At 54.1% G+C, this 60948-nt stretch overlaps 3 protein-coding genes across 5 annotated transcripts; all 3 read left to right on the forward strand.

Annotated features, from left to right (window-relative positions):
• Positions 1 to 33481: 33481 nt before the first annotated feature.
• LOC104483651 (antigen-presenting glycoprotein CD1d) lies at positions 33482 to 35993 on the forward strand. 2 transcript variants are annotated; one of them, XM_010125510.2, is made up of 6 exons: positions 33482 to 33622; positions 33936 to 34193; positions 34352 to 34633; positions 34724 to 35008; positions 35118 to 35214; positions 35381 to 35993. In XM_010125510.2, exons 1-6 carry the CDS (start codon positions 33541 to 33543, stop codon positions 35439 to 35441), a joined length of 1065 nt encoding a protein of 354 aa, XP_010123812.1. In that variant the 5' UTR covers positions 33482 to 33540; the 3' UTR covers positions 35442 to 35993. The 2 variants fall into 2 exon arrangements, with proteins under 2 accessions (XP_010123812.1, XP_086611585.1); XM_086755459.1 differs by having other exon boundaries at positions 34352 to 35008.
• Positions 35994 to 38319: 2326 nt separating this feature from the next.
• On the forward strand, positions 38320 to 41795 carry LOC104483650 (T-cell surface glycoprotein CD1b-3). 2 transcript variants are annotated; one of them, XM_010125509.2, is made up of 6 exons: positions 38320 to 38448; positions 39758 to 40018; positions 40578 to 40859; positions 40966 to 41250; positions 41372 to 41468; positions 41609 to 41795. In XM_010125509.2, the coding sequence occupies exons 1-6, from the start codon at positions 38376 to 38378 to the stop codon at positions 41652 to 41654; spliced, it is 1044 nt and encodes a 347-aa protein (XP_010123811.2). In that variant the 5' UTR covers positions 38320 to 38375; the 3' UTR covers positions 41655 to 41795. The 2 variants fall into 2 exon arrangements, with proteins under 2 accessions (XP_010123811.2, XP_086611417.1); XM_086755291.1 differs by having other exon boundaries at positions 38327 to 38448; positions 39761 to 40018.
• Positions 41796 to 43463: 1668 nt separating this feature from the next.
• Positions 43464 to 48747, forward strand: LOC104483652 (antigen-presenting glycoprotein CD1d-like). Its single transcript, XM_086755292.1, has 6 exons — positions 43464 to 43644; positions 44775 to 45032; positions 47634 to 47915; positions 48006 to 48290; positions 48439 to 48535; positions 48651 to 48747. Exons 1-6 carry the CDS (start codon positions 43572 to 43574, stop codon positions 48655 to 48657), a joined length of 1002 nt encoding a protein of 333 aa, XP_086611418.1. The 5' UTR covers positions 43464 to 43571; the 3' UTR covers positions 48658 to 48747.
• The last annotated feature ends 12201 nt before the right edge of the window (positions 48748 to 60948 follow it).

Consider the following 60948-nt stretch of genomic DNA (forward strand, 5'->3'; position numbering starts at 1 on the left):
CGTAGAGCTGCTAGAAAGCGTACGTGACGAGCAGGAAGGGCTTTCAGAGCAGCCGGTTCTCGTCTTGCACAGTCGCCACACATCCGCACTTTTAGTGCCTCAGAACCCCGGACAGCTTGCAAAACACGGCTGTAACTGTCCCAGCGCAAGCTGTTCAGGAAAGCACAGAAACGCGATGTTCGCGTGCTTTTTAGCGCTGCTCGCAAGAAGCCTCCGGAGCAGGCACTTCTCGTGCAGCAACACCGTGCCTGCTACGATCTTTCCTAGCCTCTTTTCCTCCGGGCAGCCGGCTTGAGCTGATGTGAAGTGTTGGTGGCAAATCATCCAGAGAAGCGTCGCAATGCTTCTGGGCTGTTAGCAAGAGCTTTCCTTGCTGAGCCTTTCACGTTGGAGATTAGCTGGACATTTGCCGGTTTAGTGCCTTGTTTCTTCTGCGCAGCTTGCACAAAGCTCATTGCGGCTTTCGCGGTTCGAGTTGTGCATCGCCGGAGCTCTGCGGGAAAGAGCGAGAGAAGAGCCGCGAAAGCCTCCGAGTGCGGCCAGCTCGCGTGTAGCCGCGAATGTGCGCTGTTCGCCGGTTGCAGGGCGAGTGCCTTCTGCGCGGCTGCTTCCAAGTTGACGGTAACTGCCAGCGTGCTAGCTGTGTAGGACAGTGAAGAGGCTGACGCGTGTGTGTCCCGTAGAGCTGCTAGAAAGCGTACGTGACGAGCAGGAAGGGCTTTCAGAGCAGCCGGTTCTCGTCTTGCACAGTCGCCACACATCCGCACTTTTAGTGCCTCAGAACCCCGGACAGCTTGCAAAACACGGCTGTAACTGTCCCAGCGCAAGCTGTTCAGGAAAGCACAGAAACGCGATGTTCGCGTGCTTTTAGCGCTGCTCGCAAGAAGCCTCCGGAGCAGGCACTTCTCGTGCAGCAACAACCGTGCCTGCTACGATCTTTCCTAGCCTCTTTTCCTCCGGGCAGCCGGCTTGAGCTGATGTGAAGTGTTGGTGGGCAAATCATCCAGAGAAGCGTCGCAATGCTTCTGGGCTGTTAGCAAGAGCTTTCCTTGCTGAGCCTTTTCACGTTGGAGATTAGCTGGACATTTGCCGGTTTAGTGCCTTGTTTCTTCTGCGCAGCTTGCACAAAGCTCATTGCGGCTTTCGCGGTTCGAGTTGTGCATCGCCGGAGCTCTGCGGGAAAGAGCGAGAGAAGAGCCGCGAAAGCTCCGAGTGCGGCCAGCTCGCGTGTAGCCGCGAATGTGCGCTGTTCGCCGGTTGCAGGGCGAGTGCCTTCTGCGCGGCTGCTTCCAAGTTGACGGTAACTGCCAGCGTGCTAGCTGTGTAGGACAGTGAAGAGGCTGACGCGTGTGTGTCCGTAGAGCTGCTAGAAAGCGTACGTGACGAGCAGGAGGCTTTCAGAGCAGCCGGTTCTCGTCTTGCACAGTCGCCACACATCCGCACTTTAGTGCCTCAGAACCCCGGACAGCTTGCAAAACACGGCTGTAACTGTCCCAGCGCAAGCTGTTCAGGAAAGCACAGAAACGCGATGTTCGCGTGCTTTTAGCGCTGCTCGCAAGAAGCCTCCGGAGCAGGCACTTCTCGTGCAGCAACAACCGTGCCTGCTACGATCTTTCCTAGCCTCTTTTCCTCCGGGCAGCCGGCTTGAGCTGATGTGAAGTGTTGGTGGGCAAATCATCCAGAGAAGCGTCGCAATGCCTTCTGGGCTGTTAGGCAAGAGCTTTCCTTGCTGAGCCTTTTCACGTTGGAGATTAGCTGGACATTTGCGGTTTAGTGCCTTGTTTCTTCTGCGCAGCTTGCACAAAGCTCATTGCGGCTTTCGCGGTTCGAGTTGTGCATCGCCGGAGCTCTGCGGGAAAGAGCGAGAGAAGAGCCGCGAAAGCTCCGAGTGCGGCCAGCTCGCGTGTAGCCGCGAATGTGCGCTGTTCGCCGGTTGCAGGGCGAGTGCCTTCTGCGCGGCTGCTTCCAAGTTGACGGTAACTGCCAGCGTGCTAGCTGTGTAGGACAGTGAAGAGGCTGACGCGTGTGTGTCCGTAGAGCTGCTAGAAAGCGTACGTGACGAGCAGGAAGGGCTTTCAGAGCAGCCGGTTCTCGTCTTGCACAGTCGCCACACATCCGCACTTTTAGTGCCTCAGAACCCCGGACAGCTTGCAAAACACGGCTGTAACTGTCCCAGCGCAAGCTGTTCAGGAAAGCACAGAAACGCGATGTTCGCGTGCTTTTAGCGCTGCTCGCAAGAAGCCTCCGGAGCAGGCACTTCTCGTGCAGCAACAACCGTGCCTGCTACGATCTTTCCTAGCCTCTTTTCCTCCGGGCAGCCGGCTTGAGCTGATGTGAAGTGTTGGTGGGCAAATCATCCAGAGAAGCGTCGCAATGCTTCTGGGCTGTTAGCAAGAGCTTTCCTTGCTGAGCTTTTCACGTTGGAGATTAGCTGGACATTTGCCGGTTTAGTGCCTAGTTTTCTTCTGCGCAGCTTGCACAAAGCTCATGCGGCTTTCGCGGTTCGAGTTGTGCATCGCCGGAGCTCTGCGGGAAAGAGCGAGAGAAGAGCCGCGAAAGCTCGAGTGCGGCCAGCTCGCGTGTAGCCGCGAATGTGCGCTGTTCGCCGGTTGCAGGGCGAGTGCCTTCTGCGCGGCTGCTTCCAAGTTGACGGTAACTGCCAGCGTGCTAGCTGTGTAGGACAGTGAAGAGGCTGACGCGTGTGTGTCCGTAGAGCTGCTAGAAAGCGTACGTGACGAGCAGGAAGGGCTTTCAGAGCAGCCGGTTCTCGTCTTGCACAGTCGCCACACATCCGCACTTTTAGTGCCTCAGAACCCCGGACAGCTTGCAAAACACGGCTGTAACTGTCCCAGCGCAAGCTGTTCAGGAAAGCACAGAAACGCGATGTTCGCGTGCTTTTAGCGCTGCTCGCAAGAAGCCTCCGGAGCAGGCACTTCTCGTGAAGCAACAACCGTGCCTGCTACGATCTTTCCTAGCCTCTTTTCCTCCGGGCAGCCGGCTTGAGCTGATGTGAAGTGTTGGGTGGGCAAATCATCAGAGAAGCGTCGCAATGCTTCTGGGCTGTTAGCAAGAGCTTTCCTTGCTGAGCCTTTTCACGTTGGAGATTAGCTGGACATTTGCCGGTTTAGTGCCTTGTTTCTTCTGCGCAGCTTGCACAAAGCTCATTGCGGCTTTCGCGGTTCGAGTTGTGCATCGCCGGAGCTCTGCGGGAAAGAGCGAGAGAAGAGCCGCGAAAGCTCCGAGTGCGGCCAGCTCGCGTGTAGCCGCGAATGTGCGCTGTTCGCCGGTTGCAGGGCGAGTGCCTTCTGCGCGGCTGCTTCCAAGTTGACGGTAACTGCCAGCGTGCTAGCTGTGTAGGACAGTGAAGAGGCTGACGCGTGTGTGTCCGTAGAGCTGCTAGAAAGCGTACGTGACGAGCAGGAAGGGCTTTCAGAGCAGCCGGTTCTCGTCTTGCACAGTCGCCACACATCCGCACTTTAGTGCCTCAGAACCCCGGACAGCTTGCAAAACACGGCTGTAACTGTCCCAGCGCAAGCTGTTCAGGAAAGCACAGAAACGCGATGTTCGCGTGGCTTTTAGCGCTGCTCGCAAGAAGCCTCCGGAGCAGGCACTTCTCGTGCAGCAACAACCGTGCCTGCTACGATCTTTCCTAGCCTCTTTTCCTCCGGGCAGCCGGCTTGAGCTGATGTGAAGTGTTGGTGGCAAATCATCCAGAGAAGCGTCGCAATGCTTCTGGGCTGTTAGCAAGAGCTTTCCTTGCTGAGCCTTTTTCACGTTGGAGATTAGCTGGACATTTGCCGGTTTAGTGCCTTGTTTCTTCTGCGCAGCTTGCACAAAGCTCATTGCGGCTTTCGCGGTTCGAGTTGTGCATCGCCGGAGCTCTGCGGGAAAGAGCGAGAGAAGAGCCGCGAAAGCTCCGAGTGCGGCCAGCTCGCGTTGTAGCCGCGAATGTGCGCTGTTCGCCGGTTGCAGGGCGAGTGCCTTCTGCGCGGCTGCTTCCAAGTTGACGGTAACTGCCAGCGTGCTAGCTGTGTAGGACAGTGAAGAGGCTGACGCGTGTGTGTCCGTAGAGCTGCTAGAAAGCGTACGTGACGAGCAGGAAGGGCTTTCAGAGCAGCCGGTTCTCGTCTTGCACAGTCGCCACACATCCGCACTTTTAGTGCCTCAGAACCCCGGACAGCTTGCAAAACACGGCTGTAACTGTCCCGGCGCAAGCTGTTCAGGAAAGCACAGAAACGCGATGTTCGCGTGCTTTTAGCGCTGCTCGCAAGAAGCCTCCGGAGCAGGCACTTCTCGTGCAGCAACAACCGTGCCTGCTACGATCTTTCCTAGCCTCTTTTCCTCCGGGCAGCCGCTTGAGCTGATGTGAAGTGTTGGTGGGCAAATCATCCAGAGAAGCGTCGCAATGCTTCTGGGCTGTTAGCAAGAGCTTTCCTTGCTGAGCCTTTTCACGTTGGAGATTAGCTGGACATTTGCCGGTTTAGTGCCTTGTTTCTTCTGCGCAGCTTGCACAAAGCTCATTGCGGCTTTCGCGGTTCGAGTTGTGCATCGCCGGAGCTCTGCGGGAAAGAGCGAGAGAAGAGCCGCGAAAGCTCCGAGTGCGGCCAGCTCGCGTGTAGCCGCGAATGTGCGCTGTTCGCCGGTTGCAGGGCGAGTGCCTTCTGCGCGGCTGCTTCCAAGTTGACGGTAACTGCCAGCGTGCTAGCTGTGTAGGACAGTGAGAGGCTGACGCGTGTGTGTCCGTAGAGCTGCTAGAAAGCGTACGTGACGAGCAGGAAGGGCTTTCAGAGCAGCCCGGTTCTCGTCTTGCACAGTCGCCACACATCCGCACTTTTAGTGCCTCAGAAACCCGGACAGCTTGCAAAACACGCTGTAACTGTCCCGGCGCAAGCTGTTCAGGAAAGCACAGAACGCGATGTTCGCGTGCTTTTAGCGCTGCTCGCAAGAAGCCTCCGGAGCAGCACTTCTCGTGCAGCAACAACCGTGCCTGCTACGATCTTTCCTAGCCTCTTTTCCTCCGGGCAGCCGGCTTGAGCTGATGTGAAGTGTTGGTGGGCAAATCATCCAGAGAAGCGTCGCAATGCTTCTGGGCTGTTAGCAAGAGCTTTCCTTGCTGAGCCTTTCACGTTGGAGATTAGACTGGACATTTGCCGGTTTAGTGCCTTGTTTCTTCTGCGCAGCTTGCACAAAGCTCATTGCGGCTTTCGCGGTTCGAGTTGTGCATCGCCGGAGCTCTGCGGGAAAGAGCGAGGAGAAGAGCCGCGAAAGCTCCGAGTGCGGCCAGCTCGCGTGTAGCCGCGAATGTGCGCTGTTCGCCGGTTGCAGGCGACTGCCTTCTGCGCGGCTGCTTCCAAGTTGACGGTAACTGCAGCGTGCTAAGCTGTGTAGGACAGTGAAGAGGCTGACGCGTGTGTGTCCGTAGAGCTGCTAGAAAGCGTACGTGACGAGCAGGAAGGGCTTTCAGAGCAGCCGGTTCTCGTCCTTGCACAGCGCCACACATCCGCACTTTTAGTGCCTCAGAACCCCGGACAGCTTGCAAAACACGGCTGTAACTGTCCCGGCGCAAGCTGTTCAGGAAAGCACAGAAACGCGATGTTCGCGTGCTTTTAGCGCTGCTCGCAAGAAGCCTCCGGAGCAGGCACTTCTCGTGCAGCAACAACCGTGCCTGCTACGATCTTTCCTAGCCTCTTTTCCTCCGGGCAGCCGGCTTGAGCTGATGTGAAGTGTTGTGGGCAAATCATCCAGAGAAGCGTCGCAATGCTTCTGGGCTGTTAGCAAGAGCTTTCCTTGCTGAGCCTTTTCACGTTGGAGATTAGCTGGACATTTGCCGGTTAGTGCCTTGTTTCTTCTGCGCAGCTTGCACAAAGCTCATTGCGGCTTTCGCGGTTCGAGTTGTGCATCGCCGGAGCTCTGCGGGAAAGAGCGAGAGAAGAGCCGCGAAAGCTCCGAGTGCGGCCAGCTCGCGTGTAGCCGCGAATGTGCGCTGTTCGCCGGTTGCAGGGCGAGTGCCCTTCTGTGCGGCTGCTTCCAAGTTGACGGTAACTGCCAGCGTGCTAGCTGTGTAGGACAGTGAAGAGGCTGACGCGTGTGTGTCCGTAGAGCTGCTAGAAAGGTCGTACGTGACGAGCAGGAAGGGCTTTCAGAGCAGCCGGTTCTCGTCTTGCACAGTCGCCACACATCCGCACTTTTAGTGCCTCAGAACCCCGGACAGCTTGCAAAACACGGCTGTAACTGTCCCAGCGCAAGCTGTTCAGGAAAGCACAGAAACGCGATGTTCGCGTGCTTTTAGCGCTGCTCGCAAGAAGCCTCCGGAGCAGGCACTTCTCGTGCAGCAACAACCGTGCCTGCTACGATCTTTCCTAGCCTCTTTTCCTCCGGGCAGCCGGCTTGAGCTGATGTGAAGTGTTGGTGGGCAAATCATCCAGAGAAGCGTCGCAATGCTTCTGGGCTGTTAGCAAGAGCTTTCCTTGCTGAGCCTTTTCACGTTGGAGATTAGCTGGACATTTGCCGGGTTTAGTGCTTGTTTCTTCTGCGCAGCTTGCACAAAGCTCATTGCGGCTTTCGCGGTTCGAGTTGTGCATCGCCGGAGCTCTGCGGGAAAGAGCGAGAGAAGAGCCGCGAAAGCTCCGAGTGCGGCCAGCTCGCGTGTAGCCGCGAATGTGCGCTGTTCGCCGGTTGCAGGGCGAGTGCCTCTGCGCGGCTGCTTCCAAGTTGACGGTAACTGCCAGCGTGCTAGCTGTGTAGGACAGTGAAGAGGCTGACGCGTGTGTGTCCGTAGAGCTGCTAGAAAGCGTACGTGACGAGCAGGAAGGGCTTTCAGAGCAGCCGGTTCTCGTCTTGCACAGTCGCCACACATCCGCACTTTTAGTGCCTCAGAACCCGGACAGCTTGCAAAACACGGCTGTAACTGTCCCAGCGCAAGCTGTTCAGGAAAGCACAGAAACGCGATGTTCGCGTGCTTTTAGCGCTGCTCGCAAGAAGCCTCCGGAGCAGGCACTTCTCGTGCAGCAACAACCGTGCCTGCTACGATCTTTCCTAGCCTCTTTTCCTCCGGGCAGCCGCTTGAGCTGATGTGAAGTGTTGGTGGGCAAATCATCCAGAGAAGCGTCGCAATGCTTCTGGGCTGTTAGCAAGAGCTTTCCTTGCTGAGCCTTTTCACGTTGGAGATTAGCTGGACATTTGCCGGTTTAGTGCCTTGTTTCTTCTGCGCAGCTTGCACAAAGCTCATTGCGGCTTTCGCGGTTCGAGTTGTGCATCGCCGGAGCTCTGCGGGAAAGAGCGAGAGAAGAGCCGCGAAAGCTCCGAGTGGCGGCCAGCTCGCGTGTAGCCGCGAATGTGCGCTGTTCGCCGGTTGCAGGGCGACTGCCTTCTGCGCGGCTGCTTCCAAGTTGACGGTAACTGCCAGCGTGCTAGCTGTGTAGGACAGTGAAGAGGCTGACGCGTGTGTGTCCGTAGAGCTGCTAGAAAGCGTACGTGACGAGCAGGAAGGGCTTTCAGAGCAGCCGGTTCTCGTCTTGCACAGTCGCCACACATCCGCACTTTTAGTGCCTCAGAACCCCGGACAGCTTGCAAAACACGGCTGTAACTGTCCCAGCGCAAGCTGTTCAGGAAAGCACAGAAACGCGATGTTCGCGTGCTTTTAGCGCTGCTCGCAAGAAGCCTCCGGAGCAGGCACTTCTCGTGCAGCAACAACCGTGCCTGCTACGATCTTTCCTAGCCTCTTTTCCTCCGGGCAGCCGCTTGAGCTGATGTGAAGTGTTGGTGGGCAAATCATCCAGAGAAGCGTCGCAATGCTTCTGGGCTGTTAGCAAGAGCTTTCCTTGCTGAGCCTTTTCACGTTGGAGATTAGCTGGACATTGCCGGTTTAGTGCCTTGTTTCTTCTGCGCAGCTTGCACAAAGCTCATTGCGGCTTTCGCGGTTCGAGTTGTGCATCGCCGGAGCTCTGCGGGAAAGAGCGAGAGAAGAGCCGCGAAAGCTCCCGAGTGCGGCCAGCTCGCGTGTAGCCGCGAATGTGCGCTGTTCGCCGGTTGCAGGGCGAGTGCCTTCTGCGCGGCTGCTTCCAAGTTGACGGTAACTGCCAGCGTGCTAGCTGTGTAGGACAGTGAAGAGGCTGACGCGTGTGTGTCCGTAGAGCTGCTAGAAAGCGTACGTGACGAGCAGGAAGGGCTTTCAGAGCAGCCGGTTCTCGTCTTGCACAGTCGCCACACATCCGCACTTTTAGTGCCTCAGAACCCGGACAGCTTGCAAAACACGGCTGTAACTGTCCCAGCGCAAGCTGTTCAGGAAAGCACAGAAACGCGATGTTCGCGTGCTTTTAGCGCTGCTCGCAAGAAGCCTCCGGAGCAGGCACTTCTCGTGCAGCAACAACCGTGCCTGCTACGATCTTTCCTAGCCTCTTTTCTCCGGGCAGCCGCTTGAGCTGATGTGAAGTGTTGGTGGGCAAATCATCCAGAGAAGCGTCGCAATGCTTCTGGGCTGTTAGCAAGAGCTTTCCTTGCTGAGCCTTTTCACGTTGGAGATTAGCTGGACATTTGCCGGTTTAGTGCCTTGTTTCTTCTGCGCAGCTTGCACAAAGGCTCATTGCGGCTTTCGCGGTTCGAGTTGTGCATCGCCGGAGCTCTGCGGGAAAGAGCGAGAGAAGAGCCGCGAAAGCTCCGAGTGCGGCCAGCTCGCGTGTAGCCGCGAATGTGCGCTGTTCGCCGGTTGCAGGGCGAGTGCCTTCTCGCGCTGCTTCCAAGTTGACGGTAACTGCCAGCGTGCTAGCTGTGTAGGACAGTGAAGAGGCTGACGCGTGTGTGTCCGTAGAGCTGCTAGAAAGCGTACGTGACGAGCAGGAAGGGCTTTCAGAGCAGCCGGTTCTCGTCTTGCACAGTCGCCACACATCCGCACTTTTAGTGCCTCAGAACCCCGGACAGCTTGCAAAACACGGCTGTAACTGTCCCAGCGCAAGCTGTTCAGGAAAGCACAGAAACGCGATGTTCGCGTGCTTTTAGCGCTGCTCGCAAGAAGCCTCCGGAGCAGGCACTTCTCGTGCAGCAACAACCGTGCCTGCTACGATCTTTCTAGCCTCTTTTCCTCGGGCAGCCGGCTTGAGCTGATGTGAAGTGTTGGTGGGCAAATCATCCAGAGAAGCGTCGCAATGCTTCTGGCTGTTAGCAAGAGCTTTCCTTGCTGAGCCTTTTCACGTTGGAGATTAGCTGGACATTTGCGGTTTAGTGCCTTGTTTCTTCTGCGCAGCTTGCACAAAGCTCATTGCGGCTTTCGCGGTTCGAGTTGTGCATCGCCGGAGCTCTGCGGGAAAGAGCGAGAGAAGCCGCGAAAGCTCCGAGTGCGGCCAGCTCGCGTGTAGCCGCGAATGTGCGCTGTTCGCCGGTTGCAGGGCGAGTGCCTTCTGCGCGGCTGCTTCCAAGTTGACGGTAACTGCCAGCGTGCTAGCTGTGTAGGACAGTGAAGAGGCTGACGCGTGTGTGTCCGTAGAGCTGCTAGAAAGCGTACGTGACGAGCAGGAAGGGCTTCAGAGCAGCGGTTCTCGTCTTGCACAGTCGCCACACATCCGCACTTTTAGTGCCTCAGAACCCCGGACAGCTTGCAAAACACGGCTGTAACTGTCCCGGCGCAAGCTGTTCAGGAAAGCACAGAAACGCGATGTTCGCGTGCTTTTAGCGCTGCTCGCAAGAAGCCTCCGGAGCAGGCACTTCTCGTGCAGCAACAACCGTGCCTGCTACGATCTTTCCTAGCCTCTTTTCCTCCGGGCAGCCGGCTTGAGCTGATGTGAAGTTGTTGGTGGGCAAATCATCCAGAGAAGCGTCGCAATGCTTCTGGGCTGTTAGCAAGAGCTTTCCTTGCTGAGCCTTTTCACGTTGGAGATTAGCTGGACATTTGCCGGTTTAGTGCCTTGTTTCTTCTGCGCAGCTTGCACAAAGCTCATTGCGGCTTTCGCGGTTCGAGTTGTGCATCGCCGGAGCTCTGCGGAAAGAGCGGAGAGAAGAGCCGCGAAAGCTCCGAGTGCGGCCAGCTCGCGTGTAGCCGCGAATGTGCGCTGTTCGCCGGTTGCAGGGCGAGTGCCTTCTGCGCGCTGCTTCCAAGTTGACGGTAAACTGCCAGCGTGCTAGCTGTGTAGGACAGTGAAGAGGCTGGACGCGGTGTGTGTCCGTAGAGCTGCTAGAAAGCGTACGTGACGAGCAGGAAGGGCTTTCAGAGCAGCCGGTTCTCGTCTTGCACAGTCGCCACACATCCGCACTTTTAGTGCCTCAGAACCCCGGACAGCTTGCAAAACACGGCTGTAACTGTCCCGGCGCAAGCTGTTCAGGAAAGCACAGAAACGCGATGTTCGCGTGCTTTTAGCGCTGCTCGCAAGAAGCCTCCGGAGCAGGCACTTCTCGTGCAGCAAACAACCGTGCCTGCTACGATCTTTCCTAGCCTCTTTTCCTCCGGGCAGCCGGCTTGAGCTGATGTGAAGTGTTTGGTGGGCAAAATCATCCAGAGAAGCGTCGCAATGCTTCTGGGGCTGTTAGCAAGAGCTTTCCTTGCTGAGCCTTTTCACGTTGGAGATTAGCTGGACATTTGCCGGTTTAGTGCCTTGTTTCTTCTGCGCAGCTTGCACAAAGCTCATTGCGGCCTTTCGCGGTTCGAGTTGTGCATCGCCGGAGCTCTGCGGGAAAGAGCGAGAGAAGAGCCGCGAAAGCTCCGAGTGCGGCCAGCTCGCGTGTAGCCGCGAATGTGCGCTGTTCGCCGGTTGCAGGGCGACTGCCTTCTGCGCGGCTGCTTCCAAGTTGACGGTAACTGCCAGCGTGCTAGCTGTGTAGGACAGTGAAGAGGCTGACGCGTGTGTGTCCGTAGAGCTGCTAGAAAGCGTACGTGACGAGCAGGAAGGGCTTTCAGAGCAGCCGGTTCTCGTCTTGCACAGTCGCCACACATTCCGCACTTTTAGTGCCTCAGAACCCGGACAGCTTGCAAAACACGGCTGTAACTGTCCCGGCGCAAGCTGTTCAGGAAAGCACAGAAACGCGATGTTCGCGTGCTTTTAGCGCTGCTCGCAAGAAGCCTCCGGAGCAGGCACTTTCTCGTGCAGCAACAACCGTGCCTGCTACGATCTTTCCTAGCCTCTTTTCCTCCGGGCAGCCGGCTTGAGCTGATGTGAAGTGTTGGTGGGCAAATCATCCAGAGAAGCGTCGCAATGCTTCTGGGCTGTTAGCAAGAGCTTTCCTTGCTGAGCCTTTTCACGTTGGAGATTAGCTGGACATTTGCCGGTTTAGTGCCTTGTTTCTTCTGCGCAGCTTGCACAAAGCTCATTGCGGCTTTCGCGGTTCGAGTTGTGCATCGCCGGAGCTCTGCGGGAAAGAGCGAGAGAGAAGAGCCGCGAAAGCTCCGAGTGCGGCCAGCTCGCGTGTAGCCGCGAATGTGCGCTGTTCGCCGGTTGCAGGGCGACTGCCTTCTGCGCGGCTGCTTCCAAGTTGACGGTAACTGCCAGCGTGCTAGCTGTGTAGGACAGTGAAGAGGCTGACGCGTGTGTGTCCGTAGAGCTGCTAGAAAGCGTACGTGACGAGCAGGAAGGGCTTTCAGAGCAGCCGGTTCTCGTCTTGCACAGTCGCCACACATCCGCACTTTTAGTGCCTCAGAACCCCGGACAGCTTGCAAAACACGGCTGTAACTGTCCCAGCGCAAGCTGTTCAGGAAAGCACAGAAACGCGATGTTCGCGTGCTTTTAGCGCTGCTCGCAAGAAGCCTCCGGAGCAGGCACTTCTCGTGCAGCAACAACCGTGCCTGCTACGATCTTTCCTAGCCTCTTTTCCTCCGGGCAGCCGGCTTGAGCTGATGTGAAGTGTTGGTGGGCAAATCATCCAGAGAAGCGTCGCAATGCTTCTGGGCTGTTAGCAAGAGCTTTCTTGCTGAGCCTTTTCACGTTGGAGATTAGCTGGACATTTGCCGGTTTAGTGCCTTGTTTCTTCTGCGCAGCTTGCACAAAGCTCATTGCGGCTTTCGCGGTTCGAGTTGTGCATCGCCGGAGCTCTGCGGGAAAGAGCGAGAGAAGAGCCGCGAAAGCTCCGAGTGCGGCCAGCTCGCGTGTAGCCGCGAATGTGCGCTGTTCGCCGGTTGCAGGGCGAGTGCCTTCTGCGCGGCTGCTTCCAAGTTGACGGTAACTGCCAGCGTGCTAGCTGTGTAGGACAGTGAAGAGGCTGACGCGTGTGTGTCCGTAGAGCTGCTAGAAAGCGTACGTGACGAGCAGGAAGGGCTTTCAGAGCAGCCGGTTCTCGTCTTGCACAGTCGCCACACATCCGCACTTTTAGTGCCTCAGAACCCCGGACAGCTTGCAAAACACGGCTGTAACTGTCCCAGCGCAAGCTGTTCAGGAAAGCACAGAAACGCGATGTTCGCGTGCTTTTAGCGCTGCTCGCAAGAAGCCTCCGGAGCAGGCACTTCTCGTGCAGCAACAACCGTGCCTGCTACGATCTTTCCTAGCCTCTTTTCCTCCGGGCAGCCGGCTTGAGCTGATGTGAAGTGTTGGTGGGCAAATCATCCAGAGAAGCGTCGCAATGCTTCTGGGCTGTTAGCAAGAGCTTTCCTTGCTGAGCCTTTTCACGTTGGAGATTAGCTGGACATTTGCCGTTTAGTGCCTTGTTTCTTCTGCGCAGCTTGCACAAAGCTCATTGCGGCTTTCGCGGTTCGAGTTGTGCATCGCCGGAGCTCTGCGGGAAAGAGCGAGAGAAGAGCCGCGAAAGCTCCGAGTGCGGCCAGCTCGCGTGTAGCCGCGAATGTGCGCTGTTCGCCGGTTGCAGGGCGACTGCCTTCTGCGCGGCTGCTTCCAAGTTGACGGTAACTGCCAGCGTGCTAGCTGTGTAGGACAGTGAAGAGGCTGACGCGTGTGTGTCCGTAGAGCTGCTAGAAAGCGTACGTGACGAGCAGGAAGGGCTTTCAGAGCAGCCGGTTCTCGTCTTGCACAGTCGCCACACATCCGCACTTTAGTGCCTCAGAACCCCGGACAGCTTGCAAAACACGGCTGTAACTGTCCCGGCGCAAGCTGTTCAGGAAAGCACAGAAACGCGATGTTCGCGTGCTTTTAGCGCTGCTCGCAAGAAGCCTCCGGAGCAGGCACTTCTCGTGCAGCAACAACCGTGCCTGCTACGATCTTTCCTAGCCTCTTTTCCTCCGGGCAGCCGGCTTGAGCTGATGTGAAGTGTTGGTGGGCAAATCATCCAGAGAAGCGTCGCAATGCTTCTGGGCTGTTAGCAAGAGCTTTCCTTGCTGAGCCTTTTCACGTTGGAGATTAGCTGGACATTTGCCGGTTTAGTGCCTTGTTTCTTCTGCGCAGCTTGCACAAAGCTCATTGCGGCTTTCGCGGTTCGAGTTGTGCATCGCCGGAGCTCTGCGGGAAAGAGCGAGAGAAGAGCCGCGAAAGCTCCGAGTGCGGCCAGCTCGCGTGTAGCCGCGAATGTGCGCTGTTCGCCGGTTGCAGGGCGACTGCCTTCTGCGCGGCTGCTTCAAGTTGACGGTAACTGCCAGCGTGCTAGCTGTGTAGGACAGTGAAGAGGCTGACGCGTGTGTGTCCGTAGAGCTGCTAGAAAGCGTACGTGACGAGCAGGAAGGGCTTTCAGAGCAGCCGGTTCTCGTCTTGCACAGTCGCCACACATCCGCACTTTTAGTGCCTCAGAACCCCGGACAGCTTGCAAAACACGGCTGTAACTGTCCCGGCGCAAGCTGTTCAGGAAAGCACAGAAACGCGATGTTCGCGTGCTTTTAGCGCTGCTCGCAAGAAGCCTCCGGAGCAGGCACTTCTCGTGCAGCAACAACCGTGCCTGCTACGATCTTTCCTAGCCTCTTTTCCTCCGGGCAGCCGGCTTGAGCTGATGTGAAGTGTTGGTGGGCAAATCATCCAGAGAAGCGTCGCAATGCTTCTGGGCTGTTAGCAAGAGCTTTCCTTGCTGAGCCTTTTCACGTTGGAGATTAGCTGGACATTTGCCGGTTTAGTGCCTTGTTTCTTCTGCGCAGCTTGCACAAAGCTCATTGCGGCTTTCGCGGTTCGAGTTGTGGCATCGCCGGAGCTCTGCGGGAAAGAGCGAGAGAAGAGCCGCGAAAGCTCCGAGTGCGGCCAGCTCGCGTGTAGCCGCGAATGTGCGCTGTTCGCCGGTTGCAGGGCGACTGCCTTCTGCGCGGCTGCTTCCAAGTTGACGGTAACTGCCAGCGTGCTAGCTGTGTAGGACAGTGAAGAGGCTGACGCGTGTGTGTCCGTAGAGCTGCTAGAAAGCGTACGTGACGAGCAGGAAGGGCTTTCAGAGCAGCCGGTTCTCGTCTTGCACAGTCGCCACACATCCGCACTTTTAGTGCCTCAGAACCCCGGACAGCTTGCAAAACACGGCTGTAACTGTCCCAGCGCAAGCTGTTCAGGAAAGCACAGAAACGCGATGTTCGCGTGCTTTTAGCGCTGCTCGCAAGAAGCCTCCGGAGCAGGCACTTCTCGTGCAGCAACAACCGTGCCTGCTACGATCTTTCCTAGCCTCTTTTCCTCCGGGCAGCCGGCTTGAGCTGATGTGAAGTGTTGGTGGGCAAATCATCCAGAGAAGCGTCGCAATGCTTCTGGGCTGTTAGCAAGGAGCTTTCCTTGCTGAGCCTTTTCACGTTGGAGATTAGCTGGACATTTGCCGGTTTAGTGCCTTGTTTCTTCTGCGCAGCTTGCACATAAGCTCATTGCGGCTTTCGCGGTTCGAGTTGTGCATCGCCGGAGCTCTGCGGGAAAGAGCGAGAGAAGAGCCGCGAAAGCTCCGAGTGCGGCCAGCTCGCGTGTAGCCGCGAATGTGCGCTGTTCGCCGGTTGCAGGGCGAGTGCCTTCTGCGCGGCTGCTTCCAAGTTGACGGTAACTGCCAGCGTGCTAGCTGTGTAGGACAGTGAAGAGGCTGACGCGTGGTGTGTCCGTAGAGCTGCTAGAAAGCGTACGTGACGAGCAGGAAGGGCTTTCAGAGCAGCCGGTTCTCGTCTTGCACAGTCGCCACACATCCGCACTTTTAGTGCCTCAGAACCCCGGACAGCTTGCAAAACACGGCTGTAACTGTCCCAGCGCAAGCTGTTCAGGAAAGCACAGAAACGCGATGTTCGCGTGCTTTTAGCGCTGCTCGCAAGAAGCCTCCGGAGCAGGCACTTCTCGTGCAGCAACAACCGTGCCTGCTACGATCTTTCCTAGCCTCTTTTCCTCCGGCAGCCGGCTTGAGCTGATGTGAAGTGTTGGTGGGCAAATCATCCAGAGAAGCGTCGCAATGCTTCTGGGCTGTTAGCAAGAGCTTTCCTTGCTGAGCCTTTTCACGTTGGAGATTAGCTGGACATTTGCCGGTTTAGTGCCTTGTTTCTTCTGCGCAGCTTGCACAAAGCTCATTGCGGCTTTCGCGGTTCGAGTTGTGCATCGCCGGAGCTCTGCGGGAAAGAGCGAGAGAAGAGCGCGAAAGCTCCGAGTGCGGCCAGCTCGCGTGTAGCCGCGAATGTGCGCTGTTCGCCGGTTGCAGGGCGACTGCCTTCTGCGCGGCTGCTTCCAAGTTGACGGTAACTGCCAGCGTGCTAGCTGTGTAGGACAGTGAAGAGGCTGACGCGTGTGTGTCCGTAGAGCTGCTAGAAAGCGTACGTGACGAGCAGGAAGGGCTTTCAGAGCAGCCGGTTCTCGTCTTGCACAGTCGCCACACATCCGCACTTTTAGTGCCTCAGAACCCCGGACAGCTTGCAAAACACGGCTGTAACTGTCCCAGCGCAAGCTGTTCAGGAAAGCACAGAAACGCGATGTTCGCGTGCTTTTAGCGCTGCTCGCAAGAAGCCTCCGGAGCAGGCACTTCTCGTGCAGCAAACAACCGTGCCTGCTACGATCTTTCCTAGCCTCTTTTCCTCCGGGCAGCCGGCTTGAGCTGATGTGAAGTGTTGGTGGGCAAATCATCCAGAGAAGCGTCGCAATGCTTCTGGGCTGTTAGCAAGAGCTTTCCTTGCTGAGCCTTTTCACGTTGGAGATTAGCTGGACATTTGCCGGTTTAGTGCCTTGTTTCTTCTGCGCAGCTTGCACAAAGCTCATTGCGGCTTTCGCGGTTCGAGTTGTGCATCGCCGGAGCTCTGCGGGAAAGAGCGAGAGAAGAGCCGCGAAAGCTCCGAGTGCGGCCAGCTCGCGTGTAGCCGCGAATGTGCGCTGTTCGCCGGTTGCAGGGCGAGTGCCTTCTGCGCGGCTGCTTCCAAGTTGACGGTAACTGCCAGCGTGCTAGCTGTGTAGGACAGTGAAGAGGCTGACGCGTGTGTGTCCGTAGAGCTGCTAGAAAGCGTACGTGACGAGCAGGAAGGGCTTTCAGAGCAGCCGGTTCTCGTCTTGCACAGTCGCCACACATCCGCACTTTTAGTGCCTCAGAACCCCGGACAGCTTGCAAAACACGGCTGTAACTGTCCCAGCGCAAGCTGTTCAGGAAAGCACAGAAACCGCGATGTTCGCGTGCTTTTAGCGCTGCTCGCAAGAAGCCTCCGGAGCAGGCACTTCTCGTGCAGCAACAACCGTGCCTGCTACGATCTTTCCTAGCCTCTTTTCCTCCGGGCAGCCGGCTTGAGCTGATGTGAAGTGTTGGTGGGCAAATCATCCAGAGAAGCGTCGCAATGCTTCTGGGCTGTTAGCAAGAGCTTTCCTTGCTGAGCCTTTTCACGTTGGAGATTAGCTGGACATTTGCCGGTTTAGTGCCTTGTTTCTTCTGCGCAGCTTGCACAAAGCTCATTGCGGCTTTCGCGGTTCGAGTTGTGCATCGCCGGAGCTCTGCGGGAAAGAGCGAGAGAAGAGCCGCGAAAGCTCCGAGTGCGGCCAGCTCGCGTGTAGCCGCGAATGTGCGCTGTTCGCCGGTTGCAGGGCGAGTGCCTTCTGCGCGGCTGCTTCCAAGTTGACGGTAACTGCCAGCGTGCTAGCTGTGTAGGACAGTGAAGAGGCTGACGCGTGTGTGTCCGTAGAGCTGCTAGAAAGCGTACGTGACGAGCAGGAAGGGCTTTCAGAGCAGCCGGTTCTCGTCTTGCACAGTCGCCACACATCCGCACATTTTAGTGCCTCAGAACCCCGGACAGCTTGCAAAACACGGCTGTAACTGTCCCAGCGCAAGCTGTTCAGGAAAGCACAGAAACGCGATGTTCGCGTGCTTTTAGCGCTGCTCGCAAGAAGCCTCCGGAGCAGGCACTTCTCGTGCAGCAACAACCGTGCCTGCTACGATCTTTCCTAGCCTCTTTTCCTCCGGGCAGCCGGCTTGAGCTGATGTGAAGTGTTGGTGGGCAAATCATCCAGAGAAGCGTCGCAATGCTTCTGGGCTGTTAGCAAGAGCTTTCCTTGCTGAGCCTTTTCACGTTGGAGATTAGCTGGACATTTGCCGGTTTAGTGCCTTGTTTCTTCTGCGCAGCTTGCACAAAGCTCATTGCGGCTTTCGCGGTTCGAGTTGTGCATCGCCGGAGCTCTGCGGGAAAGAGCGAGAGAAGAGCCGCGAAAGCTCCGAGTGCGGCCAGCTCGCGTGTAGCCGCGAATGTGCGCTGTTCGCCGGTTGCAGGGCGAGTGCCTTCTGCGCGGCTGCTTCCAAGTTGACGGTAACTGCCAGCGTGCTAGCTGTGTAGGACAGTGAAGAGGCTGACGCGTGTGTGTCCGTAGAGCTGCTAGAAAGCGTACGTGACGAGCAGGAAGGGCTTTCAGAGCAGCCGGTTCTCGTCTTGCACAGTCGCCACACATCCGCACTTTTAGTGCCTCAGAACCCCGGACAGCTTGCAAAACACGGCTGTAGCTGTCCCAGCGCAAGCTGTTCAGGAAAGCACAGAGACGCGATGTTCGCGTGCTTTTAGCGCTGCTCGCAAGAAGCCTCCGGAGCAGGCACTTCTCGTGCGGCAACAACCGTGCCTGGCTCCTTGCAACAACCGTGCAATGTCACCTGGGCGCCCACTGAAAAAAAAACCCCGAAAAATCACAAATGTCAGACGATTACGCCCACACCAAAAGTGCCAGCCAGTCAAGCTCTTGCTGTTCCTCACCGGCCATTCCTAGCGCATCTACAGCACAACAGACATCGGGGCTCCGGGCTTCCCTCTGACCAACAGGGCTTCGACGTTTACCACCAGCTCCAATTGGGCGCCCACTGAAAGTAAAACCCCGAAAAATGACGAACGTCGGATGATTGCTCCCACACCGAAAGTGCCAGCCAGTCAAGCTCTTGCTGCTCCTCACTGGCCATTGGCAGCGCATCTACAGCACCACAGACATCGGGGCCCCGGGCTTTCCCTGACGAACACGGCTTCGACGTTTACCACCAGCTGCACCTGGGCGCCCACTGAAAGTAAAACTCCGAAAAATCACGAACATCGGACGATTGCTCCCACACCGAAAGTTCCAGCAACTCAAGCTCTTGCTGCTCCTCCCCGGCCATTGGAGGCGCATCTACAGCACCAGAGACATCGGGGCTCCGGGCTTTCCCTGACGAACACGGCTTCGACGTTTACCACCAGCTGAACCTGGGCGCCCACTGAAAAAACTTCCTTAAAAATCACAAACGTCTGACGATTGCTCCCACACCTTAAGTGCCAGCCTAGTAAGCTCTTGCTGCTCCTCACCGGCCATTGGCAGAGCATCTACAGCACCACAGAGATCAAGGCTCCGGGCTTTCCCTGACCAACAGGGCTTTGACATTTACCACCCGCTGCACCTGGGCGCCCACTGAAAGTAAAACCCCGAAAAATCACGAAGGTCGGACGATTGCGCCCACACCAAAAGTGCCAGCCAGTCAAGCTCTTGCTGCTCCTCACCGGCCATTGGCAGCGCATCTACAGCACCACAGATATCGGGGCTCCGGCCTTTCCCTGAGGAACAGGGCTTCGACGTTTACCACCAGCTGCACCTGGGCGCCCACTGAAAGTAAAACCCCTGATAATAACAAACGTCGGACGATTGCTCCCACACCGAAAGTGCCAGACTGTCAAGCTCTTGCTGCTCCTCACCCCCCATTCCCAGCGCATCTACAGCACCACAGATATCGGGGCTACGGGCTTTCCCTGACCAACAGGGCTTCAAGATTTACCACCAGCTGCACCTGGGCGCCCACTGAAAAAAACCCCGAAAAATCACGAACATCAGACGATTGCTCCCACACCGAAAGTGCCAGCCAGTCAAGCTCTTGCTGCTCCTCCCCGGCCATTGGCAGCGCATCTACAGCACCACAGACATCGGGGCTCCGGGCTTTCCCTGACCTACAGGGCTTCGACATATCCCACCAGCTGAACCTGGGCGCCCACTGAAAACAATCCCCAGAAATCACGAACATCGGACTATTGCTCCCACACAGAAAGTGCCAGACTGTCAAGCTCTTGCTGCTCCTCACCGGCCATTGGCAGCGCATCTACAGCACCACAGACATCGGGGCTCTGGGCTTTCCCTGACGAACAGGGCTTCAACGTTTACCACCAGCTGCACCTGGGCGCCCACTGAAAAAAAACCCCCAAAAATCACGAACGTCGGACGATTGCTCCCACACCGAAAGTGCCAGCCAGTAAAGCTCTTGCTGCTCCTCGTCGGCCATTGGCAGCGCATCTACAGCACCACAGACATCGGGGCTACGGGCTTTCCCTGACGAACAGGCCTTCAACATTTACCACCAGCTGCACCTGGGCGCCCACTGAAAGTAAAACCCAAAAAATCACGAACATCGGACGATTGCTCCCACACCTTAAGTGCCAGCCAGTCAAGCTCTTGCTGCTCCTCACCCCCCATTCCCAGCGCATCTACAGCACCAGAGATATCGGGGCTCCGGGCTTTCCCTGACGAACAGGGCTTCAACATTTACCACCAGCTGCACCTGGGCGCCCACTGAAAAAAAAAAACCCGAAAAATCACGAACATCAGACGATTGCTCCGACACCAAAAGTGCCAGCATGTCACCCACTTGCTGCTCCTCCCCAGCCTTTGGCAGCGCATCTACAGCACCACAGACATCGGGGCTCCGGGCTTTCCCTGACCAACAGGGCTTCGACATATACCACCAGCTGAACCTGGGCGCCCACTGAAAATAATCCCCAGAAATCACAAACGTTGGACGATTGCTCCCACACAGAAAGTGCCAGCCAGTAAAGCTCTTGCTGCTCCTCCCCGGCCATTGGCAGCGCATCTACAGCACCACAGACATCGGGGCTCCGGGCTTTCCCTGACCAACAGGGCTTCGACGTTTACCACCAGCTTGAAATGGGCACCCACTGAAAGTAAAATCCCAAAAAATGACGAACGTCGGACGATTGCTCCCACTCCGAAAGTGCCAGCAACACAAGCTCTTGCTGCTCGTCCCCAGCCATTGGCAGCGCATCTACAGCACCACAGACATCGGGGCTCCGGGCTTTCCCTGATCAACAGGGCTTCGACATTTACGACCCGCTGCACCTGGGCTCCCACTTCAAAAAACCCTGAAAAATCAAAAACATCGGACGTTTACGCCCACACCGAAAGTGCCAGCAACACTAGCTCTTGATGCTCCTCACGGGCCATTGGCAGCGCATCTACAGCACCACAGACATCGGGGCTCCGGGCTTTCCCTGACCAACAGGGCTTCGACGGGAACCAACAGCTGAACCTGGGCTCCCACTGAAAAAAAACCCCGAAAAATCACGAACGTTGGACGATTGCTCCCACACCGAAAGTGCCACCCAGTCAAGCTCTTGCTGCTCCTCCCCGGCCATTGGCAACGCATCTACAGCACCACAGACATCGGGGCTCTGGGCTTTCCCTGACCAACAGGGCTTCGATGTTTACCACCAGCTGCACCTGGGCGCCCACTGAAAAAAATCGCAAAAAATCACAAACGTCCGACGATTGCTCCCACACCGAAAGTGCTAGCCTGTTAAGCTCTTGCTGCTCCTCATGGGCCATTGGCAGCGCATCTGCAGCACCACAGACATCGGGGCTCCGGGCTTTCCCTGACCAACAGGGCTTCGACGTTTACCACCAGCTCGAAATGGGCACCCACTGAAAGGAAAATCCCAAAAAATCACGAACGTCGGACGATTGCTCCCACACCGAAAATGCCAGCAACACAAGCTCTTGCTGCTCCTCACCGGCCATTGGAGGCGCATCTACAGCACCACAGACATCGGGGCTCCGGGCTTTCCCTGACCAACAGGGCTTCGACGTTTACCACCAGCTGCACCTGGGCACACACTGAAAAAAAACCCCCGAAAAATCACGAACATTGGACGATTGCTCCCACACCGAAAGTGCCAGCCAGTCAAGCTCTTGCTGCTCCTCACCGGCAATTGGCAGCGCATCTACAGCACCACAGACATCGGGGCTCCGGGCTTTCCCTGACCAACAGGGCTTCGACGTTTACCACCAGCTGCACCTGGCGCCCACTGAAAGTAAAACCCCAAAAAATCACGAACGTCGGACGATTGCTCCCACACAGAAAGTGCCAGCCTGTCAAGCTCTTGCTGCTCCTCCCCGGCCATTGGCAGCGCATCTACAGCACCACAGACATCGGGGCTCCGGGCTTTCCCTGACAAACAGGGCTTTGATGTTTACCACCAGCTGCACCTGGGCGCCCACTGAAAACAAACCCCGAAAAATCACGAACGTCGGACGATTGCTCCCACACCGAAAGTGCCAGACTGTCAAGCTCTGGCTGCTCCTCCCCGGCCATTGGCAGCGCATCTACAGCACCACAGACATCGGGGCTCTGGGCTTTCCCTGACGAACAGGGCTTCGACGTTTAACACCAGCTGCACCTGGGCGCCCACTGAAAAAACACCCCCAAAAATCACGATCGTCGGACGATTGCTCCCACACCAAAAGTGCCAGCCAGTCAAGCTCTTGCAGCTCCTCACCGGCCATTGGCAGCGCATCTACAGCACCACAGACATTGGGGCTCTGGGCTTTCCCTGACCAACAGGGCTTCGACGTTTACCACCAGCTCCAAATGGGCGCCCACTGAAAGTAAAACCCCAATAAATCACGAACGTTGGACGATTGCTCCCACACCGAAAGTGCCAGCCAGTAAAGCTCTTGCTGCTCGTCCCCAGCCATTGGCGGCACATCTACAGCACCACAGATATCGGGGCTCTGGGCTTTCCCTGACCAACAGGGCTTCGACATTTACCACACGCTGCACCTGGGCGCCCACTGATAAAAACAACGAAAAATCACGAGCATCGGAACATTGCTCCCACACTGAAAGTGCCAGCAACACAAGCTCTTGCTGCTCCTCCCCAGCCATTCCCAGCGCATCTACAGCACCACAGACATCGGGGCTCTGTGCTTTCCCTGACCAACAGGGCTTTGACGTTTACCACCAGCTGAACCTGGGCGCCCACTGAAAACAATCCCCAGAAATCACAAAAGTCGGATGATTGCTCCCACACCGAAAATGCCAGCAACACAAGCTCTTGCTGCTCCTCCCCGGCCATTGGAGGCGCATCTACAGCACCACAGATATCGGGGCTCCGGGCTTTCCCTGACGAACAGGGCTTTGATGTTTACCACCAGCTGCACCTGGGCGCCCACTAAAAAAAAACCCTGAAAAATCACGAACGTCGGACGATTGCTCCCACACAGAAAGTGCCACCCAGTCAAGCTCTTGTTGCTCCTCACCGGCCATTGGCAGCGCACCTACTGCACCACAGACTGGAACATAGCTCTGGATATGATGACTAATGCTGTGCTGGAGAGCGAGTAAAAATCTCTTTGGCATTCATTTAAATAGCCCACAGTATCAAAGTTCATATAGCCCACAGTATCAAAGCCACATCATCTGATAGTCGCACTCTTAACACTGATACTAAAATCACCCCACTGATGTAATCAAAAATGCGCTGTGGCTCTTTCTAAAAGGAAGATTAGCTATGGTCTACAGTTTTTACTGCTTTTTTAAAAGATGTGTTTATATGTTGATTACCTAGTAAGGCCATTTCAGTTTAGCACACTGTTTATATGCATGTGTAGCTGTAGCCAAATAGGTAAATCCGTGAACTCTACGCATGGTTTATTAGATCTAGCATGCTCAACAAGTTTGCTACACCAAGAATTAAGCATGCAGACTATCTTTCTAACTAGTCACCACATGATAGGGTAATAGATGTGCTTTACAGACTCCAGCTGGATACAAGAAAAGCAGAACAAAACTACACAACATTCAGTGGAAAAATATAAGTGCTCTTATTTGAATGACACGCTGGAATAAATTCAAATCACGTGGTGGCAACTGTGGCTTAGTCCATTCTCTCAAATGTTTAATAAAGCACCTCAGAAAACTGTCCAACCCACATGGAGCAAGCAAGGAGCTTAAATTAGTGCTAAGGAAAATCATCCTTGTTACCGGTTTGATAATAGTTACTATTTCAAGGTTTTACTTCTTCCTTTTGACCCTCCTTCCTTCCCAGAGGATGCTGATTAACATGCATGGTAGTAAGTTCCATACCCTTTTAGCCACACAGCTACAGTGGTGTCTTCTGCTATTCTTCCTGATGCAAGAGAAGCTTGGAAACCAGTCCCAGTACAGCCTCGAGGCTGTGACAGATATGCTCAGCTCCTTAATCAAGTTGGCTGTACTTTGTTTCAGCCTGGTAAAGGAGCAACAGGCCTCATGATCGAACATGAACCCATGGGCATAATAGCCCCAAACCATGGACAAGGGTGTGAAACTGGTTTAAACCAGATTATTAGAGACCCCCAAGTAAAAAAAAAAAAGATGCATGTACCTGTGGTTTGACCAGCAGTTGACTATTTCACACTATAAATATTAGCAGCCTCAAAGAGACCTTGAGCTTCCCCTCCATAGCAACTGGCTGCATGGCGGTGATCTCCCCTTGACCGTTTCCTGGGACACATGGACTACTGGCATGTTTGGAACAATTGGGCATTCGCCCAGAAAAAAAAAGAAACGAGGTGAAAAAAAATAAAAAACTCATCAGATGGTGAGTACTCCACTTTCTAAATTGCTTGTGGATTCCTCTGCTCCGCCCTGTGCACTCCCTCCTTTTGCTCCTCCCTCTCCTCTAGAAACGCATCCCCTCATTGCTCACCTAACGCCTAACCCTGCTGCCATGCAAGCTGCTGCGGGAGGTGCCACTGCCCCCATGGGTGCGGGCGCTGATGCTCCTGCGCCAGTCTTGTATGCATGCGCTCAGTGACCCTGCAACCCAGGAGACGCGGCGCTTTGGGGAAGCAAAATGCCCTGTCTTCGAGAGGAGGCTGAGCGATGTGCTGAACTCTTTCCCAGTATCTGTATGGGGCACAACCCCTCGTATTTGGTGTTCAAATACTGTTCAAAGAGTTATTTGGAGCAAATGAGAGAGAGGGGATATTTGAAAAGGATGCTGAACTGACTTGACAAGCCGGAGGGGGACACCAGCCATTCCCAGCTGCTGATTCCCATTGTGATGATAATGCAGCAAGTGGCATAGCAAACTGACAGACCACGGGTTGGAACTAAATAAAGGCAATCAGAGCATGCAAGGAAAAGGGGCACAAACTGGTCTAAAGGGCAAGAACATCAACAACAACTGGATGAGCACCCCAGTGACTTTTGGGCTGAGAAAAACCCTCCTAAAACACAGGGGAATGATGGAGCAGAATTTTAATGATGCATTGACTGCTAGGATATTTGTAGACCAAGCCACTGCTGACATCCATAATGATTTTAAGGATCACGTGTAAGGGTGGCAAGGAGAAAAGCTGAAAAAAAACTTCTGAGCATTGCAATATTTGTTTTTGATGGTAGAGATGAAAAGAAGAAACACAAGTTAGAGAGGGTAAGGTGAAAGGAGAGACAGCAAGAGGCCAGTCTGCTTGCAGCAGCAATTGTTCAAGGAATGTGAGGGTGAGTCCGAGGCAGAGATCTGTCTCTAGAGACCACCAGGACCTGAGGGGGATCGGCAGAAAGGTACGGGGAGAGGAGCTGACGACGGATTAGGTGGTGACTGGAATGATCGTTGTAACTACTGTGGGGAGCAAGGACACTGGAAAAGAGAATGTCCTGTGAGGCCGAGGGGAAGATCAGATGAATACTGCCGAACAGCAATGGCAGGAGGGAGGGGACTTAGAAGAATCTCGGGGTCTGTACAGGTTTTGAACTACTAAACTGAAACATAAGGGTCAAATTGTGGGAAAAATAGAAGATAAGGAAATAGCTATAAAAGTTGTTGTCCTGGTTCTGGCTAGGATATGTGGGTAGCTAGGGTCTGGCGACCGGAAGATATCGCGCTGTACGGAAAGATAGGGTCTCTCTCCTGATGACCAATAGCGGTCAGTTTGTGATGCAAGCAGACGGAAATAACGTTGTAAACCTAAGCTATATAAGGTCGTGTTACCCCTCAATAAACGCCATTTGCCGTCCACCACACTGGTGTCAGCGAGCTGATGGACCGAGCGGCCTGGGGTTGGTCGCCGTGCCGTTCCTGAACCAGGTCGCCACGCCAACAAAGGCAACAAGTGGTGCCGAAACCCGGGAAGTCGCGTGGATGGGTGAACGGTGGCCGGAGCGGCAGGACCAGCCCGGCGGGGAGGACGCTCCCGGACCAACAAGGAGGATGGAAGCCCTTGTGAAGGTCGTATCACAATTACATAAGCAGTGGGGTATTGATTGTAAGCCCAAAGATTTTACTCTCGCAGTTGCGAGGCTTTTACAAATTGGGGTCATTGACCAGCCGGTGGATATTCTCCACCCTGAAGTGTGGGATAAATGCACTAAAGCATTAACCGAGGAGACGATGTCCTCGGGTAGCGGGTGTCGTAGTTCAGCCCCGATCGGACCAGACTACGCAGTCTCTCTCTCACTCCCCCACCCTCCGAGAGAACAGGGAGAGAAAATATAAGGAAAAACGGCTCGAGGTTTGAGATAAGGACAGGGAGAAATCCTTAAAGTTACCGTCACGGGCAAAACAGACTCGACTTGGGGAAAACGATTCATTTATTACTACAAACAGCAGGATAATGAGACAGAGAACAAGATAACCTCCCTCCACCCCTCCCTCTTCCCAAGCTTAACATTATCTCTACTACCTTCCCCTCCCGAGCGGCACAGGGGGAAAGAGGGAATGGGGGTTGTGGTCAGTTCATCACATGTTTTTTACGCCGCTGCTTCATGGTTGGGGGAAGAACTCCTCACATTCCTCCCCTGCTCCAGCATGGGGTCCCTCCCACGGGCCACAGTCCTTCGTGGAACTGCTCCGGCGTGGGTCGTCTCTTCCACGGGTGCAGTCCCTCTAGAACAGCTGTCCCAGCGGGCCCTCCACGGGCCACAGCTGCCTTCAGGCATCCACCTCCCCCGGTATGGGGTCCTTCACGGGCTCCAAGTGGATCTCTGCTCCTCTGTGGACCTCCATGGGCTGCAGGGGGACAACCTGCTCCACCATGGTCGTCACCACAGGCTGCAGGGGAATCTTGGCCAGGAGCCACATTACTCCTCCCCCTCCCTCTGAACTGACCTTGGCGTCTGCAGCCGTTCCTCACAACAGGCTGGTAGATGTCTCTCAGATCTTTTTTTACATCTTATTCACTTCTCATCTCCTCTCCACTTCTTGCAGCCGGGCTGGACCGAGTCAGGCCCAGTCGGCTGCCTGGCGAGAGGCCAGAGGGTGAGGCCTGCACGGCCCATGAGGCCTGTGCCTCCCCCTCTGCGCCTCTGCCCCCGCTCAGCTTCTTCACATCTTCTCTCCTCTCTTTTTTTTCTGTTTTCCCATTCTTAAATACGTTATCGCAGAGGCGTTATCACGACACATTCTGCTACCAATCGGCTCGGCCTTGGCCAGCAGTGGGTCTGCCCTAGGCCTGGTCAAGTCCCCTGAACAAAGGGGAGTGACTTCTAGCAGTTTCCTACAGAAGCTACCACCTTAGGCCCCCCCTCACTAACAAAACCACGACAGCGGGAAAAACCTTAAGTTGTGGGGGAAAGTCGTACAGGCCCTGCAGAAGGCCTTACAACAGCAGGCAACCTGGAGGGCGGTAAGGGACTGTTTGTTAGTCACTCCGAAATTGGGAGTCGGGGCAGCTACGCAGACTCCGCACCCCCCAAACGGCGGTGATTCCACGGAGTCCAAAAACTTACAAGAGGGCGACACGCCCCTTCTACCCCTGAACCCCTCGCCCCCTCAGTCCCCGAACCCCGACCCGATTACGGAGGCACAGAAGCGCGCACTGTCCTTCTGGGGTGGGTTAACTGAGGGAGCCAGGGGCGCTGAAGCCTGGGCGAGACCACCACTTTATGCGCCTCATAATGGCGCCGAACCCCGGGGGGAGGGCGGGGTGAAGATGTCCCCGGAGGGAACAAAGAAGAAGCGCTCGAGCTAAGAAGCGCACACAAAGGTGAAGGGCAGGAGGACAAGAAGGAGAACAGTGGTGGGGGCAACCGGGGAGGGGAGGGGAGTGTGAGTAAAGCGCCGACAGCCAATCAGAGCGGCCCACCGAGCAGAAGGCGGGGCGAACCAAAACGGAGGGACAAGCCAAGGGGGAGGGAACGGCCCGCCCACCAAGGAAGTAGGCGGCGCCCAACAAACAGGCATCAGAACCCGGAAGTAACCAGTCAGTCGAGTTCCGACTCCGGAACAGCTGCGAGCTGGGGCGAGCGGCTCGTAACCGATTCAGACTCAGAGGAGGAGGACACGAGGGTAAATAAAATTAAAAGCAAAAATATCCCCAGCCAAAATAAAAAGGAATCGCGAGGGGAAGGAATTCCTCTCACGGATTGGAGGGAAATAAAGATTGCCTGTGCGGATTGGGTCCCAACAGCCACGCTGGCATTCCCGGTCCGCGTGGCAGACGGGGGACAAAGGGTTTACTCGCCCCACCGTGGTTAACCACCCTGGTATCTACCCTGGGAGGGCCAGTCACAATGATCGTGTTAGCATTGATCTTCGGACCCTGTATATTAAACAGACTCGTGTTGTTTGTCAAGAGCCGGTTAGAGACGGTCAACATCATGTTAGTGGAACGCATGGAACACCGACAATTGCTTTAAGGTTCTGTTTGTTTAGAATTATCCCTAATCATTCCCCATTTACCATCCGCCCAGCGTGCCTTATACTCGCTATCACGAGATGATTACACAGTATTTTCAATCAAGTTTACTAACAGTATTAGGCTTGCCTTCGCTTTTACGCCTACTCACAAAGTGCCATTAATCGATCTTTTTAAGGTAACAACTATTTTAAGACATATATATTCTTTAAGATTGCTGTAAAACATAGAACAAGAACAGAATATTTTAACTAACTTAACTATACATTTAGTATGTTTTTATCCAAGATCACGGTGTATGTATTCTTGAACTGGATCCAAAGTGCATCTTTGTAGTTGCGGTACTAATTTATTGTGTTCTGTCATTGTAGATTTCTTTGTTCCCTTGTAGTGGGACCCCGATGGCCCTGAATGGTATCCTTTACACCGCGATACCTCTTGTAAACCTGTGTTTGTTCCAGAGTGCAAGTAAGTGCTGTAATGAAAAGTTGTGAGCAGTATTTAGCTGGAATTTCGAGTGTCCTAGGTGAGTAATGAGAGGGTTGTGTATGTGTACGCTGGAAAGAGGAAGTCGGACTAAGGGAAGAGAGGAAGTAGTCACCCATTCGGATTCTGGGGGAGTGGCAGCACCCCTCAAACTCTGGGGAAGGGGTGGTACAGCAACTGAGTTGCTGGACACGGAGTAAAGACAGGATCAGAGAATGAATCAGTAAATATGGGAGGAGGTCAGAGTGGAGGAACATTAAAGAAAAGCCCTTTAGGTTGTGTACTTGCTCACTGGAAAGATATCGTTGGGACTGGACATATGGAAAGTAAGAAGACCTCTACCCAGCAGTGGCGGATCCATATACCCTGTTGACTGTGATGACACCTGAACCACTTTGGCTTGCTGCTCTGGATTTGAAAGGATGCTTTTTTTCTTTTGCCTCCCTCTCCATGAGGCCAGTCAAAATCGTTTGCATTCGAACGGGAAAAGACTGTGATATTTTGATCAATTTAATTACGCATAGGGAGGGGGGAAATGTGGGTAGCTAGGGTCTGGCGACCGGAAGATATCGCGCTGTACGGAAAGATAGGGTCTCTCTCCTGATGACCAATAGCGGTCAGTTTGTGATGCAAGCAGACGGAAATAACGTTGTAAACCTAAGCTATATAAGGTCGTGTTACCCCTCAATAAACGCCATTTGCAGTCCACCACACTGATGTCAGCAAGCTGATGGACCGAGTGGCCTGGGGTTGGTCGCCGTGCCGTTCCTGAACCAGGTCGCCACGCCAACAAAGGCAACAAGGATAGAGTTAATATTCACCTGAGCTGGGTGGAGAACTGGAGCTGGTGGCCCCTCTAGCTGGGGCACCCAGCTGGTATAGGTTACTAATTAGCTAACAGCTGGGGTTAATTTACCCAAATGAGCCAAAGGGCCGTTCCATCCCATGTGACATCGTGCTCAGTATATAAGTGAGGAGGGTGCTGAGGGGAGCTTCCTGCTACTTGGGAGAAACTGGCTGTGGAGATTTGTTGTTAGTCATTATACTGTATTTGTATTCCATCACTGTTTTGTTTTCTTCTGTTATTGCTGTGAAATTTACTTTTTGTTCAATCTCAACCCACGTGGTTTTGCTGGTTTTTTTGTTTACCAGTTCTCCCTTCTGTCCCACTGGAGGGTGGGAGGAGTGAGAGAGAGACTGCTTAGTCTGGTCCTGATCAGGGCTGAACTACGACAGCTGTAAAAGGTGCTTTAGCTTTTGCTCTGGTGCTGGGATTGCTGGATTACTCCAAGTCCTTTGAACTATTTGTGCATGAGGACAAAGGAGTAGTCAGTGGAGTCCTTACTCAATGGCTAGGTCCACACCACTGCCCTGTGGTTTACTACACACCGCAACTGGGTCCTGTAGCAGCAGGGAATAATTCCTGTGTTAAAGCAATGGCAGTGACAGTGGATATCACAGAAAGCAGCAGACCGTTAGGTTCTGGGTCACCCAACAACCATGTATGTCCCCCATGAAGAATGGATTTATAAAAAACATGCTACACAAGCATTATTCCAACAAAGAGCGTGTCGTTATGATTTAATGATTTTAAATTTGGATATTACTTTAAAAAGATGTAATGTTTTGAATCCAGCAACTTTACTTCCTGTTTCTTCCAATGGTAAGCCACATCATGATTGTGCTGAGGTAGTGTGCCACTCCAGCCACTTATGGGAAGATCTGCAGGATCAGCCTCAAGAGAACTCAAATCTAAACCTTTTTGACGACGGATCTCCATACTACATGAATGGAAAACGACACATGGGGTATGCAGTGGTGAGAAACTTAGAGGTACTTGAAACAGAACCTCTACAGCCCTCGGTGAGTGCCCAAGGGGCTGAATTAACTGCATTAGCAAGAGCAGTCTGGTGCAGAAGTAATTGGTGGGTAACTATTTATACTGACTCTAAATCATAGAATCACAGACTGGTTTGGGTGGGAAGGGACCATTAAAGCCCATCCAGTCCAACCCCCCTGCAAGGAGCAGGGACATCTCCAAACAGATCACGTTGCTCAGAGCCCTGTCCAACCTGGCCTGGAATGTTTCCAGGGATGGGGCATCCACCACCTCTCTGGGCAACCCGAGCCAGTGCTCCACCACTCTCAGTGTAAAAATTTTCTTTCCTAATATCTAATCTATATCTACTTCCCTCTATTTAGAAACCATTACCCCTTGTCCTGTCACAACAGGCCCTGCTGAAGAGTTTCTCCCCGTCATTCCTGTAGATCCCCTTTGGAGTGTGTCATGCAATGGGTATTCTATGGAAAGAACAAGGAAGGATTCCTTACCTTGGTAGGGAAAAATTTTTCTAATGGGAGTTAAATCCGAATGTGGTTGGATGCTATTACCTTGCAAGGGAAATCACTATAGTACACTGTCCAGCTCACACCAAAGGATCCAGCAAAACTGAGGGGAATAATGAACTGGCACGTAAAGTAGCTAAAAGCTGCTGCCCGCCAACCTATGTGTGAGTGTACCACCGTAACAGCTCCCTCTACCAATGATTGCCCAGATATCAATAATCCAGCCCAAATAGATGCAGAGGTCACTCAGGAGGAACAGGCTTGGTGGGAAAACAGAGGCTGTGAAAGGTGAAACTGCAGTTTGGACTATTGGAGGAAAATCCATTTTACCAAGGAAATCTCATGACTTTGGCTAGGTGGTTTAATGATAAAACACATGGAGGGATGGCAGCAACTGTCAGGCAGATTGAGAGAATGTGGGCAGCCCCTGGAATACAGATGACAGTAAAAAGCATTGTTAGTTCTTGTCCCACATGTTGGAGGTTCTCCAATGCAAAGCCCAAACAGGAGTCTGGAATGTGGCCATGGGCATGCTTCCCATTTCAAAGACTGCCAATTGATTATGCCGACCTGCTTCCCGTGAGGGGGCTTAAGCACCTACTGGTAGTCGTGGATCATCTCTCAGGGGCTATGGAACACCGAGGACTCATTCTGAAGCAAAGGAAACAAGCAAGAAGGAAGAAGCAGCAGAGGAAAAGTTTAAGAAATAAAGAGTGGCTGAAAGAAATGGCTGTGGACTGAGCACAACCTCCCACAGTGCTGCCACCCACCGTATCAGAGGAAAGAACTGTAACTCGTGACGATAACGAGGGGAGTGGAGACTGGAAAGTGGGAAGGAGTGTCAGTGACAACACATGTAACCATGCCAAGGTGGCCCTGCCAGTAGGGATGTGGACATGGTGGTGGCATGGCCAGACATTCCCTGGGTGATGCTGAGGTGACCTGGTGGGGATGTGGGAGCGTTGGTGCCATTTTTGGGCCTGCCAGGCCACCACAACATCTCTACTTCTCCATGGGACAGCTCCACAGAAGGGAAGGGATTCGATATCTTTGTCTCCCCATGTCTGACTCGGTGTCATGTGGTGCCTGCAGTAGCCCGATATGGGCCTTCCCTGTGCCCGCACCACAGCAGGGGACACCCAAGATGAAGACATGGAACAGGGAAGCATGGTCCCAGCTGTGCTTGGAGGAGTCACATGGTGCTCTGCCACATTGCAGAGGGGATACCTTGGTCCTGGCTGTGTTTGGAGATTTTGAGCGTGTCCCACCTCAGACTTCCCCTTGGCGGTGGTTTCAGTTCTGCCTGCACCCCCAGGAAAGGGGAAGAGAAACTGCAGGGTGAGTGGAGGTGCCAGGGGACAGCCGGGGAGGAGCCGTGGGTAGGGGATAGTGTGTGAGTAAGGCCAGCTCTGGTCACCCCTTTGTCCCACCAGCACTGGACACTGGTGGCAATGGGGAGAGAGCAGGGGGATGGCCCCCACCATTCTGATTCCCATGCCCAGGGGGCACTTGAGGAGGGGGATAGGGTTCCCCACCAGAGGTGGTGGGAAGGAAAGGGGAGTGCCAGGCTGCAGCCCAGCCCCAGGTCCTCTCCTGGGGGAATTTATGGGAGAGTTGGTGCTCCCCAGCACTGTGGGATGCAGGGAAGCAGAAAGGCAGCTCCCAGGCCCCACGGCGTGGATTGAGCTCCATGGAGATGGGAAGGCTGTTCATCCACCGTGGCCTCCTGGAATGGGCTTCAGGGTGGGGGGGACCATGGTCCCCATCCCAGCTTGGGGATCCTGCCTGACCAAGTGCCGCTGCTCCAAGAGTCCAATAACTGCCCTGCAGCCCATCTCTCTCCTTGGGGACCATCACACTACAGCTACTCCATCCCATTCACTTCCCATGCCCAAGAAGAGCTCTTGGAGGAGCTGCTTCCACCAGCCCTGCCTGCACCCATCCCTAACCCCACAGCCATGGGCCATGTGGGAACTGCTAATCACCCCTTCCCCAGGGTCAGGCCAGTGGTGCTGCGGGATCAGGGGATACCGGATCATCATCAGCTCTCCTCACTCTCATCCCCCAGCGCCATCCATGGCTGTGATCTTCAGCCTCACGCCTGACCCAGCTCTGTTCCTGCTGGTTTACCACATCACTAGCTTCTACCCATGGCCCATCAACATGGCCTGGCTGTGGGACAGGAGGTGATAGAGAGGCATGGGGCCAGTGCATAGCCTGGGGGCATGGAGAGCAGGGTTCTTCTCCTCTGTGGGAAAGACAGCCATGTCGGGGTGGAGGAGGCAACACACAGCAGATGGAGATGTCTGTGCTACGCAGGGCCGGACATGCTGGGCACGAGTGGCAGCAAGGAACATTCCTGTTGGGGACAGTGGATGTAGCCCATGGCCAGGTGGCACCTCCACCTGTAATGGGGGTATAAAAAAGAGGTTGGGTCACCTACATTGCCCTAACTGACAAGGTGCTGTCACAGCCATGGGGCACCCCTCCTGCAGCCAGGAGAGGGCCTTGCTCCCACCCAAATTCCCCCAGCACTCACAGCCATACTCAGGGTGCCCCAGACCAGCCCACCCCAAGCGGGAATCTTGGGGCCCTCCCCAAAACCTCAGTGCCAGTCCCATTGGCTGCTAGGGCCACTAACAGCAGCGGAGCTGCCCAGGCAGAGCCACCCTGAGGAGAAGTGTGCACCCACGTCTCTCACAGCCCCTTCCTCCTGCTGCTGCAGCCACTACTGCACACTCAGGGCCTCGCTGCTGGCATCATGCAGCCCCCTCGCTGCTGCCTCTTCGTGCTCCTTCTCCTCTGCCTCCTCCTCGTCTCTGGGACATGGGCAGACCTGGAGGGTAAGTGAGAGCCCTGGCTCATCCACATCTGCTTCTGTGCCCCCATGGGTGAGGAAACTTCCTGCTCTCCACTCAGCTTGGGCACTTCCCTCCTCACCCCTCTGTGTCCTCTGACTCCACACATCCTCCCTGGCAGGGATGCAGCCACCCCAGGTGGGTGCAGGGGGTGGGACCTGGGGCTGCCAAGGATGCAGGTGGCTTATGGGTCCCCACAGGACCTTGCAACTCCAAGGACCTGTCTCTCAGCCCCTCTGCTTTCCCCAGCCCTCTCCGCCCACTCCCATCTCCCCCTGTCAACCCTTGTCTTGTGTAGAGTCCTTCACTATCCGGCTGCTCCAGACCTCTTCCTTCCAAAACACCACCTTCGTGGAAACAGAGGGGCTGGGCCTGCTGGAAGACATCGAACTCGGTTCTCTTGATAAGCACACCTGGACCATTCGCTTCCACCAGCCCTGGGTGCGCCCAGCCCTGCCCCGCAGTGACTGGGACACCATTCAGAACATGATCAAGATCTATTTGCAGAAGTTCACCCACCTGATCAATGAAGGTGCCATGCAGAGGGCTGTGCCCTGTGAGTATCCAGTCTTCTCAGTGTTCCCTCTCCAAACAGCATCTGGGAAGTCGGGAAGGACTCGGCAGTGCTGGTGCTGCACATGAGATGCTGACCACATCTGCAGGAAGGCAGTCCCAGACCCTCATGCAACCTCTCTCTCCTCTCTGCCCCTCCAGACCCTTTTGTGGCCCAATGTGTAGCAGGCTGTGAGCTCTTCCATAACATGACCTCCCGGTCCTTTGCCTATGTGGGCTACAACGGCCAGGACTTCCTGTACTTCAACGTGGGCAATGCCAGTTGGATCCTTTCCCAAGACACCAGCCTGTCACGGTACGTCCAGGCCATTCTCCAGAACTATACTGCCTTCAGCGAGCTGGTGGAAGTCCTCTTCAACGATACCTGCGTGGATGACATGGAGATGTTATTGCGCTACGGGAAGACAGTTCTGCAGAGACAAGGTGAGACCACCCCACCTCAAAGCCCCCCACACACTGGCCCCAAGTGGGGCCCCACCGAGGCTCCCTCACCCCTTGGCTCTTGCCTCCCAGAGCTGCCTGTGGCCACGGTCTTTGCCCGCACGCCCAGCCCAGACCAGCTTCTGCTGGTTTGCCACGTCACCGGCTTCTACCCGCGGCCCATCAGTGTGGACTGGCTGCGGGATGGCCAAGAGGTGCCGCCGGGCCCGGCGCTCAACACCAGTGCCATCCTGCCCAACGCCGACCTCACCTACCAGCTCCGCAGCATCCTGGCTGTGGACCCCCATGACGGGCACAGCTACGCCTGCCGCGTGCGCCACCGCAGCCTGGGCACCCGCATCCTCCTCATCCCGTGGGGTAGGTGCCACCCGTGGGGGTGGGGGTGAGGGTCCTGAGCTGCCCTGCCCCTTGGGATGGAGTAAAACCGGGAAAGCTCATGGCAGCTTCTGCTTGGTTTTTTTTGCAGGGAACTCTGAGGTGGTGCTGATCGCAGAGATCGGGGCTGGGCTGCTGGCAGCCATGGCCGTGGCTGCCATCACGACATTTTGTGTGTGGAGACGCAGGTGAGGCCCTTTCTGCCCTGCAGAGCCCCAGTGGGAGAGGAGGGGAGGAAATGCCCCAGGGGATTGCTGCACTTAGCAGTGATGCTCCTGCTCCAGCCCTGGCTGTCTGCACCCCCATGAAGTATCTTCCATGGTGTACCCATGAGCCATCCCCTTCTCATTTCAGAAAGCACCAGCAAATGGGGGAAACAGAGTCCAGGAACTCCATCCTCAGCAAAGAAGCTTAGCCCAGAAGGGAGCCAACAGCCCCCGTTTCCTTCCGCTACCCTCCCAGGGACAAAAACTTGACCTTTTTTCTGCTTCGACAAAATTCTGGCCACTGCTGAGCACAAGATGAACTCAACTCAGAGACGGAGTGGGGAAACCACAGGGGCTCCTGACCTGCTTCAACTTGCTAAGCAGATAAGGAGGAAGTCTGAGACCTCCTCACTCGTTATGCACGATCACCTCTTGCCTCGTGGCACTGTCCCCTCTGCCCACTGAGGCTCCTTAGGGCACCCCGATGCCCAGCGGCAATTTCTCCCAAGTCTGGTACAATAACACATTTATGAGTAGGCGGTAAGCTGTGCCCTTCTACTGTTGCTTTCTAGGACTTTTGCCTGAAAGCTGCCGTATTCCAGAATTATTTGTGCTGAGACTGAACTGTTCCACGCAGACTAACAGCGCCTGGCCACAAACCGTTTTGCAAAGTGCTGATTAACATTGAAACTTTGACGCAATCTGTGGGAGCTGCAGATGTGTGTAAAATTAAATTAAAACATTCCTGTTTCCACCGAGAACACATGCCTTTTTTGGGATTTGGATGGGCTCGGGGAGGTTTTGATCGGCTGCAAATGGAAACTGGAGCACTGCTGAATTATTGGTGCTAACTGCAGGAAACACCAAAGCAAAAAAAAAAAAAAAAAAAAAAGAAATAGTAATAGTGTGTTTGTGTGTACATAAACATGTTCTTATGTATTTAATGGAAATAAGCAGGTGTGCACATGGGGTTAAAGTGCCCCCAGCCTCCCAATTAAGGAGGAGAAGGAAGCCAGTCTCCTATCGGAGATGGCAGAGTTCAGACAGATGTAGGAAGGAATTTGGTTTGTGCTCCCAATCGACCACACACTTGAATGTGTGGCTTTGAAAGGGTTGGTTTCACAGGACAACTTGCTGGCAGAGTTTCACAGGAAGAGACTCGGGCAGCCATGTGCGAGCCAACTATCAGCTGAGTCAGAAGAAAACACGGCAGGCCTGTGGCCACATCCACCGCAACTCCGCCGGGGATGGTTCTTCCCTGGCCAAACCCTGCGAACCTCAACGCTGTGGTTCCGCAGGCTGGATTGAATTTCCTTGACAGCCGGCATCACCTGTCAGCACCATGGGGCTCAAGGATCTCGCTGCAGGAGGAGCGATGCTGCGTCTCTCCCAGCTCTTGCTGAGCTAGAATGAAACTTTCAGCTGCAGGCACCTGAGGGGACTGTGAGGACCAGTGGCCACCTGGGAGGACTGTAAGAACCAATGTCACCTGAGGGGACTGTGAGGTCTGTGTGGATGAACAGCCCCCTGCCTGTTTGGGTCATTTGCTGACCAAAGGAAGTGACAATATTAAGGAAGAAGCTGAGACCTCTGCTACAGCAAGTAAGATAGTGCAAAAAAAAAAAAAACAAACCCAACAAACATGAGGACAGGTACATTCAATAGAAATGAGGAAAAGCTAAAGCAGAAATTCTGGTCCACTGCAACAGTAGGTGACATCTGGAGACAATTCAGAGGGGTTGAAGGCATCACATGCACGCGCACAAGCCAGAGACCTGCTAACGGCCTATCAGCTGCTCAGCAAGAAGTGATCAACAGTCAACTTAGGGGGGACCCTGAGGACAAACGGTCACCTCATAGGACTGTGTGGACAAATGTCCTCCTGTCCCTTTCCCTCACTGGCTGCCCCATGGTTGTGCTTTGACATCCCACCAGCCAAACACTCTTCTCTGACCCTGGCACTGGTGGCCCTGCCAGGAGGGATGCGGACATGGTGGTGGCACGGCCGGACATTCCCTGGGTGATGCCGAGGTGACCTGATGGGGATGTGGGAGCGTTGATGCCATTTTTGGGCCTGCCAGGCCACCACACCATCTCTACTTCTCCATGGGACAGCTCCACAGAAGGGAAGGGGGTTGGGGTTTGGAGGGTACCAGGGCACACCCGCTCAAACTTCCCCTTGGCAGTGGTTTCAGTTCTGTCTTCGCCCCCAACATGAGCACCCCCAGGAAAGGGGAAGAGAAACTGCAGGGGGAGGAGAGGCACCAGGGTACAGCCGGGGAGGAGCCGTGGGTGGGAGACAGTGTGGGGGTAAGGCCAGCTCTGGTGACCCCTTTGTCCCACCAGCACTGGACACTGGTGGCAATGGGGAGAGAGCAGGGGGATGACCCTCACCATTCCTGTTCCCACACCCAGGGGAGCAGTTGGGGGATGGGGTTCCCCACCACAGACGATGGGAAGGCAAGGGGAGTGCCAGGCTGCAGCCCGGTCCCAGGCCCTCTCCCGGAGGCGTTTATGGGACAGCTGGAGCTCCCCAGTGCTGTTTCTGCAGGCATGGGCTGGGGGGAAGTTGCTGGTCACCTCCTCCTTGGAGAGCCCCATCCCCAGGGATAGGCAGGTGGAGCCTCAGCTGGAGGTGCCGAGGAAGGGCCCAAAGCAGCTCTTCTCCCCACGCGGGGCTGAGAGGATGCCGGCCATCTTTCTCTAGTCAGGGCTGAAACCCAAATGCCGTTGTCACCTCCACTGGAGCTGGTGCATCCCACAAGAGTGGGGATAGGAGCGAGGTAGCATGGGTGGGGAGGGGGAGTTATGGGGACCCAGCTCGGGTCCTTAAGCACCTGTTTTCTCCTCGTGCCCTTTCCTGCGCCTCCCTTTTCCTGCCTCTCCTCCTGGCTGGGCTCTTCTCAGCCCCAGCCTGTCGCAGCACTTCATGCTCAAGGCACACTTTCAGCTTCCTCCCTCCCACGCATCCCCAACCCCCAGCTGGGGACCTCTGGGACCCTCCCTGACACATCCGCACTGGTCCCATTGGCGGAAAGCCACCGCCTTGACTGCTGGGCTGGGTTGAAGCGTTGGACTCCACGGGCGCTTCCTCCTCCTGCAGTCACTGCTGCTGCTGCTGCTTCAGCCTTGCCGCATGCACCATGCAGGCCCCTCACCTCCTCCTCTTCCTCTTTCTCCCCTTCCTCCTCCCCGGGATTTGGGCAGACCCAGAGGGTAAGTGGGAGCCCTGGCTCACCCCAACCACTCTCACTCCCCTGTCAGAGAATCCCACAGGTTCCTCGGGGGAGGCATGGCCAGGCCACTGTCCCCTGCATGGCGGGGATGATCCCCAGCATCAAAAGGCCACCCCCCACCGCGCAGCACCCAAAGGTGCCCTGCCCCTGCCCACCCTCTCTGTTCCTGCCTCCAGCTCAGGGCTTCATGCCCCGCCGGCTCCAGCACAGGGTCTCAGGTACCCAAGCAGAAGTGGAGCCAGGGGTCTCCAGCCAGGCCTGGGGTGTTGGGGTTCTCCCAGAGATGCCTTCCTTCTGCAGGGAGCCCGTGGGCGCCAGGGAGGTCTCAGTTCCATGTGGGGCTGTGGGCCCCCTCCAGCAGCCCCATGTTTGTTGGGGAGCTGCACCTGCAAGAGGATGTTTCAAGTGCTGCCATCGCACAGAGCGTTTCACCACAACCCCTTGAGACCTCACGTTTCCGGGGCAGGCAGTGGCAGACATTGGAACGCAAAATTGGTCTCTGGGCTGGGCTACTCCCCTGTCCTTGTCAGGATTCAGTCTCCTTGAGCTCCCGATTCCCAAGAGCCCCTAAACCTGGACGAAATGCCCTTACCCCTCCTGCATCCTCTGTGTCCTCTGTGCTGTGTGCAGGTCTCTGGCAGATCCAGGTCCTGGCACGAGTTAATCTTCTGGGGGAAGCATCACCCCAAACAAGAACCAAGGTGCCCCCCATCATCTGCTCTGCACAGCCAGACAGCAGGCACTGGGCAGGAGAAAGAACAAGGTGCCTAAAATGCTGTACGGGAGAGAAATACTCCCTTGAAAGTAAAACAGAGAAGGAAAAAGAGCAGTGAGGGCAGAGGAAGTTCAGACAGGAAAGCAACCCTGAGCGGGTGAGGAGGTGGGAGTCCAGCAAAGACATGGCTGGGGAGTTGCCCAGTCAGGGCCAGGTGCAGGCTACTGGGGATCCCCGTGGTGTGGGGTGAAGAGTGTAGAATCATAAACGGTTTGGGTTGGAAGGGACTGTTAAAGGGACTGTTAAACTGTTAAATCCAGTCCAACCCCCCTGCAAGGAGCAGGGACATCTCCAACCAGATCAGGTTGCCCAGAGCCCTGTCCAACCTGGCCTGGAATGTTTCCAGAGATGGGGCATCCACCGCCTCTCTGGGCAACCTGGGCCAGTGTTCCACCACCCTCAGTGTAAAAAAAAAGTCTTCTTTCTATCTAGTCTAAATCCCCTGTTTCCCCTCCAGGCCCACCACTCATCTCCTCTTTCCTGCAGCCCTTCCCATCCTCATCCTCTTTCCCAGCAGAGACACAGGTTTTCCAGGTGCTCCAGACCAGCTTCCTCGCCAACATCAGCTCTGCCGAAGTGTCCGGGCTGGGTCTCCTGGGGGACGTGCCCATCTTTGCACTGGATCCTGACAACTGGAGCATCTACTTCCACTGGCCCTGGGCTCGCCAGGCCGTAGTCAAGGGTGATATAGAGAAGGTAATGTCTCAGTCCAAAATTGCGCTGCGCAATATGATCCGATACATGCACGAAATGGCCCAGAAGGAACACCGGGACTGTGAGTATGGGGACAACCCCAGCCAGAGCCCCAGCCCCTTTCCCCGGGTTCCAGCTGTGCTCTTCTTCCCATCAGGGTGGCACTTGGGGGGTCTCATAGGGTACAGCAGCTCCTGACAGGGTAATGGGCAATGCTGTGGCAGACGGGGCACATGGCTAGCAGGGGCAGGAGGGCAGCGCACCGAAAACACCCCTCAGTGCTTCTGCCATCTGGCACAGGGGAACCCCTCTGCACACTGAGGAGCTGCTGTCAAATTTACCAGGGCTGCAGGACCTGCACAGCACAGATCAGGGAAAGAGAAAGTTGGGGGCAAATATTTTTTGGGGGGACAGCATTCTGTTTGAGTAACTGCCCCGTACTGACTGGCCCTGTATCCTCCCTGGCGTTCCAAGGGGACTGAGGGCTTGCAGGGTGTCCTGGAGCTTCCTGAAGCATGGCCCCATGCCCTGCTGCCCATTGCCCATCACACTCATGCACTCACCTCCAGCCACATCCTGCCTCGTGCCACCCATGGTCCCACACACTCACAGGACCTCTCCACCGGTTCTGCCCTTGGCAGACCCATTGGTGGTCCAGGTCCGTGTGGGCTGTGTGCTGCACCCCAACAGGACAAGCTGGAGCTTCCTGGATGTCGGGGAGGGCGGCAGAGACTTCATAGCTTTCACGGTGGAAAGGCAATGCTGGGAGCCCCGGCAGCCATCCCCACTAGCAGAGATGGTCAGCAAGCTCCTCACCAAAAATAAGTCCATCACGGGGGTCCTGGAGCACCTCTTGTCCATCTCCTGCCAGAGCTTCATCCTCACCCTGTACAAGTATGGGCATGAAACTCTGGAAAAACAAGGTGAGACCACCCTGACCCTGGCACAGCCAGCCAAAAGCCCTCCACACACTGGGGCCAGGCAGTGCCCCACTGGGGCTCCCCTCACCCCTTGCCTCTCACCCCCTAGAGACACCCGTGGCCACGGTCTTTGCCCGCACGCCCAGCTCAGCCCAGCTTCTGCTGGTTTGCCGTGTCACTGGCTTCTACCCGCGGCCCATCAGCGTGGACTGGCTGCGGGATGGCCAGGAGGTGCCGCCGGGCCCGGCGCTCAACACCAGCGCCATCCTGCCCAACGCCGACCTCACCTACCAGCTCCGCAGCGTCCTGGCCGTGACGCCCCATGACGGGCACAGCTACGCCTGCCGCGTGCGCCACCGCAGCCTGGGCACCCGCATCCTCCTCATCCCGTGGGGTAGGTGCCACCCATGGGGATGGGGCACAGGGTGCAGGTAGTGGCCACTGGCCCTGCGAAGGGCAGCTCCTGCCTGGTGCTGCCACGCTCACACGGCCGCCGCCTTCTCTCCATGTCCTAGAGAACCGCAGCACAGCTCCAACCATCGGCATCGCCATCGCAGTGCTGGTCCTCGTGGCCATAGCCTCTGCCGGGGCATTTTGGTGGTGGAAGCGCAGGTGAGGTCTCCCTGCCACCCTCTGCTCTCAGGTTTATGGGCAGATGGGTTGTGCCAGGGATTGCAGGGTTGCAGCAGCAGCAGCTCTGCAGGATGAACTCCCCCTCCCCGAGCGTGGCTCACCATGGCCCCCCCTTGCAGGAAAGGTGACGAGGCCACATGGGAGACCCAGGAATACATCATTTGACACCTGGCTGCCCACCCAGCAACAAGCTTCCTCATCGGCAGCTCTCCTTGCTCATCTTGTCTCCCATCTCTGACCCATGAGCACCAACAGGGGTTTGCTCTGGAAAACCACAGCATTAAACAGCTACAAACTTCCCCAGCCGCGTGTGGCTCCTGTGGCTCTCACTCTCTTCCCCCTCATGAGGTTCCCCTGGGAAACCCCCCAGCACACTGCAGAGCACCCACATTGCAGCCAGGAAGACTCTCCCTTTTCCTGGATACTGACCCATCTCTCCTGGCATGTCAGGAAAAGCAATTCCTCCACCAACCTCTCCCACATCTCAGCATCTCCGTGGCCAGTGTCTGTCCCTGGCAGAAGGGCAGTGACAACCTGGGGCTAGCCCAGTGTGGGGCTGCTGAGTGGGATACGGGATGGGGCAGGCCACAAACCACGGATGGAGGGATTTGAGTTGTTTCACTGGGGAGAGAAGGGGAAGGGAGGACCCCTTGGCGAGGACATCGCCAATCCGCTGATGCCTGGAGACGTTTTGAGCAGGTGTGAAGCCGCTCCAGCTCCAGTGCTGATCTCACCCTCTGTCCCGGATGGTTTTGGGTTGGGATCTCCTCCAGTCCTGCCCCCATGCCTGACTCCTGCCCCTGCAAAAGCTGGAGGGATGGGAGACAGTCACCGTCCCAATATGCCTGACAGCCATGAAAGAGCCATGCTGAGGCTCTGGGGGACTGTGCCTTTGAGCAATGTGCCCCCAAGAAGGGTAGTGTGGTGGGTTGACCTTAGCTGGCTGTCAGGAGCCCACCAAGCCACTCCATCACTCCCCCTCCTCAACAGGACAAGGGGGAGAAAATATGACAAAATTCTCATGGGTGGAGATAAGGGCAGGGAGATCACTCAACAATTACCATCAGGGACAAAACAGACTCAGCTTGTTCTTCATGAACTGCCCCAGCACGGGTATTTTTCACAGGGTGCAGTCCTTCAGGAATGGTCTGCTCTAGCACCGGTCCCCCATGGGGTCACAAGTCCTGCCAGAAGACCTGCTCCAGCATGAGCTCCTCTCCACAGGGTCACAGGTCCTGCCAGGAGCCTGCTCCAGCACGGGCTCTCCATGGGGTCACAGCCTCCTTTGGTTATCCACTTGCTCTGGCATGGGGTCCTCCATGGGCTGCTCTACTGTGGTTCTTCACCACGGGCTGCATGGGCACCACCTCTGCTCCAGTACCTGGAGCATCTCCTCTGCTTTCTTCACTGCCTTTGGCATCTCCGTAGTGGTTTCTCTCACATATTCTCAATTCTCTCTCCCAGCTGCTGTTGTGCAGCAGTTTTTACCCCTTCTTAAACGTGTTATCATAGAGGCACTACCAACATTCCTGGCTGGCTCAGCCTTGACCAGCGGCGTGTCCATCCTGAAGTTGGCTGGAGCTCTGTCTGTTGGACACAGGGGTGGCTTCTGGCATTTTCTCATAGAAGCCACCCCTGCAGGCCTCCTGCTACCAAAATCTCATCACGTAAACCCAATACTCAGACAGGCGTCTACAGAGTAAACCCCTGGGGATTACCACGGGAGGAGGTGAAGGCCACCACGGGCTGGGCTCAGCCTACATCTCCTCGGGTGCCAGGGCGCTGCTGCGGCAGGAGGGATGCCTGCTGCAGCCGGGAGCTGTGACATCATGCTCACCCCATTTCCCCTGGCACTCGCAGTGGCTGGCCAGAGCAGTCCAGCCCTCCATCAGCCACACCATCTTCCCCTGGGGAGCACACTTGGGCAGGCCCTCCCCAAAACCTCAGCACCAGCCTCATTGGCTGCTGGGGCCACCTCGGCTGCTCAGGCAGAGCAGCCCTGGGGAGAAGCGTTGGGTCACGGCTCTTGTGGCCCCTTCCTCCTCCTGCTACACTCGCTCCTGCACACTTGCTGCAGGCACCATGCAGCCCACTCGCTTCCTCCTCCTCTTCCTTTTCCTCCTCCTCCTCCCTGGGACATGGGCAGATCCAGAGGGTAAGTAGGAGCCCTGGCTCACCCCACCTGCTCCCGTCCCTGTACTGCAGGACCCCACAGAGGTGGCAGGGGGTGGGCACAGACAGGCCACTGTCCCGATCACCAAGGGACCACCCCACAGCACCCCACCCCATCCCTGCCCACTTGCTTGGGGTTCCTTGCCCCACACCGTCCTGCCCAGCCTAGCACTACTAGCACTGGGGTTCGGGCACCTGAGCAGCCAAGGGGCAAGGGGTCCCTCAGCCAGGCCTGGGGTGCTGGGCTGCCCCCAAAGACGCCTTCCTCCCGCAGGGAGCCTGCAGGCAGCAGGGGTTCTCAACCCACGGCACAACGGCCCTGCACTGGGCTCCAACCCCTTGAGTAGGTCTTGGGCACCACGCTCAGCCTGCAGGATCATTTCTCCTGCAATCGAAGGGTCCCTTGGATCCTCTGCATTCTCCAACTGTGAAACAATGCTGGAAGGTTCCTCCTGCAGCTACAAGGAGCCTTCACCTGCATCCCCAGCCCATGTTTCCCATTCTGAGGGCAGGCGCTCACTGCGCCCTGGCCAGGGGGGCACCCACGGCTCCAAAACAGGCTTCACTCTGCCTTCCTTACTACTGGAGCCTCATTCAGCACTGCAGCATCGAACTCAGTCTCCTGCCTCCTGTTAGGGTTTGCTCTCAAGCAGTGCCCGGGAGCCCCTAAACTGGAGTGAAATGCCCCTCCTTCCCAGCCCCCTCAGCCCCTGCACTGTGCGCAGGTCTCCAGTGGATCCGGTTCTGGCAGAACTGCTCCTTGCCAGGGGAAGCATTGTTCCAAATCAGCACCAAAGCTCCCCCCTGCCATCCCTTCCACATGGCTAAGTGACAGCTCCCAGAAGGTCGCATTGGGATGGTGGATGGCTAGAGGAAGGAAAGTAGAGGAGAACCAGGGAGAGGCTCAGAGAGGCTGTGGAAGGAAACTGCAAACTGTGTGAAACCAGGGGATTTTCCCTCACCCTAGCCTTCTGCCCCATCTCGCCCTGCCTGTCCCCAGGGACAATGCAAGCCACCCTTCCTCCCAGGGCCGCCCACCAACACTGGAGCTGGCAGTCCCCTGACCTCCTCCTTCATCCTCACACATCCCAATGCTGCTGCTTCTCCCCACAGGCTCTTATGAACTCCACATTTTCCAAACTTTCATCTTCTATAACACCAGCTTTGTGGACATTTCGTCCTGGGCCACCCTAGAGGATATCATCTTTGCTACCCTGCAGGAAGCCACCCAGAACATCCTCTACCTCTACCCATGGGTCTACCCATCCCTGCCTGCAGCAGAGTGGAAGAACCTGCTAAATCTGTTCAGGGTCTACATGCACCACTTCGTCCTGTCCATGTCCAGAGACGCCACACTCTACCAGATACCCTGTGAGTACCACATGCTCAGCACCTCCTCACCCAAGCCAGGGAGCTGTGAGAAGGAGCTCAGAGCCACCACTAACAGCTTTCCCAAACCACGGCTTGCGGGAGGGCAGGGAATGGGCCTCATTCTGCACTAGCAAGACCCTCCAGATTGCCTTGTCCTGTGCAGAGGTGACATGGGGCCATCCTGGTCCCCAGCACAAAACTTGGCCACATTTATCTCCACTTATGCCCTCACACCAGCCCCATCCTTCTTGCTCTCTGGGCACCCTAAATCCCACCAGAGAAGTAACCTGAGGGGAGGACACTGGGCAGAGTACCACTGTCCTACTCACCCACACCCCACGTCTCATCACTCCGCTAAAGCAGTGCTTCCTGCTTTGCCACAGCTCCTGGCTCTGCTGTGGGCAGAGGCAGCTCGAGGACAATGAGCTACAGAGCTCAGCACAGGTTTCTCACTCCCAGTGTTCCCACTTGGCGTAAAGCAGTGCAGTGACATAGGAGACTAGGATATAGGATATAGAATATAGAATATAGAATATAGAATAGAATAATTTAGTTCAGTTGGAAGGGACCTACAATGATCATCTAGTCAACTGCCTGACCACTTCAGGGCTGACCAAAAGTTAAAGGAAATTATTAAGGGCATTGTCCAAATGCCTCTTAAACACTGACAGGCTTGGGGCATCAAACACCTCTGAAAAGAAAAGTTTCGTCATGTCAAGTCTGAACCTGCCCTGAGGCGGCTTTGACCCATTCCCATGCATCCTGTCCCAGGGAGAAGAGCTCAGCACCTCCCTCTCCACATCCCCTCCTCAGAAAGCTGTAGAGAGCAATGAGATCGCTCCTCAGCCTCCTTTTCTCCAAACTAGACAAGCCCAGAGTTCTCAGCCGCTCCTCGGAGGACTTCCAGCCCTTTCGCCAGCTTTGTTGCCCTCCTCTGGACACATTCCAGTACCTTCCCATCCTTCTTAATTGGTGGGGCCCAGAACTGCACACAGTGCTCAAGGTGAGGCCACATCAATGCTGAATACAGAGGGAGGTAGATTTAGATGAGATATCAGGAAAAAATTGGCCTAGAGAGATAGTGGATGCCCCATCCCTGGAAACATTCCAGGCCAGGTTGGACAGGGCTCTGAGCAACCTGATCTGGTTGGAGATGTCCCTGCTCCTTGCAGGGGGGTTGGACTGGATGGGCTTTAACAGTCCCTTCCAACCCAAACCATTCTTTGATTTGATGATAATCCCCTCTCTTGACCAGCTGGTTATGCTGTGTTTGATGCCCCCCAGGATGCGTTTTTGCTCTCCTGGCTGCCAGGGCACACTACTGTCTCCTATTGAGCCTGCTGCCGACCAGCATCCCCAGATCCCTTTCTGCAGAGCTGCTCTTCATCCACTGCCCTCCCAGTTTGTATTTGTGTGCAGTGTTTCTCCATCGCAGGTGCTGAGTCTGGCGATTGTTCTTGTTACATCATCTTGCCGCTGATGGTTGCCCAGTGCTCCAGTCTACCTAGATCCCTCTGTAAGGCCTCTTGTCCCTCAAGACAATCAACAGCACCTCCCAGTTTTGTATCATCAGCAAACTTGCTAATGGTGCATTCAACTCCTGCACCCAGCTCATGGATGGAAATATTGAACAGCACTGGCCCTAGGACTGAGCCCTGAGGAGCACCACCAGCCAGATGTAGCCCCATTCACTACAACCCTTTGAGCTCTGCCCTTCAGCCAGTTCTTTGCTCAGCACACCATGAACCCCCTCACCTCACAGCTGGACAGCTTGTCCAGAAGAATATAACCTTCTACCTCATCATAGAAGGATATCAAATTAGTTACAAGACTTTCCCTCCGTGAACAGGTTGACTGTGCCTGATGATTTCATTGTCCTTTAAATGCCTTTCAATAGCACCCAGTATGATCTTCTCCGTTAATTTCTCTAGGTACTGAGGTTAGACTAACAGGTCTGAGGTTTTCTGGGTCTTCCCTCACACCCTTGTTGTAAATTGGAATAACATTAGCTAGCTTGCAGTCAGCTGGGACCTCCCCAGACTCCCAAGACCTTTGCTAGATGATCAAAGAGGTGTCCTGCCATAACTTCCACTAGCTTCTTCAGTACTCTGGGATGAATCCCCTCAGACCCCGTGGACTTGTGAATAGTCCACGATACAGCTGATACAGCTGGTCCCTTACAATTTCGGTGTCCACAAACAGTCACTGTTCCCGCAGTCATGGTCCTCTAGCTCAGAGGACCGGGCAGCCTGAGGTCTATCAGTATTATTAAAGACCGAGGTAAAAAAAAAAAGCATTGAATGCCTCCGCTTTTTCTTCATCCCTCTTTGTCAGGTGATCATCCTCAACAAGGATTGGTTCAATGTTTCCTTTAGATCTCCTCTTGCTATTAACGTACTTTAAAAAGCCTTTCTTATTGTCTAACCCAACACTGGCCAGTTTCAACTCTAATTGAGCTTTGATCTTTTGTGTCTTCTCCCTGGAGAGAATGATGTGAGGTGCAGAGGGAAAGGGGAAAGGGCTGTGCTCAAAGAAGTGGGTACAATCCTGGGCTCCAGCTCCAGCTGCACTCGTGATGCCCATCGTCCCGTCCCCCCCCAGACCCTTTTGTGTTCCAGTGCTTTACCGGTTGCGACTTATATCCCAATGGCTCCTATACAAAATTCTACCACCTCGCCTACAACGGCCACGACTTCCTCAGCTTCGACGTGGACAGGAGTCACTGGGAGAGGCAGCAGGACAGTGAGCTGGCGGTGCAAGTTGTGAAGCAGTACAGCAACTTTCTCGGTTTCTCTGAGACCCTGCAGGACCTTCTCAATGTCACCTGTGTTGACCACATGAAGAAATTCATCAAGTATGGGAGGGCAACTTTGGAGAGACAAGGTGAGATGACCCCACCTCAAAGTCCCCCACACACTGGCCCCAAGTGGGGCCCCACCGAGGCTCCCTCACCCCTTGGCTCTCACCCCCCAGAGCTGCCTGTGGCCACGGTCTTCGCCCGCACGCCTGGCCCAGACCAGCTCCTGCTGGTTTGCCACGTCACCGGCTTCTACCCACAGCCCATCAGTGTGGACTGGCTGCAGGATGGCCAAGAGGTGCCGCCGGGCCCGGCGCTCAACACCAGTGCCATCCTGCCCAACGCCGACCTCACCTACCAGCTCCGCAGCGTCCTGGCCGTGACCCCCCATGACGGGCACAGCTACGCCTGCCGCGTGCGCCACCGCAGCCTGGGCACCCGCATCCTCCTCGTCCCGTGGGGTAGGTGCCACCCGTGGGGCACAGGATGCAGGGTGGGAGGAAAGGCTCCTGGCCTCATGCAGGTGCTTGGAGGATGGTGGGTCAGGCTGCGATGGCAGCTCCAGCCATGGCCTCCTGTCTGTCTGCAACCTCTCTCTCTCTCCTCCAGGCACATCCAAGGCAAATGTGGGTGTCAGCATCACCATCATGGTGCTGCTAATCATGGCTGCAGCCCTCGCTGTGGCCATCTGGTACTACAAGTGCAGGTGAGGTCTCATCCTCACCCAGCTGCACCAGCCCCATCGGCTCCAGGCTGTGGTGGGTGAGAGCTGGCCAGGGCTGTCTGCCCTTCTCCAGCCTCACTCACCTCCTCTCCTGCAGGATCTGAGAGCATGGGACGCACGACACCACGGATGCCCCGGGGCCACACTGGCCCCCCAACATCTCGCTGATAATAAACCACTTATTAATACCCCCACGCATGCGGGAACTCCTGGTGTGCCTTGCCCATGGCTTCATGCGGCTCTTGCCTACCCCAGGACAATCTTCCCCCGACCAGCCCTTCCAGGGGGATGTCAGCACTTCTGCACCAGATCCCAGTCCCTGGGACCAGGGGATGGGGACAAACAGGCATGGGGCCAGCACGCAGCTTGGGGGCACGGAGAGCCCAGCCACGCGGCCAGCTGTGGGAACGGGAGTTGCCTCCCCCGTGGGAAATACAGCCACACTGGGGCAAACCCGCCCGTTTCGGTGCTGGGGACAGGGATGTCTGTGCCACGCAGGGCCGGGCTCTCTGGGCACGCGTGGCAGCAAAGGACGTTCCCATCAGGGACAGCGGATGCAGCCCATGGCCAGGCAGCACCTCCACCTGCACTGGGGTAGAAAAGAGGGGTCGGGTCACCCGCATGGCCCCAGGTGTCAGGGTGCTGCCATGGCCATGGAGGACCCCACCAGCAGCCGGGGGGACAGCATCGCTCCCACCCAAGTTCCCCCAGCGCTCGTGGCCACAAGGCCAGGATGCCCCAGCCAAACCTTCCCGTCCGCCTGGGTGACCCCCTGCGCCTGTGACCCCCTCACCTGCACACACAGGTGCTCACCCTCGCACCCCTCCTCATCCCCCTTCCCACGCTGTCCCTACCCCATCCCTCTCCCCTTCTCCTACCCTCACTGTCCCTCCCTCTCCCCACACATCCCCAGCCCTGGCACTGGCCCCCTTCCTCATCCCAAATGGCCCCTTCCCTGTTCCCCTTCCACAGCCTCACCTGTCCCTCTTCTGTCCCCACGGGTCCCCCTTCCTCCTCCCCTCAGGCCTGCCCCAGAACCCCCCCAGATCCCTCCCACCGGCCTCAGCCAAACCTCAGCCCCTCCTGTCAAGAACTTCCCAGGGCTTCACCCAGTCCCCTCCAACCCCCCCACCCCCAGCACCTGGGGGCCATGGATGATCCAAGGGGGATTCCCATCCCAGTCCTGGCCAGGACCATCCTCTCAGCTGGAGCCCTTCAGCCACCAACTCCAAAGACCCCTTCCAGGCCCATGCCCTGCCCTGCCCCATGTCACCCCACTGCCATGGCATCACCCCGTGGTGCCCAGGGCTAGGGGGGCAGCATTTCAATGCCGGGGGTCCCCAAGCCGAGGCCTGTGAGGCTGCAGCACCTCATTGTCCATCCTCTGTCCCATACCCCAGTATCCTCTGCCAGATAAGGGTGAAGGCAGCAGACGTGCCTTTGGATCTGCAGGGAGGGCCTCCCTTCCCAAGGAGCCCCTGCTCCCGCATGGGGACCCTCTCCTTCCCCATGCAGGACGCGGACCCTTGGAGATGAGACCAGCAGCATCTGGTCCCTGGCGCTCACACATGTGCTCAGCAAGCTTGACACATAGTCAATATGTGATAATTTAAACATCCCTCTTGAACATGCCCAGCACAGGGTCCTCCAGTGCTTCCAAAAGGATGTCCCAGGACTTCACTTCTTTTACTGTCACATGATGAAAAAAAATACTCTGGAAAAAGGCAAGACTTCAAAAATAACTTCTCTCTGAAGACCACAGTGCTTCTTTGAGCCTTTTCCTCCAGCCCCTGCCAGTCAAAGGGCTGATGTACGGAGTCGGGCTGTGATGGAGCTGCAGGAGCACCCCCACATGCAGACATAGTGGCTGTGGCAGGGCTGGGGCTGTACCCTCCGCGTTTTTGGAGGCTGTGCTTAGCCCAGGAGCAGCAGTGCATCTCTAGGACCCTAGCATACAGCATCCTTCCCAGCCCAGGAGCAGAAGTAGTGCTTGAGGAGCCTTGTACAGCATGCCAATCAACGAGGAGAGAAGCAGTGAAGTCCTGTCCTTTTTCTCAAGCCAAGGAGGCAATTTCACCGGGAGGTAGCTCTCCTTAGCAGCTGCAGATAGCTGTCAGCTGTCTGAAAAACATCTTTTGAGGGGTGAGCTGATTGTTTTGTACGCACTAATGCAGGGCACAAAGAAAGGATGTTTGTCTTGTCTGAAAGAATGGCTGGAGAAATGCCACTCACATGGTCCAGGTGTGATCTTGGTGTTTATCTTGGGAAGTCTCCAAGCAGATGGGATGTGCTGGAGCTGCATTCTTCCCACTATTGCTCAGGGAGGGCTCCACATAGTCATGAGGACCTGGAGAGCAGATGTCTTCTGTGGGAGGTTTTGCCTCTTTAGCTTGTGTAGGTGGGGGCTTTGGTTTTGGTGGGCTTGTGATTCAGGTAAGGATTCAAAGGTCCCTTCCAACCCAAACTGTTCTATGATTCTAACCTGTGGATAGAGGATGTGATGTCCCTGCTTCCCATTTCCCCCACAAGTCCATCTATGACTGAACCTTCAACGAGTCCATACCTAACCTGTTACGATGACCTATAAGTAAGGCCGGACTGTCTGTCCATTAGAGAGAATTAATTGAGCCCTGAGCGGTGGGTGAGTAGTGCCATTACCACCTACAAGAAAAATTATTTTCTTGCCAAGGGGAGGCTATTCTTTTTAAGTGTCCTTATCTACCATCAATATTTTGGTTCCTGTGCCAATGAAAAATGCTGTAAATTAGCAGTAACTAGCTGCAACCATCAGCTCAGGTCTTGGAGCATCAGCAGGGGGAGCAGTGGCCCTGAGGACTTCCACTGCATCAAGCCCTGACCCCAGCTTCCCGTATATTGGCAGTCTCAATTGATTGCATGTTGAGATCCACTTCTGCAGGCACTGGAAGAGGAACCATGCAATGACATGGAACACATATGCATGTCTAGGTTTCCACAGCTGAAGAGGGACATGGGTGACCTTCTCGCTGACATCTAGCAGTTCTCCAAGTACAGAAAGATTTGTAACTTATCTGGGCAATCTCCTCAGGACACAAAACCACTTGGAAGACCTTAAGACCTTAAGTAAAATTGCACATGGATAAACTCTTGCCATAAACATATTGTCAATGTTTATTCCTTCAAAGAAGCAGACGTGAAGAACTTACCTCCAGGATGCCCCCAGGGCTCAGAACCAGCATCCAGTCAAGAAGCTAGATGAGCACTGTTGACCCCATCATCTAGAAGCAAGCACAGATGAGAAACATTTCCATAGCATGTCAGGATCCACTTCTGGCTTAGTGAACTCTGGGCAGGTAACAGCATGGAAGCCAGAGGTCGGTGCAGCTTCTCAGCCCTTTAGCTGCCTGTGAACAGAGGCAGTGGTATCTTTTGATGTGTGTGTGCCCACGCAGCAGGAACAGAACTGTAAGGCTCCCAGTGTAAAGCCAGAAAGGTACTTTGGGCCAAAAGGACTTTTATGATCATTTACATCTCTCGGTCAGACTCCTTTTGTTTGTTCCAGGCAGCAGGTAAGCACTGAAACGTGCCTGAAAGCCTGCAGTAAAGGGTGAAAACAGAACTGGTGGTGCTAATTTCACTCAAGAATGGGACATTCTTGAACTGGTAAAATGCCTGCTGCTTTGTTTTATCCATGGGAGGATTTTAGGAGTCCATTTCTGCTCTTGGCTGACTGTACCTTGTTCCCTGACATGCATTTACTGGGATGTGGTGGAGTTGGAGCCTCTCCTCCAGCACACCAAGTCCTAGGGTGGGAGAGAAGCAGCACAACCCTCCGTGAACAAACACACAGTGCACTAAAGGAGTCGCAGTGCAGCGCTCCAGGATTTGAGTTATTTCCAGAAAAAAAATAAGAGGTCACATCAAAAGGAAAAAAGGGAAGGGGTGTAGATGTTCTTAGGATATTGGAGATGCAGTCCATCAGATCCATTTCATCAACAATGAACCAGAGTAAGACCCAGCGTGAATCAGCGTGATGGTTCAATAGCCTTTATTCCTGGTTTTGAAAATCCCGAAAAGGCATTTGAACAGCTTGTTTCTCTTTCCATATTTCTAAGTAGATGCAAGGTAAGAATGAGTCACTGACTAAAAATAAAAACAAGCCTCTTATATTTTTATATCCTTAAGTAGAAAGTGGGATGTGCCGCATTAATCAAGCCTTGATTGAAAGTCCTGTGTAGGCTGGGCGCACTGAAAAGGGAGACCTGAAAAAGCTGTCCTGTTGCCTGCGTTGGCCTATACCATGATAAATCACAGCAAGCCGCCCCATTATTTGAGGAAATCAAGTATGAGCCCTGGGGATCTGTTGTCTTTTCTCCTCCCTTCCCTCAACGCTGTGCCACCATCAGAAAGCATCAAGATTAAACCAGCTTTGGGGAGAACCCTTCCTCAGTCCCTACAACCCCTCTTGCATGGGGTTGTACGCAGGGGATGTGTGTGCACGGGGAACCATTCAACTGCACGCAGTGGTCTGTCTGTCATCTAGCATCCAACAAAACATGCTGGTGAGATGAGTCTATTACAGCTGCCAAGTGACATTCAGGGGTTTGGCTTTTTAGAAATGCTTCCTGCGTTTGGCTTTACCAGCTCACACAGCCGCACCAGTATGTCTTGCTTGTTTATCACGACTTAGTAAGATGCTCTGATATCGTCCCACTTTGTCATTTTGAAAATATCACAGTGTTACATGGCCTCGTCTGGAGATGTTCTAAACTATTATGCTCCTCGTGGCCTAATAGATCCTTGAGATATAGAGTGTCTGCAGTTGGAGATGTAATTAATCAATCACATTTTTAGATGTGGAGGCCACTAATTCATTTTTAAAGGGTAGAAAGGAACATCCTGGGAACTACCAACCTGCCAGCCTCACCTCTCTGCCTGGGAAGAACAAGGAACAGATCCTCCTAGAAGCCATGCTAAGGCACGTGGAGGACAGGGAGGTGATTTGAGACAGCCAGCAAGGCTTCACCAAAGGCGAGTCTTCCTGACCAACCTGGTGCCCTTCTATGATGGAGTGAGTACATCAGCAGACAATGGAAGAGCTACAGAGGTAATCTATCTGGACTTCTGTAAGGCCTTTGACATGGTCCCCCACAACATCCTTCTCTCTAAATTGGAGAGATATGGATTCAGTGGGTGGACTATTTGGTGGATGAGGAATTGGCTGGATGGTCACATCCAGAGACTAGTGGTCAGTGGCTCAATGTCCAGATGGAGATCAGTGACAACTGGTGTCCCTGTATTGGGACCAGTACTGTTAAATATCTTCATGAATGACATAGTGGGATCGAGTGCACCCTCAGCAAGTTTGCAGATGACACTGAGCTGAGTGGTGTGGTCAACATGCCTGAGGGACGGGATGCCATCCAGAGAGAGCTGGACAACCTTAAGAAGTGGGCCCATGTGAACCTCATGAGGTTCAACAAGGCCAACTGCAAGGTCCTCCACCTGGATTATGCCAATCCCCAGTATCAATCCAGGCTGGGGACCAAGAGATTGAGAGCAGCCCTGCTGAGAAGGACTTGTGGGTACTAGTGGCTGAGCAGGCTCTGGGGAGACTTTATTGCCACCTTTCAGCATTTAAAGGGGGCTTGTAAGAAAGATGGGGACAGAGTCTTTAGCAGGGCCTGTTGTGATAGGACAAGGGGTAATGGTTTTAAAATAGAAGGAGGTTGATTCAGACTGGATAGAAGGAAGACATTTTTTACACTGAGGGTGGTGGAGCACTGTCCCAGGTTGCCCAGAGAGGTGGTGGATGCCCCATTCCTGGAAACGTTCCAGGCCAGGTTGGCCGGGGCTGTGAGCAACCTGATCTGGTTGGAGATGCCCCTGCTCCTTGCAGGGGCTTGGACTGGGTGGCCTGTAAAGGTCCCTTCCCACCCAAACCAGTCTGTGATTCTGTTTTTCACACAGCACAGCAGGGAGGCTGTAACCCACCCCCAGGCAAACCCCTGATGTCAGTGGTGCTGGTAGAGACCTGGGGAAAGAGCCGGAGACTGCTGGTGCTTCAACACGCTGCACACAACTGTGACTCCTTATGCAAATATCCGAGATAATTTATTAAAATTGGGATGATGATAGGGACTGTAGAAAGCTATTTTTGCTTTGTCACAGACTTCCATTTTTTTCAGCTGCTGTAATGCAAATCAGCGTGACGGGAATAGGAGCCCAGATCATCTGTCCCCTGTTCTGTTATCCTAAGCATCTGTGATTTCTAGTTATGCTTTTTGTGCCCCACTGCATCTCAGGGCTGGAGAAGGTCAAAGTGATCAAATTTCGACTGAATATGAGAAATATGAGCTTTAAGAGGGCATAAGTGACACACTCATGGGGCTAGAGTGGGTTTCTGATCTCCCTCTGCAATAATTTCATACCCAAGACAGAACCTAAATCAGCATATGCAGGAGTTCACCTCTTTCATTATTTAAAAGCATCCAGGCAAGCAAATGCAGCGCAGACTCTGCAGTCGAAACCTGCAGCAGAGAAGCAGCTTGTTCTTCACCTCCTCATGCTTCAGGAGAAAGGTCCGAGACACACGAAGGGAAAGAGTAACACATGCACGTTATGTGAGAGCTGAATGAAGAACCATAGTTAAATGTGCCATTGGGTGGGCGCTAGCCAATTTTTGCCAAAACTGTGTCCTTCTGATGTTGGGGGCTCCAGAGCTGGACGCAGTACTGCATGGGGGGTCTCACCAGAGCAGAGCAGAGGGGCAGAATCCCCTCCCTTGACCTGCTGGGCACGCTGCTGGGGATGCAGCCCAGGATGCAGCTGGCTCTCTGGGGTGTGAGTGCACATTGCCGGCTCATGTTGAGCTTCTCATCTGCTATATATTTTGGTTCCTTGCTTGCCTGTCCTTGGAAACATTCCAGGCCAGGGGCTCTGAGCAACCTGCTCTGGTTGGAGATGTCCCTGCTCCTTGCAGGGGGGTTGGACTTGGTTGGCTTTAACAGGCCCTTCCCACCCAAACCGTTCTGTGATCCTATGATTCTATAAGATGCTCTCTCTTAAAATATAAAATCCTTATTATAAGCTCATCAAATTTAATGGGTAGGCATTTTTAGGATCCATAAAAGAGGTGACTTATCTTGCTATCCGTGTTTATGCACACATGCCTTTGAACAGAAGCTGTGGCCAGCTCAATAAAGAAAGGTGCATGCCACATGATAATTAAAAATAAGAGACTCTTCTGCACTATATAGTAAAATCACTGATCCTTCCCCAACAAAATTTCATTGGAACGACACAACAGCCACAGAATAAGCTAGTCAAAGGGCACGTGGGCATTACAAAGCATTCCCCTTTGTGAGTCACGGTCCGTGTAAAACTTGCAAATAACCTTGCAAAGGAACGCCGGTGCTTAAAGACCAGCGTTGCATATCCTAAAAAAATGAGTGGTTTATATCATCTGTTTTCAAGCTCTTGTGGCTAATCATGTTAATTCGAGCAATTGTAAGGGCCATCAAGTTAATAACGATGGGTCATCTGCAATTGCCATCACATTCCTGCTTAGAAAGACCTCAATTACGTCTGCTTAACTTCAGAATAACTCACTGAACAAAGCTAAAATCGGGGCCTGAACTGCTCCGTTCTGTGCCCTTACGTGGGAGCACGTCTGCTCTGTAAGTAGTGCTGTGCTATTTAGAATTAGTCCAGTCCTTCTCCCATTTACTCCAGCCAACCATTTCAGCAAACGCAAGTCGCTGCACGTTCCAATGGCTGTGCCTACCGGTAGATGCTTTGGCCACAAATAGAGAGCAAGGATGGAATGGGAATAAAAAAAACGGAGATTTATGTTACAATAACACAAAGACTTCTGCTATTATTTGAATCCACTCAATGTAAATAAATAAAATCAAGATGCTCCAGAACATTAAGTTTTTTCCATTTGGAACAATTGCATTTGTCACAAATCAATGTGATTGCTCTAAACAGACTGTCAGTGCAATTTAGCATGTTCTAGGAAAACAGGGCACTCTGGAAAGCACGTAGGCTGGCAGGGATGGCCAAGACCTTGCCATAGTAGACAAGACATGAAGAGACAAGGTATAAAATCTTTTTTCTGCCAAGATCTGAGAAATATGTGCTAGCTATGTTAACTTACGGTCTTAAAACAAATCTATTTCTTGATTTTTTAAAAAAAAAGAAACAGGGTGAAATTTAATATCAGGCATTCAAAAAGAGTCAGGGCTTGCTCTAGTTTTCTCTTCTTAGTTGAATAGTTACAACTGGATTCAGCCCGTAAAGACTAAGGCTGGAAAAGCTTGAAACAATGGGAATTTTTGATGTGTGTTTCACTGGGGCCAGGATGTCTCCCTGGGGAGCAGGGATGGGGAGAGGTTTTGGTTATTTGTATTGCTGTTTGCCCTTATTCCTCCTTTCCATGTTTACATCTAAAGACCTTTAGCAAACAATCAAAATTAATATGGGAAAAGCTTTAAGTAATATAATACTGAAAATAATGGTTTATTTGGTTTGACAGGTTTATAATGGATAACACATCAACGCTATTTGTGTTCAGCAGCCTCACGGAGAAACAGAGCATAAGCGCGAAGGGTTTTGGTTAAGCCTTTAAGGGTTTTAGGACATACACTGTACATTAAAGGAGACAACACTTAAAAGGCCCTGTGGACATAGGCCAAACACTCAGATTATCTAATAACAAAAACTTGTCACCGGTGAAAGATGCTGGTCCCCATCCCCTGCGCATGGCCTGCCCACGCATGGCCTCATCAGACACTGGGAATGACCGTGTTCCACAAGGCTGTGTTCCACAGTGTTGTCAGTAGTTGGGGTACGCTGGGTTGTAAACACTTGAAGTCATGGATTTTTGCTAAGTAATCATAAAAGAGTTTTTCAGTGTTTGAGCAAATGCTGGTGAGCAAGGGAAGGGCTGGAGTGAATAACGGTGGAGTGGCATGCTGGCTGAATGCGTCGCTTGGGCTTAAGGCCAGGCTTGTCTGTACCTAGAGGCTGGAGCCAAAAAACGGACAAATACGCACTTCACTAAAGTCTGGAGCTATTTAAAACTCAGTTATTTCTGCTGGGGGAAAAAAAAGGGTTTAGGGAGTTTGCTTTTGAAGTGATCCATTGTTATCTCTTGAACCACTACTGCTTCTGGTCAAACAGAAATGGGCTTTAAATATGTCACACTACCATGCTGCTTATAACTTCAGCAAAAGCGAGTTAAAAATTTTAGGGAGTCTTATTATTCACTTTGTTCAGCCGTGCTTTCTTCACTGGTATGGAAAATGGGTTTGTTCAATCTACACGTGCAGTTTCTGGCAGGTGCTAGCAGATGGGAGTTGTTGGGGTTTGACTGCTGGCAACCCTTTTGGCAACTGTCAAGTTTCTTAACCCCGGTTCAGGACTTCTTACTGGTTCAGCACTCCTTACTGGTTCAGCATTCCTTACTGGTTCAGGACTCTGCTCTGCAGCGTGGATGGCAGTGCCCAATAGTGACCCTGCCTGTGGAGAAGGCACTTCTGAAATAAAATTCTGAATGACAAAATAGAAGATAAAGGGCAAATTAATAAAAATGAAATACGTACTCTGATTTTCAAAAAGAAAAACTTGGAAAATTGCCTGTCTGGAAGCAATTGAGGGATGTAAAGTAGTCAAGTAAAAGCAATTTCAGGTAATTTCTGGAGAGTCCTGCTGGGATGAACGAATTTCATGTCGCGGTTAATGCAGCAGGCGATGAACGGCAGAACATACTCATTTCAGCAGATTCTATTACAGAAAGGGGAACGAGAGGCCTAATCTCCAGCAGAACAGGAAGAGCAGCTGAAGGAATTCATTTACCCCCACAAGCACCTCCCAGACCTTTTTGGGGCACCCTAATGAAGCAGAGGAGCTCAGGACCAGATGGAAAGCATCAGCAGCTTTGTACCATGCGTCCGTATGCCGGAGCAGCACACAAATCTGTCAAGAGCTGAGGAGGGAGACACAAAATGGCATAAAACTGAGACTAGTTGAGAATGGAAGCGATACAGAGCTATGTTAACCCAGCACTTGGTGGCAGATGACTTCCACCTGGTGAATAGTTGTGGACCTTATCGTCATCATACCATTTCTCTCTTTCTCTCCCTCTCTGTAAGCACAGACGTACGTGTATATATATATATATAAAGTGTGTATATAAAAATATTGAAAATATAAATCTTCCAATTTCATACCGAAGCAAGAAAATCTCCCCATTGGGTTATCCTGCAATTCCCACTTTTTTTTTGTGAAACATCTCTTGCTGGCAGGTATGGCAGGCAGAACTCTGAGACACCACGGTACTGGCGCGTTTCGGGACTGATGCCAGCAAAATAGCTGCTTATGAGCTTGAGGGAAAAATCTTTATTGTAAAATAAATTAACTGATGGATGTTATCAACTGAATAGATTAAAATGAAGCTTGTCTGTGAACCTGGGAATAGGAGAGAGATAATATAACAAAAAAAAGCTCAAGGTTTGAGACAAGGACAGGGAGAGATCATTAAAGTTACTGTTACAGTCAAAACAGACTCAATTTGGGGAAAACTAATTCAATTTATTATTAATAAAACCAAAGCAAGTGTCCTGGTTCTGGCTAGGACAGAGTTAGTTTTCACCTGAGCTGGAGGAGCTGGAGCTGGTGGCACCTTGGCTGGAGACACAGCTGGGATAGGTTACTGGTTAGCCAGCAGCTGGGACAGGTTACCCAGATTGGCCCAAGGGCCGTTCCATCCCATGGGACACCATGCTCGGTATATAAGTGAGGAGGGTGCTAAAAGAAGGTTTCTGCCATCTGGAAGGAAGCTGGGCATCAGGATCCATTGTGAGCTATGGTACTGTATGTTATGTGCTTAGGTATTTTCTATTATTGGCTTTTTTGTTTGTTTGTTTTCCAACTGTCTTCTTTTCTTCTTTTGTTCTCTTAAACTTTTTTTTTTATTTCAACCCATGATTTTTGCCTTCTTTTCTTTACCAATTCTCCTCCCCATCCCACTGGAAGGTGGTGGGAGTGGGTGAGAGACTGCGTAGCTTGGTCCCAAGTGGGGCTGAGCTACGACATGCTCATTCAAACAATGGTCTCTGAACGCTTTTGAAACCTTCTCGTCAGTTTATGGGCAACCAGCTGCAAACCATGGGCCGCAGAGCCAGGCACAAACTCCTCGAGGGTCGGAGGGGGCCATTGGGCTCTAATCCAGCCATCCTAATGACCTTGAGAAAGGACAAGTACTGAACACTAATAACCAGGGTTTCTTAGGCCATGAGTTTCTCCCAGATGGTCATTAATCCCCAGAAAATGTGTGCTGTGCCTCAGTTGTTAATGCCTAATTAACCCCGTAATGGCAACCCCTCTGCTGTAGCTGCAGGTTTTCTGTTCCCCCTTAAATGTACAGAAGACCCTGATATCCTCAATCAAGGCGTATGCTTTCCGAGAGGCACAGCAGATGGTAGCCTAGCCGCCACACTCCCATTACTGGGGAAAAAGATCCCTGTGGAGCATAGATGTATCAGATGACGCTGCATACAGCTGCCGAAAATGCATTAGCCATTAAAAACCTGCTGATCCCCAGCCTGTCTACGCATTCCAGATCCCTGTATATGCATTCCCTTGGAGCTTATAATGCGGAGGAGTGCTCTCAGCTTTAGTCACTTTTCTTGCAAAATACGCTTTCCCAGGACTTCCGTCAGGTGTTGCACATTGTGTGACTTTCCAGGATTCCCGAGTACAGGGGCTGCCACTGAACCAACCAGAGCAGCAACCGTGCCTAAGTAGTCAATAATTTATTTTCCCTTCACTAGCAGTGGGTGACTCGAGTCTTACCTCCTGCGTCCGTGATGACTGTTGAGAATTACCAAATTACATAGCCAAATCCTATGGCTGTGGCGCCCAGTAAAGGCACTGGTGCTTCACAGGGTCTGATTTTCAGCCCTGTGGAGGTAGGGGATATTTTGACCCCCATTGTAGAGAGTAGGAGCTAAAGCAAAGAGGGAGATTTTAATCCTCCCTCATTTTGGATGCTCAGATTAAATAATCTCTGAGATTTTTCGGAACGCGATAGGATGTAGGTGGCCCCCCCACTGCTCCTCACATGGCAGGGACACCCTGTGCACCTCTGCCAGCAAGGTGTTAAGCTTTTCAACTCCTCCAGACCCTCTTGTTAAACCTTTCTGTCTTCGGCAATTTCTCCAGCATCTTTTCAGCAATGCCTACCCTGTTCCTGGTCTGCAGAAACAAGTCATTGACCTCCCTCCCATGCTTGCTGCAGTCGTTCGTCAGAGTGGGAAGTGCTGTTTGCCTCCACAGTTTATGACAGAGAAGCATAAATTGTGTCTCTCCAAGCCACTTACTGTCTGGAGCAAACATATTTAGAGAAGCAG

This window comes from Chlamydotis macqueenii, chromosome 10 (genome assembly GCF_036417535.1).
Source record: "Chlamydotis macqueenii isolate bChlMac1 chromosome 10, bChlMac1.mat, whole genome shotgun sequence".
Lineage (NCBI taxonomy): Eukaryota > Metazoa > Chordata > Aves > Otidiformes > Otididae > Chlamydotis > Chlamydotis macqueenii.

Bases quoted from the DNA above. Each gene is read 5' to 3' on its own strand.
- LOC104483650 (XM_010125509.2), top strand. From the start codon at position 38,376: ATGCAGGCCCCTCACCTCCTCCTCTTCCTCTTTCTCCCCTTCCTCCTC. The intron at 41,251-41,371 runs GTAGGTGCCACC...TCCATGTCCTAG, and splicing joins CATCCTCCTCATCCCGTGGG to AGAACCGCAGCACAGCTCCA. The intron at 41,469-41,608 runs GTGAGGTCTCCC...CCCCCCTTGCAG, and splicing joins TTTTGGTGGTGGAAGCGCAG to GAAAGGTGACGAGGCCACAT.
- LOC104483652 (XM_086755292.1), top strand. From the start codon at position 43,572: ATGCAGCCCACTCGCTTCCTCCTCCTCTTCCTTTTCCTCCTCCTCCTC. The intron at 43,645-44,774 runs GTAAGTAGGAGC...TTCTCCCCACAG, and splicing joins GACATGGGCAGATCCAGAGG to GCTCTTATGAACTCCACATT. The intron at 47,916-48,005 runs GTGAGATGACCC...CTCACCCCCCAG, and splicing joins GGCAACTTTGGAGAGACAAG to AGCTGCCTGTGGCCACGGTC.
- LOC104483651 (XM_086755459.1), top strand. From the start codon at position 33,541: ATGCAGCCCCCTCGCTGCTGCCTCTTCGTGCTCCTTCTCCTCTGCCTC. The intron at 34,194-34,351 runs GTGAGTATCCAG...CTGCCCCTCCAG, and splicing joins CATGCAGAGGGCTGTGCCCT to ACCCTTTTGTGGCCCAATGT. The intron at 35,009-35,117 runs GTAGGTGCCACC...TTTTTTTTGCAG, and splicing joins CATCCTCCTCATCCCGTGGG to GGAACTCTGAGGTGGTGCTG.